The sequence below is a fragment of the Myotis daubentonii genome, chromosome 3 (genome assembly GCF_963259705.1).
Source record: "Myotis daubentonii chromosome 3, mMyoDau2.1, whole genome shotgun sequence".
NCBI lineage: Eukaryota > Metazoa > Chordata > Mammalia > Chiroptera > Vespertilionidae > Myotis > Myotis daubentonii.
The window spans coordinates 102,382,689-102,454,777 of record NC_081842.1 but is presented as its reverse complement, the minus strand read 5'-3'; the positions used below and the strand labels follow the sequence as shown (position 1 = coordinate 102,454,777).

General features: G+C 40.0%; 1 protein-coding gene and 1 pseudogene across 1 annotated transcript; both read right to left on the bottom strand.

The window, feature by feature from the left end:
* Positions 1 to 50,021: 50,021 nt before the first annotated feature.
* Positions 50,022 to 51,894, bottom strand: LOC132230513 (hippocampus abundant transcript 1 protein-like). The gene has a single exon (XM_059688098.1). The coding sequence runs from the start codon at positions 51,722 to 51,724 to the stop codon at positions 50,297 to 50,299; it is 1,428 nt and encodes a 475-aa protein (XP_059544081.1). The 5' UTR covers positions 51,725 to 51,894; the 3' UTR covers positions 50,022 to 50,296.
* Positions 51,895 to 62,259: 10,365 nt separating this feature from the next.
* LOC132231862 (proto-oncogene serine/threonine-protein kinase mos-like) lies at positions 62,260 to 63,515 on the bottom strand (annotated as a pseudogene).
* Between the last annotated feature and the right edge of the window lie 8,574 nt (positions 63,516 to 72,089).

Below are 72,089 nucleotides of genomic sequence, written 5' to 3'. Positions count from 1 at the left end.
GATGAAGATATAAATAGAGCAGAACAGCAGATAGTGGGATCAACAGAAGCCAAAGAACATACACTGGGAAATTGAACACTGACCAAATTGCGTAAGTCCTGCTTGTTCTTTACTGTAGACATTTTCATCAACATGCATGCTTCAGATGCTTTGGTTTCAGTGCATTCTGGTGCAAGAACCCCTCATTGGGATACAGGGTAAAGGGTAGATTTCATGATAGGGTAATGTGAAGCCATGGTTAAACTAAGAGATGGCATTGAAGAAGCTTTCATACATACAATAAAAAAGTTTTTGAAATCAAATTGCAGAAGTATTTATAAATATACTTATTACTTTAACAGAGTAGTCAGTATTTATTGAACGTAGTAATAGTAGATTTCAGAGTGCTTTATACATCTTATATCTTTTAATTCTCAAGTGCATGCAATTTCAAGTCTGTGTGTTGTTTGAGCAATAGCTAAAAGAGAGAAGAAAGACAGTCCACAAATAAACTTTTGCCATTACCAGATTGATTTTTTAATTGAAATTGCAGTTGTTTGACTTAATGCACCAAACTATCTGGTTTCATGGGCATCCTGTGGACATACATCTTGGCCAGGTCATTTTAGACCTTTCGTCTTTTGTTTGATCTTGTGATATAGAGCCTGCAAATGAATGTGAGGCCCACCCTTTCTATTTAAGACACATAGAACTATCTAAAACATATTAATATTTTCTGTTTCTGTTCTCTTTTCATACTACTTCAGAACAAGTATATACTAAGAAGTATTTTTTAGGCTTACTAATTCTGAAGTGGTCTAGATTTTGTTGTTATTGTCACTTCATTTAAAATTTTTTTTATAGAAGCATCAAGGTTTCAAAATAATTGCTTTCTCAGATACACTCTTAAGTTCCCTTGCTCTATCCACTGTTGATTTATCAGCTACAAATATTAAACCTCAAATATCTATTGTATCTTTATTTTGGAAGAAAGAGTTCTGTGAGGTTGATAACCACTATATCAAGTATATTACTAACTTGTAAATATGTCTATGTGTTCTTTATGTCTAGTGTCCTGGGTGTCAGGGCATGTCAGTCATCCATCCATCAAAGCCATTCTATACAGAGATTACCTATGCTCTGCCAGCAGCTAGTGATTCAGCATTGAATACAACAAATGGTCCTGTCCTCATGGAGGTGACTTTCTGGTGCGAGTATAAACATTATGATTTTATGGACATGGATCTCATTCTTCATAGTCTTCTTCCTAATTTACTCTTCCTCATACACAATATCTTTCATCTTCCATGAAAATTTTCCTGAGGACTCCAGAAATATTATTGGTAAGAAATATTATTTGGAATATATGCATCTGAAATTGTGTATGGTCATCTTTTTAATGTGCAAATGCCTTTTGTCCATAGCTAGGTCAGATAGTATTTCTACTCACATAACTTCTGCACCAAATGGGTGTTTTCTTTTCCTCCACCCAACAATAATTCTATGATTCTCTGGACACCACAGAGCATTCTATAATTCAATTCAATTCTGACACTAATAACTCAGAATTATCACAGGTCATAGAAGGCTCAGGGCTTAGTCACACAAGACTCTTCTACTTCAGATAACAGTTTTAAATCTTAGGTTTCCATCTATACTTCTAATCAACAGGCAATAAATTAAGGGGGTTATTACAACCCCTTCCTCAGGTTCAATAATTTTTTTCTAAGGGCTTACCGAGTTCAGGAAAACAGTTACAGGCACAGAACTTCCATGCCTGTTCTAGATGTGCCGTTTTCCAGGAACCTGAAAGTGTTCACCAACATGGAAGATCTTGAAGCCCCATCATTTAGGGGTTTTATGGAAGTTAACCAAATTAAATGAAATGTATGTTTTTGAGTTTCATCATATCTTTCAATAGTGAGTATAATAATGTTAAATTTAGCAACTCTTCCTAATATTTTCCAGTAATCAAATTCAAAGCTAAGATCACAAATAAGAAGGGTGAGAGTTAGAGGTGAAATTTCCAAAGCCATTATAGTAAATTAAAGTCTAAATAGATTTTGATTAGAACTTAATGACAGTGCTTAACTTGTTGTAAACATGGCTGCTGAATGTCCTTTCTATTGTCTGTCTGCATTACCTTCTGGACAGGAGTTACTAGTAACTCATATTATTTATAAGTGAATCACAACTTTCATGTCTCATCTTCTTTAAGGAACTGGTTTAAATATAGCCATTGACTTATGGCTATTATTACTCAGTGCTCCAGAAGACAGGTTTCTCATGGATGCAGAAGGCATGGAAGACTTGCTGCCACTCCACTGTGCTGTAGATGGGTGTATGTTTGGCTGTCCTGGCATGGCTGTATTAACCCACTGGGCAATCCACCCAATTGGCTTAGTTCTATTAGAGTCTCTTAATATTGAGTACAAACAGTGTAGAAAATATAAGAGTGCCAAGAAAAAAATATCTTTATCAATGACCAGTTTTTCCTCTTTCCCTATATATGTATATATTTTTAAATGTATTTTTTATTGATTTCAGAGAGGAAGAGAGAGGGAAAAAGAGGTAGAAACATCAATGATGAGAAATGATCATTGATTGGCTGCCTTCTACACACCTCCCTCTCCACCCCCTCACCCCCGCACTGGGGATTGAGCCCGCAACCCCATCATGTGCCCTTGACTGGAATCAAACCTGGGACCTGCAGTCCACAGACCTACATTCTATCCACTGAGACAAACCAGCTAGGGCTCTTTCTCTATGTTTTTAAGTTGTGCTGCAAATCAAATAGACGAATGTAGAAATTCAAATGCCTATGTGATTTTTTGTTGTTTGGCATTTATCTCAGCAAATGAAAAGATGATGTCAGATCACAAGAGAGGTGTAAGGATAAGTCTGAGGACAAATCATCCCTTAACAGGGAAGATTAATGTGCTGTTCTAAAAAGGAACTATTAGATGTACTATGTATACAAAAGAAGTATGAAAAGTGAACAAATGGAGCTGTCAAAGTGCTGTTGACACTTATAAAGTATTGAAATAAATAGCTGATGATGCACGAAACACCAAAACACACCTTGATACCCCTGTTGGGTTTGTTGTTCATTTATTTCCATTTCGTTGTCCCCTTCCAAACGTGAGATGTGATACAGATTTTGCTTTGTTAATATTCTTCTTCCAGACTGGGTCTTCAGAGTGACAAGTCAGGGAGCTGGACAATTTTCTATTGATTGTAAAGTAATAGAGATTAAAAAATCAAAAGAATTTAAAACAGACAAATAAAATCAATTGTTACGGTTTATAATTATTTTTAACTGGAAGTTAATTAAATCTGTCATACTGACTATGGAAGTAACTGGCTAGCTATCAGAAACATGTTCTTGTCCCTGTGCACACAAGATGAACACATTTCTCAGTTTTCTTTGCCATTAATTTGGGGCCATGTGCCTCGTTCAGACAAAGATAATGTGAGTAAAGCTGTTGAGAAGCAACTCCAGGTTTAGTACCTAAAATCCCCTGTGAGATCCTCCACTTGCTTTCTCTGTGTGTCTGGAAGTGAAAGACTCCAAAATGGCAGAGCCATATAACAAAAAAATTGACTCCCGAGTCATCACTTAAAGAAGAGATTGCCATGGAAGCCACCCAAAGCATAACAACTTTCTCTGAGCAGGAAATAAAACTGCATTTTTTTAGCATTAATAAATGGGTGTTTGTTAGAGCAAATATCATTTCTATTATAATAGAGTAATCAAATAAGTTATTCAAATTAATTTTTGCTTTAGATTATTTATATAACCTACTAGCTTTTAGATTCTTTCAGTTACTATGACTTTCAGTGGGTTTTCCTACAACTGAATTAAAACAAATCATAAGTACAATGCATTTTAAGACAAAAAGAAGATAGATTCATTTACAGAAATCTTATTACCCACCTGAGCATTGGTTCTGTTTTCAGAAATCTTATAATTTCTTATTCAGATCACTCCTTTCTAAATAATTTGTTGTATTTTCTAGATCATTTTGGCTCCTAAAATATAACAAACTTATAAATGAATGATAGTTTTATTTTTTCATATGAATATAGAAAGAAATCATGAAAGACTTTAAAATGGGTCAAAAAGATTATGTCTAAGCACATCCTTCTGGGTTATCATATTCTATGATTCCTGACATTCTCTGTGCCTTTTGTTGCCTTTGAGCTATCTTACAATTGTAGATGATAGCCATGCAAATGATTCTTGTCCCTGATAGACAAGTGAATTTTGCCCAGTGCAAATACAATTGATCTCCCTGTCTACATTCATCCCTCCCACAGAATTATCCAGTTTTCCATCTATTTTTAAATTTCTTTTGGTAACACTGCTTTTACATGTGTGGTTCTTTGCTTAATTCTTTGGACTAGTTATAATGTCCTCCTGGTTCCCTCATTAACTAATAATTAAATAAAATCTTTGATGTGTTCATTTTATATTTGTATGAGAGCCATGACTATGCATGAACTTTAGAAGAAGAATGCTTTGTTAGCAGTTCTCAGGCCTTTTGTTTGTTTGTTTGTTTAAATCTCCAGAACTCATTATACTCTTGAGACTCATTGAGGATCCCAAAGAGGTTTTGTTTATGTAAGTTATAAATATCAATATATACTATATTAGAAATAGGAATTAAAACAGACATTTTAAAAATAATCATTGATTCTTCTAATGAACCAAATAAACTAATGAACAAATAGATCCAGATATATTGAAGTATGCAACAGACTGATGTATTTCAGAGGGGAGGGGGAAGGGCAAGAAGAGATTAACCCAAGAATTTATATGCATATATGCATAACCTATGGGCAGACAATAGTGCAGTGAAGGCCTGGGGAAGGAATGGAAGCAGGATGGAGGGGATCAATGAGGATATAGAAGCATATATCTGTAATACTTTCAACAATAAAGATAAATTTTGAAAATACATTAATTGATTCTTTTATGACAACTATGATGAATGAATTGCATGTGAACATAATGTTGGGTCTGATCAAATAATTGAATTAATACCCCCTCCCCTGGGAACTGAACTTCAGGCCACTTCACAATGGACATTCCACTTGCTTAGACCACATTCCACTTGCTAAGACCATTATCTCTCCCCTCCAGAGTTTCTCCGAACCCAGACCTGAGAATTCTCTACCCAGAAAAAGCCCACCTAGAGTCCTTAAAAAAACTCTGACTCCACATCTTTGAGGGTGGTGCCATTTTGGGTCTCAGTCCATCTGGTCTCCAGATGACCTAATAAATTCATAACTCTACCCCTTTTGGCCTTGTGCATTCCTCCTTTGGCTATCCTAACACATAAATAACATCTAGTATTATTATGATACTAGTGGCCCAGTGCACCAAATTTCTGCAGAGGAGGGGTGTCCTTCAGCCCAGTCTGCACCCTCTCCAATCTGGGACCCCTCAGGGGATATCTTACTGCCAGTTTAAACTCGATCCCTGGGATCGGGCCTAAACCCGCAGTCGGACATCCCTTTCGCAATCCAGGACCACTGGCTCCTAACCGCTCACCTGCATGCCTGCCTGATCGCCCTCAATCACTCTGCCTGCTGGCCTGCTTGCCCCCAACTCCCCCCCCCCACTGGCCTTCATGCCCCCAACTGCCCCTCCTGCCAGCCTGATCGCCACCAACTGCCCAACCCTGCTGGCTTGCTCACCCCCAACTGCCCCCTCGCCAGTCTGATCACCCCCAACTGCCCTCCCCTCCTGGCCTGATTGCCCATAACTGCCTCTGCCTCAGCCCCACCACCATGGCTTTGTCTGGAAGGACATCCAGAAGGTCTCCCGGTCTAATTAGCATATTACCTTTTTATTAGTATAGAGGCCTTGGTGCACGGGTGGGGGCTGGCTGGTCTGCCCTGAAGGGGGTCCCGGATCAGGGCGGGGGTCCCCACTGGGGGTGGTGCTGGCCTGGGCAAGGGGCTGGGGCAGTTTGCAGACCAGCCACAACCCCCATCGGGGTGAGGGTCCCCACTTGGGAGTGTGGCCAGCCTGGGTGAGGGGCTGAGGGCCGTTTTTAGACTGGCTACACACCTTTCGGGGTGAGGGTCCCTGCAGGGGGGTGTGGCCAGCCTGGGTGAGAGGCTGAAGGCCCTCTGGGGGTGGTTTGTAGGCCGGCAAAGCCCCTGGTTTTGTCCGGAAGGATGACTGGAAGATCTCTGGAAGGTCTCCCGGTCTAATTAGCATATTACTCTTTTATTAGTATAGCTGTTATTACCTCACAAACTTCCTAGGAACTGTTCTAATGTAAAACATTAGTTTGTTCCATAATTTTATATATATATATGTATACACACACACACACACACACACACACACACACACACACACACACACACACATATATATATATGGTTAAAATTTAGAAAGTATTTTTCTTACCTCGGTTTATGACAAGGTTTTTTTTACCTTGATCTTAAAAAAGCTATGGAATGTTAAAATTATAGCGAAGCTTACTCAATCTTCATGTCTGCTTCCTAATTTTTCTGATTGTCTTCACTTACAATATGTAAGATTATTCTTTACCTGCTGTATAATCCACATGGATAACAGAGAGTCTGTATTTTAGCAGAATAATTTTCTGTACTTTTTGTTGACTTAGTTATTTCATTATTTAAAATGAAAAAAAGAAAAACCAAAGGTTCCTTATTTATTAAAATGCTCCTTCCAATGTTTATTTTTAAATATTATATTGTCACTTTACTTAAATAGGTAGCTAAGTATTTCTCAGGCACTCGGGATCTTGTCTTAATAATGCTCCAAATCTCCTCTTAAAGTGTTTTGATTTTGGCCTTTCCAAATTCAAGTCTTAAATATAGAAAAAATAAATATTTTAGCATATATTTTATTCCTAAATTATCTTTGTTTTTTGCAAGAGGACCCCTTAGAATAAACACAAAAATGTATTCTTTTGCTTAAAAAAAGAGTGCTAGGACTAATTTGTTTCCTTTGATATGCTACTAAGAGGTGGATGGGAAAAGTTGTCAAATTAGATGAGAAACTAATTCTTCCCTAGGTTAAGTTTGTGAAGGTAAAATGTTATTAATGTAAAATATTTCAGAAATTATATAATTTATATGTAGTTCCTGGAAATTTGTCAATGTCTTGCTTTCCATATTTTAATCTTTGGTGAAACACTGATCAAAATTCTTATGAAATAATCTGCTAGGTTTTGTATATTTATCAGAGTCCTAGAATGCTTTATGTGATGATGTTAAGCAGCAACAATATAGTATTATCTGTCGCAATATTAGTCATTACTTAAAATGTTTACCTTGCCACAACCTTACTGTTTTCATGAGAACATGTTGAAATAGACAGGCCTCCATGGATTTCTCATGCTCCTGCATGTCATATGGAAGGCAAATATTTCAAGGTCCTGATTGCTTTTCACCTGGGCCAATTCTCAGGGCTGTGTACTCATAAGTGATTTCATAAATATTAGCTTTGCTTGCTGCTAGCTGTAGAAACAATGAATTTCCCCAAACTCAGTGCTCCTTAGGTTCTGAAAGATACTCTCTTCATTCATGCATCAATCAGTCCTCTGTCTGTCACCCGCAAGGGACTTGGGATCTAGGGAAAGTAATGCAACTTTTTATGTTCACGCTACTTGCTATGATGCAATAAAGTTCTTTGTCTCTGACCAAGGAATCTCATGTCTTCTGCCAGCATCCACAAAACAGTAACAGAATATCTCAATAGCTTGTAAGTAGAGTAAAATAAAATTTCACACACAACAAAAGTTAGAATCTTCTAGGCCAATGGTTCTCAATTGGAGATGAACATCAGACTTAGCCAAGGAGTTTTATACATATTTAGGCTCTACTAAAGACTTGCTGAATTTTCTTACTTGATATTCTTGGTGTATTCTTGATATATATATATATATATATATATATATATATATATATATATATATGTATGTGTATATATGTATATATATGTATATATGTATATATATGTATATATATATATAATCTCTCAGAACTATTGTGTATTGTGTGCTTTTTCTCAAAATTTATTTTCTTAAAATTGTTCTTCCATTTTTATAAATCAGATATAACATTCAATGACATATTTGAAAATGGACTTACTATACTTAGTGACTCTTTTTGAAATGGTTCTATTATTTTTATTTTTCAAGTCACAGAAATAATCATTTACTGCTATCAATTACATTATTCATGTCAGAAATCTCATAAATTATTTTTATATATTATTTTTTTTCACCCAGGAAGAGCCTGTATTGACACATCATAATCATCTAAAGTCAACAGTTTACTTTAGAAGCCATTCTTGGTGTTATATATTCTATAGGTTTAGTCCAATTTATAATAACACATATCCATTATTATCATGACATACAAAGTATTTTCACTGCCCTAGAAATCCTCTGTGTTCTTTCTATTCATCTGTTCCCTGGTATGATCAGCTGCCTTCTGCATGCCCCCTACTGGGAATCGAGCCCACAATCTGGGCATGTACCCTGACCAAGAATCAAACCAGTAACATTTTGGTACATGGGACAATGCTCAACTAACTGAGCCACACTGACCAGGGCAATCTTTTTATTGTCTCGATTTTTGCCTTTCCAAGAATGTCAGATAGTTGTAATCATGCAGTATGCAGCCTTTTCATGTGGGCTTCTTTCACTTAGCAATATACATTGAAGTTTCTTCCATGTCTTTTCATGGCATGATATCTCACTTCTTTTTAGCACTGAATACTATTCCATTGTCTGGAGATATCAGAATTATTTACCCATTTACCTATTGAAGAACATCTTGGTTGATTCTTAGTTTTGACAGTTATGCTATAGACATTAATGTGCAGGTTTTTGTGTGGACATATGTTTTCAACTTTTTTGAATAAATACCAAAGAGCATGATTGCTGGGTCATATGGTAAGAGTGTGTTTAGTTTTGTAAGAACCTGCCAAACTATGTTTCAAAGAGGCTGTACAATTTTTTAAATATATTTTATTGATTTTTTTTACAGAGAGGAAGGGAGAGGAATAGAGAGTTAGAAACATTAATGAGAAACATTGATCAGCTGCCTCCTGGACACCTCCTACTGGGGATGTGCCTGCAACCAAGGTACATGCCCTTGACCGGAATCGAACCTGGGACCTTTCAGTCAGCAGGCCAATGCTCTATCCACTGAGCCAAACCAGTTAGGGCAGGGCTGTACAATTTTGCATTCCCACTAGCATTCCTGTTGCTCTACATCCTCATCAGCATTTGGTATTGTCAGTGTTCTGAATTTGGCAGTGCTAATAGTTGTAGTGGTATCTCATTGTTTAAATTTGCACTTCCCTGATGACATATGCCATGGAGCATCTTATTTGTCATTTGCTTATTTTCTTTGGTAAAGTGTTTGTTAAGGTCTTTGGCCCATTTTTTAATGGGGTTGTTTGTTCTCTTATTGTTGAGTTTTAAGAATTCTTTGTATATTTTGGATAACAGTCCTTTATCAGATATGACTTTTGTAAATATTTGTTCCCAGTATGGGACTTGTCTTTTTAATTCTCTTAATGTTGGTATTTATTAAAGCAGCAAAAATTTTAAACAAGTCCAGTTAATTTTCATTTTAAAGAAATTCAGATAATCAATTATTTATTCCATGGATTGTGTCTTTGGTGTTACATCTAAAATGTCATCAACATACCTAAGGTTCTTAATTTTTTTTCTATATTATATTCTGGGAGTTTTATGTTTTGCATTTTACATTTATATGTCTGTTATTCATTTTGAGTAAATTTTTATGAAGGGTGTAAGGTTTGTTTCTCGATTATTTTTTTCTTTCTGCATGGGTATATTCAGTTATTCTAGTACCATTTACTGAAGAGACTATCTGTTTCATTGTGTTTCCTTTGCTTATCTGTCAAAGATCAGTTGACTATATTTATGATGGTTTATTTCTGGGCTTTCTAGTATTTCATTGATCTATTTGTGTATTTTTTTCACCAATAACACATTGTTTATTTTTTTCATTTCATTTTTTATTTTTTTCAGTTACAATTGATGTACAATTATTATGTTAGTTTCATGTACCACCCAGTGATTAAACATTTATATAACTTAAAAAGTGGTCACCTCAATAAATCTAATACCCATCTGACCCTATACATATAGGGTGGGCAAAACTAGGATTGCAGTTGTGAGTACATGAACCACAAAGTTATTTCTTGTAGTATTATTTATTAATCACTGTATTATGTATTTGTATTACAACTGTAAACCTACATTTGCCTTTCCTGTACTTATTAAAATATTATTGACCGTATTCCCTATGCTGTACTTTACATCTCATGACTATTCTGTAACTACCAGTTTGTACTTCTTAATCTTTTCAAGTTTTTCAACCACCTGACAACTGTCAAATGTTGTTTGTATTTATGGGTCTGTTTCTAGACTGCTTGTTCGTTTATTTTGTCACTCAGATGCCACGTAGAAGTGAAATCTCTGTCTGGCTTATTTCACTCAACACAACACCCTCTAGGTTTATCCATGTTGTTGCAGATGGCAAGATTTCATTCTTTCTTTTTTAATGGCTGAGTCATATTTCATTGCATATATGCACCAGTTCTTTATCCAATCATCTACTGACGGACGCTTAGGCTGCTTTTTGTCTTGGCTATTGTATATAGTGCTGCAATGAACGTATGGATGCATATGTCTTTTTGATGCAGTGCTTTAGGCTTCTTTGGATAAATATCCAGAAGTGAAATTGCTGGTTCCTTCACGATCTCTTGTTATAGCCTTTGTTTTAAAATCTAGCTTGTCTAGTATAAGTATGTCTCTCCCAGCTTTTTTTAGTTTGTTTCCATTTTCATGAAATATCTTTTTCCATCCCTTTATTTTCAGTGTGTGTGCCTTTCAATCAAAAGTGAGTCTTTTGTAGACAGCATATCCTACTTTTCTATCTATTCAGTCACCATATGTCTTGATTGAAACATTTTAATCTATTTGCATTTAAAGTAATTGTTCATGCAAATGTATTTACTAGAGGCCCAGTGCACAAAATTCGTGCATGGGGGTGGGGCTCTCTCAGCCAGGCCTGCACCCTCTTCACTCTGGGACCCCTCAGACATCCCTCTTGCAATCCAGGACCACTGGCTCCTAACCGCTTGCCTGCCTGCCAGCCTGATCACCCCTTAAGTGCCCCCCTGCCAGCCTGGTTGCCCCTAACTGCCCTCCCCTGCTGGCCTGATCACCCCTAACTGCCCTCCCCTGCCAGCCTGATCGCCCCTAACCACCTCTGCCTTGGCCCCCACTGTGGCTTTGTCCAGAAGGACATTGGGAAGACGTCCTTATAATACTTCTTTCTTATAATACTTCTTTCGTGGTTATAAACTCCTTTATCTTTTACTTGTCTGGGAAGCTATTTCTCTAACCTTCAATTCTAAATGATAGCTTTGTTGGGTAGAGTAATCTTAGTTGTGGGCCCTTGCTTTTTATCACTTTGAGTACGTTTTTCATGCCAGTCTCTTCTGGCTTGTAAAGTTTCGGTTGAAAAATCAATTGACAGTTTTATGGGAGCTCCCTTGTAGGTATCTGTGGGAACCACACCAGAGACGCTTGATAGTCAAGGCTAATTAAAGCACAGAAGCCTTGTCTATACACCAAATATCCAAGGCCACTCTGTGCCTAGGCTAAGATACCATAAGCAGGTGCAAGGCCACAGCAATCACTCGGTATGCTGTGCCCTTCTATAGCCAAATGATTGATGTAACTATTGGCATGAAACCTTCTTTATCTCTAGAATAATACACAAGTTACTGCCCAGCTAGTGTGCTGGAGTGTCAAGAAGTGTGCTGGGCAGAGGAGTGTGCTGGAGAGAGGGGAAAAAGGCTAGAGAGCTTAGATGGAGCTGTGAGCTGGTATTGCTAGAATGTAAGGCTAAGAGCTCATAGAGAGCTCAGATATAGCTACCCTGTTAACCAGCCCATGGGCTGAGAGAGAAGCTCAGAGGTAGTTACTAAGTGAGGCTATAGAGACTAGCCACTGTGCTGGGTAGGGGTGATAGGAGAAGCTGCTGAGGCAGAGAGCTCAGGTATTGCTATGATGTAAAGCAGTGGGTTTAAAAGCAGTGTGCAGCTGCTCAGATAATAGCTGTGGGCACAGAGACTAATGCTGCTTTTGTGGGAAAAATGTATCTGTCATCAGCCAGTGTACGGCTGCCTGCCTGTATGGACTTGGCTGTGAAGGACTGTTTTCCCTGTGTAGGACTGTCGTGCCATTGGCTTCTGCAATAAAGACTCTTTTTATATACCCACAACTTCTCATGGCTTCTCCATCTAAGACCCAATGTCCGAGAAGGTCCAGTCCCTAGAGAGAGGGGCTTGGACCTGATACCTCTAACTAGTGAGCAGAAGACAAAGGAGGAACTTGGACTAAGTTCCCAGCAGTTAGTGCAGCAAGTAGGGTTTGAGAAGGAACTTACTCTGGCATAGTCACTAAGAATTTAGAAGAATACATGGACCCAGAGGACTTCAGAGCACCAGAGCTGAGCAATGCTTTTACTGCATCTGACAGTATCTAACTGCTTTTTACTTGCTGCTTTTATGATTCTTTCTCTGTCTTTAACTTCTGGCATTTTAATTTTTATGTGTCTTGGTTTTGGCTTCTTTGGTTTGATATTGTTTGAAACTTTCAGCACTTTCTGGACTTGTATGTCCATTTTATTTGCCAGGTTAAAAATATATTTCATCATTTTTTTTTTCAAATAGGTTTTCGATTCCTTGCTCTGTCTCTTTTTCTGGTACCCTCATGATGTGAGTGAATGTTGCTATACTTAAAGTTTTCCTAGAGCAGCAGTTCTCAGCCTGTGAGTCACAACCCCTTTGGCGGTCACAGGGGTCGCCTAAGACCATCCTGCCTATCAGATATTTACATTACGATTCATAACAGTAGCAACATTACAGTTATGAAGTAGCAACGAAAATAATTTTATGGTTGGGTCACACCATGAGGAACTGTATTTAAAGGGCCAGAAAGTTGAGAACCACTGTAGAGGCTCCTTACCACTATCCTTTTTTTTGTTTGTTTTGTTTTCTTTTTCTTTTGGATGTTCTGATTGGGTGTTTTCTGATTTCTTATATTTTAAATCACTTATTTGATCCTCTGCTTCATCTACTTTACTCTTGATTCTCTGTAATGTATTCTTTATTTCAGTTGTTGCATTCTTCATTTCTGACTGTTTCTTTTTTATGTTCCTATTTCTATATTTATGTTTCCTCTCTGGTTGAAGTTCTCAGTAAGTTCATTTACTCTGCCCCTAAGTTCATTGGGTATTCTAATAATCATTTGGTATGTTATTTGTCTCTATTTTATTTTTTGTTTTTCTTCTGGAATTTTGTTCTCTTCTTTCACTTGGGACATGTTTCTTTGTGTCCTTATTTTGGCTGCCTTTCTATTTTTGTTTCTATGTTTTAGGTAGAGCTTGCTATGTTTCCCAGTCTTGGCAGAACATTCTTATATAGTAGGTGTCCTGTAGAGCCCAGTGGCACAGCTTCCTCAGTCACCCGAGTGGGGCACTCTAGCTGTGCCCCCAGTGTGTGCTACATGCACCTCCTATTGTAGCTGAGCTTTGATTGCTTTGGCATGTCAATGGGAGGAATTTACCCCTAATACCAACTGGCTACAAAGATTGGTGGAGACTACAATGAAGAAACTGCTGTGTAGGGGCTGACCCTATGCAGCAGGACCCACTTCAGTGGGACTTTGGTGTCATATGAGTCTGTCTCTTGAGTGTGTCACTTATGAAGGTGGTGGGGTGGTGCTCTGGAATGGTCTGAAGATAAAAACTGGGTGTACTGGATCCAGGGTCTCTCACGAGGTGCAGGCTAAGGTCAGCCATTGTCTCTGCTCTGCCTGGGGCCACCGGGCATGAACTATAAAGTGGCCTGCAGGTGGCTGCTACTTATGCTGAGCTTGAGGTTCCCAGGAGAGGCCAGATACTAACCAAAGCTGGCTGTCACTAGACCAGGCCTGGGGCCACTTAGCCTAAGGCATGGGGTACATTGAGGCCACATGCTGTTTGTTCGGGATTTGTAAACCTTGGAGAGAATTTAGGAAAGTCTTTAGCATGAGCCAAGATAGGATGTTTGTGTGGAAAAGCCACTGGAAATGGCATAGGTGGACCCAAAAGTTGGAGTCTTAGGGAATCATTGGAGGGGTGGGGGAAGGGAGAGAGTATTTGTCAGGTTGCTGGAGACTCAGATGTGGTTCCTGCCTGCCAGCTCTGCAGGGAGAAGGCTCAGCCAAGAAACAATGGCCTTTGCCAACATTTCTGTCTGGGAGAAATCTAACCCTCCAACTCTTGCCTCAAAGCCAGACAATTCAGTGCTTCCTGTACATCCCTGGCACCTTTTGAGATGCTGCCTCAGCATTGGATCTCAGAATGCTTCAGTCTAAGTCTGTGTATGCCCTTTAACAGGAATGTCTGGGACTCCAGCAGCCCTCTATCTCTCAGCCATAATCTGCACTGGTTTTATATATCCAGAAATTATGGGGACTTCTCTGTACTGCAACCCTAGGATGAAGGGCTGGGACCCCTCGCTTCTTCGGGGGGACCTCTGCAGCTAAAATATACTTCCTGATTTTTAACCATCACACATGGTGTGGGATCTGCCTTTTCTGAGTCTCTGCCATTTCTACCAATATCGATGTGACTTTTTTTTTAATTTTTAATTATAGGACTTCTGTTCAGCCAGATTTCTGGTGATTCTGAATGATGGTTATTCTTTAGTTCACTTGTAATTTTGATGTGGTTGTGGGAAGATATGAGTACACCATTTATTATCTTGACTAGAAGCAAGAAAACTCATCATTTCTTCACATTTGAAGATGATCAGTAATAAATTAACCACTGCCGTTAATTCTCTGTCATCTGCATTTAATATCTGTTTTACTTTGATGCTTACATGGGGGCTTTGCCATAAGCTATAGAAAAGAGTTTATATGTTCAACAAAGAAGGAAAGTTTAAAAACATCAAGGAAAAGTACTGTACTTCAAACTGTTGACATATTAAGGCTGATCTTGCATTGCTTTCAGCAAGAGTCAGCAAACTATGGCATGCGGACCAAAAATATCTACTGCCTGGTTTTGTAAATAAAATTTTATTGAACACAGTCATGCCCAGTTATTTATGTGTTGTCTCTAGATGATTATTTGCTACAATGGTGATGTTGAATAGTTGTATCAGATCTGGCTCAAAATTCTTAAATATTTACCATCTAAGATTTTACAGAAAAAGTTTACTCTCAGACTATACCGATAGATGGGTCTGGATTTTCACAACTGCTTTTGTAAAAAAGTAGATGCTTTATAAAACTGGTAACCTAATATCTAGCAGAATAATAATTAAAGATGTCTAAGTGAACTAACAAAAACATTTTTATTATAGTTAATATTTTTGAAACATTGTTGTTTTATTTTTCTGTTTTCTGTATATATGAGTAAGGCCTGTTTTTGAAAGAATTTATAACCCACAAAAATTTTGTAAATACTGCATTTATAAATTAAATTATATATTTTAAAATAATAACTAATTCTTGAGAACCAAGATGGTGGCATAGGTAAATGCTTGCACTTGCTGCCTCCAACAACCACATCAAAATTACAAATAAGATACAGAACAACTGTCATTCAGAACTGCCTGAAATGTGGCTGGATGGAAGTCCTACAACTAGCGTAGTAAAGAAGAAAGCGCACTGAGCCTGATAGGAGGGGTGGCGGTGCAGAACAGGCTGGGCCAGCACCTGTGTGTGGTGATTTTTAATCAGGAGGGAGAGCATCTCTGCGGAGATGATCCACACCAGACCCCCAGCCCAGGCTTCCAGAGCTGGGAAGAGAAGTCATCATAACTTCAGGCTGTAACAACCAGCAGGAATTGGGACTCAGTGACTTGGAGGATGCCAGAGACCCAGCTGTTCCTTTAAAAGGACTGCTGCACAAACTGAACTTATAAAGTCCTGCTTCCTCTAAGCTCCAGGACCAGGGCGAGTCTCTCAGGGACCCAGACACACATATGAGGAGGAACTGGATTGTCGGGCATCGAGGCAGAAACTCAGGGGCAGCTTCCTTCCAGATCAGTGATTCCCAAAGTGGGCGCTACCGCCCCCTGGTGGGCGCTGCAGCGATCCAGGGGGGTGGTGATGGCCACAGGTGCATTTGTTTTAACTTTTTTTGTATTACCTTTCTCTTCTGAGTTCAGTAAACAGTTTCATAATTTCAAACTTCAATGTTTCTAATTTACACCTTTCTTTACTATATTTTACGAAAAAGGTAGAAACATTAATACATATATCTTTCTGTTTAATTGCTATTAAAATTTTTAAAAAATTAAATTCCAGGGGGCGCTGAGTAACATTTTTTCTGGAAAGGGGGCGGTAGGCCAAATAAGTTTGGGAACCACTGTTCCAGATGGTGGTGTTTGAAGGGTCATTGTTCCTGTGCTTGGACCTCCTTGGTCTCAGGGCTGACTGGCAGCCATATCTGTTTTCTCTGCCATGGTGATTCCCTGAGACCCTGCCCCATCCAATTTAAAGCTCCACCCAGCCTGAGTGCAGTGACTTTTGCATATGAATAGCCTGTCCTTGCACAGGATTCAGACTTTGGTAAAATCTCTCAGCAAGATGCAGCTGGGCCAGCTGCCCCAAACCTATCAGGAAAATGCCCAAGACTCTGTACTAGGGTGAGCCTGCCTTGCTTCACAGCTGGGCCTCACTTGGACACCTCCAAGCCCAATGCAAATAGCACAGGCAGTGGCTGACTTGGTACCGCCCTGCAGGTCCTAGAGCCAGTGCACCCAGTGGACAGCTTCAGACCACAGCAAATTACAACTCTACACATCCAGCCTCCACAAAATCACCTTCACCTGCACTAGCCTCAGTGAGTGTTTGTAATTGAAAGATCCTATGTCCTGGTTTTAGTGAGTTAAAGAAAGGAAAAAATTAAATTCCAGGGGGCGCTGAGTAACATTTTTTCTGGAAAGGGGGCGGTAGGCCAAATAAGTTTGGGAACCACTGTTCCAGAAAATATAAAGACTAAGCAACTGTGACCCTGCATGTTTCTCTCCCCCTGGCACTGCATGGCCAGTGCAGAACCTCAGGCTGTCTTTCTGGGTGCAGCCTCCCATGGCTGTGGACTTAGATTTAGAGTCCCCAGATACCAGCAGCCCTGTGGTCCCCCTTCCACAGTCGAATGTTATGCGTGTCCCAGAGGGACATGGACTTGGTGCAGTGCAGTTTCCTCTGACCCTCTTGTCCCTGTGGTTGTGTGTGTCTCTCTCTCTCCAGCCCAGATGCCTGATCCTACCATTTTCCAGGCATCCTCTGTCCTTTTAGGCTGTGGATTGTCTCACCAGCTGTGTATAATTTACCAACTCCAGGTGGATGTTATTTGATTTTGTTGTTTCTTCTTCTGTTCCATGAAAAGGCACAGGACACATCTGCCTATTTGGCTTCCTTTTTTCAATATCATTTTTTGCACTCTTTTCTCTCCCAACTTCTCTTTTATCTGGTGGTTACCTTTATTGGGGTTATAGGTGTCAGAAATACATTTGTGTTTTGTTTCCTCTGTGACATATCTTGTCAAATTGTATTTTGTGCCTTCCGGTCAAAGTGATAGAGAGTGAGCCATATAACCAGACACCCTTAGAAGAGCAAAAATTGGGAGTCAAAGAAACAGCTCCCATACAAAAGAAAAAAAGGAATCACCAGAAAAGGAAGTAAACAAAATAGAGGCAAGCAATTTGTCAGAGAAAGAATTAAGAGCAATGGTCATAAGGACGCTGAGAAGGATGGAAGACAAATTCAACAACATGTGTAAGAATCAAGAGGAAATGAAGAAGAACAAAAAGAAATGAAGAATGACATCGCTGTAATAAAGAACAAAATAGAAAGCATCAACAGTAGACTAGAACCATGGTGGGCAAACTGCGGCTCACGAGCCACATGCAGCTCTTTGGCTCCTTGAGTGTGGCTCTTCCACAAAATAGCATGTGTGGGTACACGTACAGTGTGATTGAAACTTCATGGCCCATTCGCAGAAGTCGGTTTTCGGCCTAGGCCAGTCTATTTTGAAGAAGTACTGTTGATATTTGGCTCTGTTGACTAATGAGTTTGCCGACCACTGGGCTAGAAGAAGCTGAGGACCACATCAGTGTGCTAGAAGACAAGGAAGGAAAAAACACCCAAACAAAGGAGCAACTGAAAAAAAAACTTAAAAAGCAGGGGGAGAGCCTAAGGGAGCTCTGGAACAACACAAAATGAAAGAACATCCTCATAATAGGGGTGCCAGATGGAGAGGAAGCAGAGCAAGGAATAGAAAACCTGTTTAAAGAAATAATGACAAAAACTTCCCTGATATTGGGAAGAAAAATACTCACACAAGTTGAAGAAGCACACAATCCAAAACAAGATGAACCCAAAAAGACTGACACCAATACACATCATAATTGAATTGGCAAACACCAAAAACAAAATAAGAATAGTAAAGGCTGCCAGAAAGAGACAGAAAGTTACCTATAAGGGATCTCCCATTAGACTATCAACTGACATCTCAACAGAAACACATCAGGCCAAAATGGAATGGAATGAAATATACAAAGTGATACAAAGCAAGGGATTGAATCCAAGAATCCTATACCCAGCAAGGCTATCATTCAAAATTGAAGGTGAAATAAGGAGGTTCATAGACAAAAGAGGGCTAAGGGAGTTTATTCCCACCAAGCCAGCAATGCAAGAAATGCTAAGGGGACTACTGTAAAAAGAAGAAATAGGAAGAGCAGAAGGAACATAGGCATAAAGAATAAAAATGGCAACAAACAGGCACCCATCTCTATATATGAAAGCCTAAGTGACTGAATGGCCAAATGACCAAATGACTGAACAACTGGTCAACCAGTCTCTATGATGCTCACTAACCACCAGGGGGCAGATGCTGAACACAGGAGCTGACCCCTGGTGGTCAGTGCACTCCCATAGCCAATCTCCCATGGCACCTCCCACTGGCCAGCCAGCCAACCTCCCACAGCCTCCCCCTCCCCCCAGGCTGGCTGGCCCCATGGCCCCAATCAAATGGCCAGGCAACCTCCCATGGCTCCTCACACCCAGTCAGCCAACTGAGGTTCCTCCCCCCAGCCAGCTGGCACCAATGACCTTGATTGGACCGGTCAACCTCCCATACTCCCTCTCCCCCCCACCCCCTGCTGACCAAACTCCCACAGCCCCTCCCAACCTGGCAGGCCCCATGGCCTTGATCTGATCAGCCAGCCAAACTCCCATGGCCCCGCCCCCACCTCCCCAGCACCCCCCCCCCACCAGCCTGATACAGGCCAGGCAGCCAACCTCCCACGGTCCCTATCTCCAGCCAACTACCCACGGCCTTGAATGGCCTCAATCTGTGGCCAGGATGAGGGAACCTACCCATACAAGATTTTGTGTACCAGGCCTCAAGTCAATAATAACCTTAAATGTAAATGGATTAAATACTCCAATCAAAAGACATAGGGTAGCTGAATGGATAAGAAAATATGACTCATATATCTGTTGTCTATAAGAGACCCACCACAGAACAAAGGACTCACACAGACTGATAGTGAAGGGATAAAACAAAAATTTTCAGGTGAATAGAAATGAAAAACAAAAGGGGGGGTAGCAATACTTAAATAAGACAAAATAGACCTCACAAGAGATAAGGAAGGCCACTTCATAATACTAAAGGGAGCAATTCAACAAGAGCATATAACTCTGGTAAACATATATGTGCCCAATACAGGAGCACCCAAATACATAAAAAACAAACAAATAAACAAACAAAAATAACTTCTGGAAGATATCAAGGGAGAGATCCACAGCAATACAATCATAGTAGGGGACTTTAATACCCCATTGACACCACTGTGTAAATCCTCTAAACAAAAGTTCAACAACAAAACAGCAATCCTAAATGACTCACTAGATCAGATGAACTTAACTGACATCTTAAGAACATTCCACCCAAAAGCTACAGAATATACATTCTTCTCAAGTGCACACAGGAAATTTTCAAAGATAGACCACATATTGGGACACAGGCAAAGTCTCTTCAAATTCAAGAAGATAGAACTCATATCAAGCATCTGAGAAGATCTCAATAGCATAAAACTAGAAATCAACTACAATAAAAACAATGAAAAGAATCAAACACTTGGAGGCTATTAAACAATGATTGGGTTACCAAAGAGATCAAAGGAGAAATAAAAAGCACCCTGGTAACAAACAACAATGAAAACACAATAATCCCAAATCTATGGGATACAGTAAAAATAGTCCTGAGAGGGAAATATATAGCTCTACAGGCCTACCTCAAAAAACAACAAAAGATGGTCTACAATAAATTATCTAACCCTGCAACTTAAAGATTTAGAAAGAGAGCAACAAGAAAAGTACAGAGTAAGCAGAGGGATGGAAATAATAAAAATTAGAGCAGAAATAAATGACATAGAGTACCAAAAAAACCAAACCAAGCCAAAACCGGTTTGGCTCAATGGATAGAGCATCGGCCTGTGGACCGAAAGGTCCCGGGTTCGATTCCGGTCAAGGGCATGTACCTGGGTTGCGGGCACATCCCCAGTAGGAGATGTGCAGGAGGCAGCTGATCGATGTTTCTCTCTCATCGATGTTTCTAACTATCTATCTCTCTCCCTTCCTCTCTGTAAAAAATCAATAAAATATATTTAAAAACAAAACAAACAAACAAAAAAAAACCCAAACCAAACAAACAAACAAAAGCCAAAACCAAAAAATACACAATATAAGAGATCAATAAAACCAAGAGCTGGTTCTTTGAAAGGATAAACAAGATTGATAAACCTCTAACCAGGCTCACCAAGAAACAAAGAGAGAGGACCCAACTAAACAAAATCAGAAATGAAAGGGATAAAGTAACAACAGACCTTACAGAAATACAAAGGATTATAAAAAAAATACTACAAACAACTATACTCCAACAAACTGGAAAACCTAGACAAAATGAACATATACTTAGAAAAATACAAGCTTCCAAAACTCAATAAGGAAGAATAAAGAAACCTAAATAGGCCGATAACTAACAATAAAATTGAAGCAGTAATAAAAAAATTTTTCAGCAAAGAAAAGCCCTGGTCTGGATGGCTTTACAGGGTAGTTCTACCACACACTTAAAGAACTGATACCTATCTTCCTCAGACTATTCCAAAAATTCAAGAGAAGGCACACTTCCAAGCTCTTTCTTTGAAGCCAACATTACCCTAATCCCAAAACCAGATAAAGACACCACAAAAAATAGAGAACTACAGGTCAATATTCCTGATGAACATAGATGCTAAACTACCCAACAAAATTCTAGCAAATCAGATCCAGCATTACATTAGAAAGATCATATACCATGACCAAGTGGAATTTATTCTGGGGAAGCAAGGATGGTACAATATCCACAAGTCAATAAAAGTGATACATCACATAAACAAATTGAGAGATAAAAATCACGAAATCATATCAATTGATGTAGAAAAAACATTTGACAAAATCCAACACACTTTTCTGATAAAAACTCTCAGCAAAGTGGGAATAGAGGGATCATACCTCAACATAATAAAAGCCTTATATGACAAACCTGCAGTCAACATCATACTCAATGGGCAAAAACTAAAACTATTTCTCTTAAGAACAGGAAGAAGACATGGATGCCCACTTTCACCACTCTTGTGCGACATACTACTGGAAGTGCTAGCCATAGAAATTAGACAAGAAGAAGAAATAAAAGGCATCCAGATTGGAAAAGAAGAAGTAACACTGCAATTATTCACAATCACATGATATTGTACATAGAAAACCCAAAAGACTCCATAGAAAACCTACTAGACTTAATAAATGAATTCTGCAATGTAGACAGATACAAAATTAACACCCAGAAATCTATGGCTTTTTTATACACCAATAATGAACTCAGAGAAAGAGAAATTAAAAAACAATCCCATTTACCACTGCAACAAAAAAATTCAGATAACTAGGAATAAACTTAACTAAGGAGGTAAAAGATCTGTACATGGAAAAATACAGGACATTGAAAAAAGAGATAGAGAAAGACATAAACGAATGGAAGAACAGACCATGTTCATGGATTGGTAGAATCAACATCATTAAAATGACCATACTACCCAAAACAATCTATAGATTCAATGCACTCCCCATTAAAATACCAACGGCATATTTCACAAACCTAGAAACAACTCTCCAAAAATTCATCTGGAATAAAAAAAGACCACAAATAGCTACAGCAATACTGAGAAAGAAGAACAAAGTTGGAGGGATCAGAATACCAGATATCAAGCTACATTACAAAACTGCCTGTTACTGGCACAAGAACAGACATATAGACCAATGGAACAGAACAGAGACACAGAAATCAACCCAAGCCATTATGCTCAATTAATATTTGACAAAGGTGGCAAGAGCATACAGTGGAGACAAGACAGTGTCTTGAATAAATGGTGTTGGGAATATTGGTCAGATACATGCAAAATGATAAAATTAGATCACCAACTTACACCATACACAAAAATAAACTCAAAATGGTTAAAGGACTTACTTAAATGTAAGATGGGAAATCATAAAAATCATGGAAGACTCCATAGGCAGCAAAATAGCAGACATGTCATAGCAATATCTTTACCAATACAGCTCCTAGGACAATGGAAACTAAGGAGAAAATAAACAAATGGGACTACATCAAAATAAAAACCTTCTGCACAGCAAAAGAAACCATCAATAAAACAGCAAGAAAGCCCACTGCCTGGGTGAACATATTTGCCAATGTTATCTCCAATAAGTGTTTATTCTCCAAAATTTACAGTGAACTCAAACAACTTAACAAAAGGAAGATAAACAATCCAATAAAAAAAATGGGCAAAGGTCCCCAATAAACACTTTTTGAAAGAGGACATACAGAAAGCCAAGAGATATATGAAAACATGCTCAAAGCCACTAATCATCTGAGAGATGCAAATCAAAACAACAATGAGGTACCATCTCACACCTGCCAGAATGGCTATCATCAACAAATCAACAAACAATAAGTGCTGGAGAGGACGCGGAGAAATAAGAACCCTCCTTCACTGCTGGTGGGAATGCAGACTGGTGCAGCCACTGTGGAAGACAGTACAAAGTTTCCTCAAAAAATTAAAAATGGAACTTCCATTTGACCCAGTAATACCACTTCTAGGAATATATCCCAAGAAAACAGAAACACCAGTCAGAAAGGATATATGCATCCCTATGTTCATAGCAGCACAATTTACCATAGCTAATATTTGGAAACAGCCTACATGCCCATCAGCAGATGAGGTGATTGGAAAACTGTGGTACATCTACACAATGGAATACTATGTTGCTATAAAAAAGAAGGAACTTTTGCCATTTGCAACAGAATGGATGGACCTAGAGATCATTATGCTAAGCAAAAAAGCCAGTTGGAAAAGGATAAATATCACATGATCTCACTCATATGTTGGATATAATGAACAACATAAAGTGATGAACAAAAGTAGATCCAGAGACTAAGAAACACTGATCAGACTGTCCAACGTCAGAGAGAAGGCTGGAGGCGGGTGGTGTTAGAGATTAACCAAAGGACTTGTATGCATGCATATATTAGCATAACCAATGGACATGGACACCTGGGTGGTGTGGACTTGTGCTGGGGTCTTATCCACATCTAGAAGGGTTCAAGATTCTGTTAAAGGGGTTGTGACATAAATTAATAAAAAGACTAGACATGAAATATAAATTTGGGAGGTATTTTGGGGAAACCAGGGGAGGCTTAGCTTTAGTAACTAAACTCCTGGAATCTCCACACCCAGGGCTTTTTATTCCCACATTTTGCGCTATAGCAAAGCAAATATACATGTCAAAGGCAAGGTTTGATAAACAATAAAGTATTATCAGGTTGGGGGAACTGCCCTCAGCTGTCTGGCAGTAGGCAATAACATGCAGATCTTCAGCCCTGCTGAAGTCCCAAGGTTCATCAACCTTTTGATGAACTTCTTGAAGAATTATGACCTGCTGGAATTAGCCTCCAACAGGCTTGTCCTCGAGGGTGGGAGTGGTGGTGGTGGTGAGGGGTCAATCAGGGAAAAAGGAGACATGTAATACTTTAAACAATAAAAAAAATAACTGATTCTCACTGACTTTCTAGAATTCCAAAACTCTTAATGTCTTCACTTTTTTACAAAAAATTATCTTTAGTTTTGAAAGAATTATAGATGTCCTATTTTCCCCCACATCCATCCCCTCCACCCAGTACACTCTTTACCAGTCCTTCACCACCCTTTTGTCTGTGTCCATTGCATATAAGTTTTTATGTTAATCTCTTCCCTCCCCACTTGCCCACCTCCCACCTTCTCTCTGAGATTTATCTGTCTGTTCCATGCTTCTATGTCTCTGGATCTACTTTGTTCATTGGTTTATTTTGTTTATTAGGTCCCACATATAAGTGAAATCATGTGATACTTATCTTTCTCTGACTGGCTTATTTCACTTATCCTAATACTTTCCAGGTCCCTCCATACTGGCTTAAAAAGTAAAAGATCCTTCTTTTTTTTTTATAGCTGCATAGTATCCCATTGTATAATTATATCACATCTTTTTTATGCACTCATCTACTCATGGGCACTTGGGCTGTTTCCACATCTTAGCTATTATAAATAGTGCTGCTTTGAACATAGGGGTGCATATATTCTTTTAAATTAGTATTTAGGGGTTTCTTCAGATATATTCCCAGAAGTGTGATCACTGAATCAGATGGCAGTTGTATTTTTTAATTTTTTGAGGAAACTCCATACTGTTTTCCATAGTGGCTACATTCCAACAAGCAATATATTAGGGTTTCCTTTTTTCTTAATCCTCCCCAGCACTTGTTATTTGTTGATTCCTTTATGGTAGCCATTCTGACAGGTGTAAGGTGAAACCTCATTGTAGTTTTAATTTGCATCTCTCTGATGATTAGTGATTTTGTCTTCACTTCTGATGCTAATATAGTTATGTGTATAGGTTCGATAAGAATCTTTCCTTTGTTTTATGAGATTATTACAGGCCCGGTGTACAAACTGTGCATGGGTGGGGTCTGGCCAGTCCACCCAGATGGAGGCCCATTGGGCCAGGCCATGGGGGTAGGGGCTGAGGGCAGTTGGCTGGACGGCCCCATCCCCCATTGGGGTGTTGGTGGCCGATTGGGGGCCAGGCTGGTTGGGGGGAGGGGCTGCGGGCAGTTGGGGGCCAGATCTACCCCCAATTGGGGGTGGGGGCTGATCAGGGCCTGAATCAGGCTGGTTGGCTGCCACAGTGCCTGTCATAGTACTGGTCATTCCGGTCGTTCTGGTCATTTTGCCGTTCAATTTGCTATGCTTTGATATATATAGGTAGTTGGACTAGTCAGTTATGCAACCAATTCCCTGCCTTAAATATCATTTTTGAAAATAATATACATTTAATAAGTATGACAAGTCACTTTTAAGAAACTAAAGTTGATTTTATATAAGGAGCCAAGGGCTACAAAACCCTCTAAGATATTTTGCTATATGGGGTTCCAGTCTTATAGGTGGTAAGATGTTCACTTTCTTGTGATGTAGAAGCCTTAAAAATTTGGAAACCCTTAGATTAGAGAAATTCACTCAAATTTATAAGGCACTGAAGATTAAGTATGTAGTACATATTTTCTTGGGCATGATTTTCTAGTCTTAGGAAAACAAATGAGATGTTAATAAAGGTCTAATCAGAGATTTCTGATGGTAACTGAGAAAGAAATTAACTTTAAGTCCTCAATGGTTTTTTGAAACGATACAGTTCTAGATTTACAAAACAACTCAGAGGGGTTTATTAACATTCTTGCTGCTCCTGTGCAAATAGTCAGGCCAAAAATAGTGGGACCAGCCTTTTTTGTGATCAAGAATAATCCTTCTTTGAGATAATTATGACCTTAAAATGGGGGAGGATGATTAAAGACCAAATTAATGTCCTATTGCTGCTGTAAAATAATCACACACTTAGTGGCTTAAAACAACATAAATTTATTACCCTAAAGTTCTGAGGCCAGAAATCAGAAATAGGTTACACCAGGCTAAGATAGGGATGTAAGCAGGCCTGCATTTCTTCTAGAGGCCCTAGGGGAGAATCTGTTTCCTTGCTTTATTGGCTTGTAGACACTGCCTTCATTCCTTGGCTCATGGCCTCCTTCCACCATTTTCAAAGCAAGCAGTTGCACTTTCAACCCCTGCTGCCATCATCACATCTTCTCTAATTTTAATTCTCTTGACTCTTTCATTATAAGGAATAATTCAGGCTAATCTCCCAACCTCAAGATCCTCAATGTAATCACATAAACACAATCTCTTACATATAAGCAACATATTGGCTCTGGGGATTAGGACATGGATATTTTGGGGGCTATTATTCTGCCTACCACAGTAACTACCACAGGGAAAATGTATGAAAAACTTTGAAATTATCCAAAAAGATTACTGGCTATCTTTTTTGAAAACTAAGTGTTGTCTTAGCATATTCTTTTGGGTTATCTAATTCTATGGCATTTCTTGAGCTTTCAATTCCTTTAAACTTTTAAACAACTCTATAAATTGCAGGTAACTTGATACCAAGCAGAGGAATCTTGAATATAGGCATGTAAATACATTTTGTTTGCTGAAAATACAATTCCCCATACCATTATCACCACTGCATTACCCATGGAATAAGCCAGTTTTATAAATTTATTTCAGCATTACTACTGATAAGTAATAAGTACTAATAAGTAATATCTTTGTACTAATTGTAACATTTTATTGTTGTCCTCCTTAATTAATATTATAATCTTTGATATATGTTCATTTTATAGTCTATGAAAGTCACTATTATACCCTTTTTAACATTTATCCTTTAACACAGAGATTTGTAATCATACATAAAAATGGATAGCATAGTAAAGTTCCGTCACTCAGCCTCAATAAGCACCAAGCTCAGGCCAATCTGACGCTTTTATACTTCTTTTCATTTCCTCCTTTCCTGTTATTCTGAACAGAATTCCAGGAAACATATTTTATCCATGAATATATATTATGTCCCTTTAATGATAAAAACTCATTTAAGATTATCATAATATTAAAATTTTACCTAATATTAAATTCAGCTATCAAATGTTTAAATCAACTATCCAGGGTTTTAAGTTTCCAATGACATTTCCAAATGACATTTTTGGATTCTTTTTTGTTATATGTTTAAAAATCAGGACACAATTAATATCCATGCATTAAAGTGTACAATTTGATGAGTTGTTTTTAAAGCTTTTAAAAAAATCTATATGTCTCTATCTATACATTTTAATTCTTATGGTTTATTTGTTTAAAATGACCAGGTTGCTTGTGGAGTTTACCAGCATATATATTTGGCTAGCGGCTCCCCCATGATATGTTTAATGGGTTTTTGGTCTTCTGCATATCAAGGAAATTGATATTTGGTTGTGAATGTCTATTTATTTATTTATTTATTTATTTCATTCATTCATTCATTCATTTATTTATTGACACTATTACAGAGGTCCTCTATACTCCCCCCACCTCCCCCTCCCCACCTAGCCATCACCACAGTGTTGTAAGTGTCTATGGGCTATGCGTATATTTTCTTTAGTAATCTCTTCACCTACTTTCATTCCATCCCCATCAATGCCTCTGGTTCTATTTTGTTCATCAGTTTATTTTGTTCATTAGATTCCACATATAAGTGAGATCGTATGGTATTTGTCTTTCTCTTTCTGGCTTACTTCACTTAGCATAATAATCTCCAAACCCATACATGCTGTAGAAAATACTAGTATTTTGGAAATTAACCCCTTATCAAATGTATCATTGGCAAATATGTTCTCCCATATAGTGGTTCCCTTTTAGTTTTTTGGAGATTTTCTTTGCTTGTAGAGAAGCTTTTTATTTTGATATAGTCCCATTTGTTTATTTTTTCCTTGCCCTAGGATATATATCAGCAAAAGTTTTGCTATGAGAGATTTCTGAAATTTTACTTCCTATTTCCTCCCCTATGATTGTTATGATTTCACAGTTTACATTTAAGTATTTTAATTCATTTGAGTTCATTCTTCTGTATGGTGTAAGTTGGTGGTCTAGTTTATTTATTTTTTGCATGTACCAGTCCAATATTCCAAACACTATTACTTGAAGAGACTGTCTTTCTACATTGTATACTCTTGCCTCTTTCATCAGATATTAATTGACCATAGAAACCTGGGATGATTTCTGTGCTTTCTGTTCTGTTCCATTGATCTATACACCTGTTTTCATGCCCGTACCAGGCTGTTTTGATTACAGTGGCCTTGCAGTATGGTTTGATATCAGGTAGTATGATACATCCAACTTTGTTCTTTTTTCTCTAGATTGCTGTGCCTATTAGTTTTTGTTTGTTTGTTTTGTTTCCATATAAAGTTTTGAAATTTCTGTTTTAGAGATGTGAAGTATGCCATTGATATTTTAATAGGAATTGAGTTGTATCTATAAATTGTTTTGGGTAGGTAGTATGGACATTGTAATGATGTTAATTCTTCCAATCCATAAACACGGTAGATGCTTCTACTTATTTGAATCTTGATCAATGTCTTTCTTCAATGTCCTATAGTTTTCTGAGTTCAGGTCCTTTACCTCCTTTGTTAAATTTATTCCTATGGACCTTCTTTAGTTTTTGTTGCAATCATAAATGGGATAGTTTTCTTAGTTTCTCTTTCTGATAGTTCATTATTGGTATAAACATGGCACTAAATTCTGAATATTTGTTTTATATCCTACTAATTTGCCAAATTCATTTATTAGATCTAGTAATATTTTGGTGGAGTCTATACTGTTTTCTATGTATAATATCATGTAATCTGAGAATAATGACAGTTTTACTTCCTTCTTTCCAATGCCTTTTATTTCTTCTTCTTATCTGATTGCTGTGTCTAGGACTTCTAGTACTATCTATATATCTAAAAGTCTAAGCAACTGAATGACCAAATAACCAGAATGACCAGAACAACCAGTCACTATGATAAGCACTGACCACCAGGGGACAGACTCTCAATGAAGGAGCTGCCTTCTGGTGGTCAGTGCGCTCCCACAGTCAGAGTGCCATTCAGCTGAGAGACCTGTTCCAGCAGCCCACCAGCCTGGTGGCAGCCACTCATTCCCTCAGTAGTCCTATAGGTCCAATCTTCAGAGAACAGGCTAGCCACTGATGGACCAGTGCCATGGCATGATCCCAATAGCACAGCCGGCCTCCTGAAAGTTGGCCTTGGGTACCATGGCTGCTTCCCCTCCCTAGACACTCTGCAAGGAGGAAAGGATATAAAGTGGCCGCCAGGTGGCTCCCAACAACCAGTGAGAATGTCAGTGGGATGGATCCAGATCTGGGGCCAGCAAGGGTGTGTCACCGCCTGCCAGGAGGGCTGATCACATCCTGCCCCTATCCCCCACTCCCCATCCCCTTTGGGACCCCACTTATGCATGAATTCATGCACTGGGCCTCTAGTGTTGAATAAGAGTGGAGAAAGTGGACATCCCTGCCTTGTTTCTGATCTTAGGAGAAAGGCCTTTAGATTTTGCATATTGAATATGATGTTGGCTGTGGTTTTGTCTTATATGGCCTTTATTACTTTGAGGTATGTTCTATCTATTCCCACTTTGCTAAGAATTTTTATTAAAAACGAGAGGTTTGGTGCATGAAATTCGTGCACGGGGTGTCCCTCAGCCCAGCCTGCACCCTCTCCAATCTGGGCCCCCTCAAGGGATGTCTGACTGCCCGTTTAGGCCTGATTGGGCCTAAACAGGCAGTCGGACATCCCTCTCACAATCCAGGACTGCTGGCTCCCACCTGCTCGCCTGCCTGATTGCCCCTAACCACTCCCCTGCCAGCCTGATTGACACCTAACTGCTCCCCTGCCAGCCCGATTGCCCCTAATTGCCCTCCCCTGCCAGTCTGGTTGCCCCTAACTGTCCTTCCCTGCCAGTCTGGTTGCCCCGAACTGCCCTCCCCTGCTGTCTTGATTCCCTTCAACTGTCCTTCCCTGCCAACCTAGTTCCCCTAACTGCCCTCCTCTGCCGGCATGGTCACCCCTAACTGCCCTCCCCTGAAGGCCTGGTTCCCCCCAACTTCCCTCCCCTGCAGGCCTGATAGCCCCCCAACTGACCTCCCCTGCAAGCCTAGGTCCCTTCCCAACTTCCCTCCCCTGACGGCCATCTTGTGGTGGCCATCTTTGACTACATGGGGGTGGCCATCTGTTGAGTGTTTCCTTCCACGACTCGCGTGGAGTAGGGTTCAGTATCTGAAAGAGGAGCCGCACAACAAATGAGAGAAAAAGACACGAGATAATTTTGCAATATTGGGGGACCAGGCAGCAAGTCCCGAAGGACTTCCTCTCTTGTGCTCAGGCCTCACCAAGCTTTTATTGATCTGGGATGCACCCATAGCATAGCCCTAGGCAGGTGACCCCCTGCAACAGGCAGACTAGCCCATCAGCAAGGATTTACATAATAATAAATGGGGGAGTAGTTTCAGCTACCACTGTCTGGACAAACAGAGGTGGCGCCTAGCTCTGACCTTTGGGAGGGCTTCAAAGGCACCCAGCCTTGGGGGGGGGGTGGTTCTCTGTCTATGCTTATCAGATAGTGAAGGCAATAAACAGTTTCCCACATCTCCCCCTTATTTTTTCTTTAAAAAATAATCAAGTCCCAATTTCAATGTCCAAAAGTTCTGAGTCCATGTTTCAATGTCCAAAAGTTCATGTGTACATGCCAGCAATGAAATGTTGGTTCTGGATGGTGGAAAATGCAGGTCCGGTCCTTTCTGGTCTGGTCCTGGGCAACCTGCAGCGACGCACAGCTGCTGACTGCTAGCATGGCAAGGCGTCTTCCACCATCTCCATCTCTGAACTGTCTCTCCTGTCTTTGTGGCTGGAGCAATCTGTTCAGTTTCTCTCCTGGATCCCTTGTTGCAGGAATCCACATGGTCTTGGAGTTGTTCTCTGAAAGTATACAAACATATTCTCGACCAAAGGTTAATAATTGAAATTTTACTTGGGGAATCCTTTTTATATTTGCCCAAATGATTTTCCTTTGGCTTATTTTGACACCACATATGTTTTTCATGGGTGTCTTGCTGTTAGCATTACAAAATGAAAAAGAAAATTTTCTAGATGCAATTTTAGTTACAGGATATTTTTCCTTACATGGTATTCTTCCACTATATTATTCCACTATCCCCCCCTTTTTTTTTTATTTAATTAGGAGGCTTCTTGGAAACTTTATAATGCAGTCTAGATAGCTTTAAATATTAATTTTTTCACACAAAAAAATGAACTTGAACATGCTTTAGGTTCATAGCATGTTTACCACGAAATGAAAATTTTTGTTAATACTTTTTGAATAATTACTTATTTCAAATTAGCCAAATTTAATTAATTTGAAAACTATTTTTGCTGTCAAATTTAATATTTTAACAATAATCTTAATTTACACTGTAAATATTAATTGAAAGGATCACTTTACATCCTTGTGAAGGCTCTGAGCATTCCTGTTGTTAGGCTAGATTTAGACATAGGGTCTGTTGGCCAAGCCTCCGTTTTTCTGGGTACTGATTTCAGCTGGACCAAATCTCTTCTATTTGGTTCCTGATCTGGGCTGGGCATGGGAAGCAAGAAGCAGCCATGGGGACAGGAGACCTTCCTCAGAAGGGCCGAGTGTTCAAGCCCGTGCACTGTTGGGGGGGGTGAGGATCTGTGCCCCACCTTTGTTGCACCCCAAGTTTTCTCCTACTGGCCCCCAGCTGTGCCTGTCTTAGGTCGTCCCACCCTGTGGGATCTTACCCGTCATTGACTACCAGCTATCTCTGGGCCAAGTAGGGTGATGTGAGGTTCAGTTCTGTCTCCTTGATAGCCTATGTCCCTCTGGCCTCCATGCCCAGCAACTGCCTTTGGATCCCCTCGCCTGCTGGCGAGGCTCTGGCATTGATCATAGGGAACCCAGGTTTCTTCTCCAGAGAGGGCCCAGCTTATGCCATTGGGCAAGAGACAGATCCATGGTACCAGCTTTTCATGATCCCAGCTTGAACAGAGAGCTCAGATAACAGCTGTAGGCAATTGGATTCCTCTTGGCAAAAAAAGTCAAGATAGGTCAATACAGAATGCTTAAGTGCCTTCCACAGGAGGCCCTCCACACAGTGGAAAGGAATAAATCCCTTCATGTAAAGCATTCAAATTCATTTGTAAATTTGTTTGGGATAAATGCACAATATACTGTTATAAAGCATTAAAAATTATTAATAAAACTTTGTAGAATAATACCATGTAAGAATATTCTTTGCTCTAGGTCATGGCAACTTAATTTTAAACTCAAGGTTTGGAATGAGGAACCTAGTTTTCAGAAAAAAAGAAGAAATTTACAGAAGCAGAGACAGTATGCTATCTAAATTACAGTTCTGGGTCTCCAGAGCACTGAGTTGATACGCTAACTGGATCCTTGACTTTGGAATAGCTATGCTGTCCTTCCCAGGTAAAGGAAAAATGTGCCTTCTAAGACATATGAAACTTATAGTTTTTACCTGAATTAATTGTTACCATACTTCACTTTACCGTGCCCCAGGTGGTCTCTGGGCTGTTGGTTGTCTGGTTTGTCTTCCTCCTGTTCCTCATCTTCAGTGGACTGCTTGGAGTCGCTGCTCTCTGTGGCTGAGGTAGTTGATTGTTTACAGCTACATGTTAAGGCTCCAGGCGCAAGATCTTCAGTCTGGCTAGATTCCTGATGCAGTTTAATATTTCTAGCAGGAATCCATACGGGTTTGGAAAAATTCTCTGGGAATATACAAGTGTAACCTTTGCCAAAGGTTAATAATGGGTCAGGTCCCTTCCATAAACCAGATTCGGGATCCTTCCATTTAACTAGACCATTTTCTTTTGTTTTATTCTGACACCAATGTAGCTCCATAGGTGTCTTTGCATCAGCATCACAAGTGAAAAAATTTAGAGTAATTAAGGCTTGATGCAGCCTACCCACAGGTGATTTCTCCATCATCCCCCTTTTTTGTTTTCCAAGTTGGGATTTTTAAAAGCTGATGAGACTCTGAAGCCTCTTTTAATAAAGCAACCAATTGATCAGCATGTGCATTTCCCTTAGTTAATGGACTAGGTAATATTCTGTGAGCCCTGATGTGAGTGATATAAAAAGGGTATTTTCTCTGCTGCACAATCTGCTGAACTTGTTTAAATAGTAAGAATAAACTTTGGTCACTAAACCATTTCAACTGGGCAGTTTCAATTCAACTTACTAGGCCCGAAGCATAAGAGGAATCAGAAATTATGGTTAACAGGCTGTTGGAAATCTTGCAACGCAGCCTTAATAGCTTCTAATTTAATTCTTTGCACAGAAGTATGACTGGTCAGTATGACTCGGTCAGAATTTATAGTATGATAGGCAGCTTTCCCATTAGATGACCCATCAGTAAAAACAGTTAAAGTTCCAGGAATTGGTTCCTGCCTAGTGTTTTTTGGTATAATGATGGAGGTCTTTATATAAAAATTGTAAAAGTTTATATTTTAATAGGTGACAGCTAAGTTCCCCTGAATATCCACTTAGCCCAATTTGCCAATTTAAGTCAGTTTGAAATAACATTTCTTTTAACTTTACTTGTCCTAAGTTATGGACAGTAAATGACATTAATTAAATTTATGGTATTAGTCTTTAAGTAAATGTACATAAACTTTGTTTAAGGAGGCAAAACACAAATTATTTAATTTAGCTTATGAGGTCCAATATATTGATTTTTAATTTTAGTTAGACATCTGAAGGAAACCTCTTTTCATTTCCTTCCAGACAGCTTTCTTTCTCATACAAGCAACAAATGTAAGGAACATGGTTGCCTTTTGAGATTTTAACGAATGCTGTTGCAAAGCTATATATTTCAAGTGATTTTTCATTTATGGTGACTAAATTATTGTCAGATTTAGTATTTTAACAACAATCTGTAAATGTTAGCAATTATATTTTTAAAGAATATACCCTTTGGCTTATTTGCATATACAGAGGAATCATGGGAAGCCTTCAGTAACCTTTTTAGAAGAATTTTACTTTACTAGGATTCAATTGCTTACAAGGATTAGTAAATTCAGTAAAGTTTTATGTCTGATACACGAGGTGCAAACGCTGCCCCACCTCCAGCCTAATTTAAAATACAGCAGCGGGGAGCTTTTGTTAGTTTAAGTAAAGACATTGCTACTAATAAATCAATTTTTTCTTTTATTTGGCAGAAATTCCTTATGCAACCAAGTATATTATATTTTGAAATATTGTACTCTGGAAAAACTGTCAAATACATATTTAATTAAAAAAATTTTAACACTTAAAAACAGTTCTCAACATAATAGGATCTAGTCTTGACCATGGAATCAATTACTATTAATTCGTGTATGATATATGTATAACTGTGGTTCTACTGAGAATTTTAGATATCTTTTAAAAATGTCTCTATCTAAAAGCCCTTTAAGAAATACGAGCTCTATTGTCGGCCCTTAAAAAGCCAACTGCTCAAAACATTGGTCTATCATACCACTGAAATTATATTAAAACCACGATTGCTAATTTATTAAGCATTAAAAATATCTTCTTAAAAATAGTATTAAATAAATCCAAGAGGCAAGCACACTTTTTGCCCTATCCGCATTTCCACAGTAAAATTGGCGTAAAGCTCCACCCCTGAAATTCCATCCTGCCTCAGTGAGAAGACACTCCTTTTGTGATTGGCTAAATCAGAGGGCGGGGCCTTCGCTGTTTCAAGACAGCAGCCCCCAGGGGAGCGGCAGGCCATGCGGCCAACATGACGGCTGCCAAGTCACACAGCTCAACATTGTGGCTGTCTACACTGTTCTCTGACAGAAAAGATGATTTCCTTATTCTCACAATAAACAAGGGAAGAGCAAACCAAGATCCTTAAAAGATAGATGGCCAACATTATATTGTAGACAAGCAGAAATCTCATTAGCTGTTCATACCCTTTATAATTATCTTAATATTAATTACATTTAAACTGGTTTTTGTATTAAAAATTTTCAGTTGACATCTTAAAATTAATCCTTTTTTTTTTAAATTAGACCAAGGAGTAATATATTTTGAATTCCTAATTATTTAAGAGAAAACACATTTTATTTTTTCAAAAACAAGTTATACATTAGATATTTAATTAATTTCTCCCGATTCAATTTGCACTTTAAACTTTCAGAGCTTACAAGTCAAATATTAGCAGTTCTTTGATTAACTACACTTTTATATTTTTAAGAATATATTTCAAATAAAATATAAGGCATTTTCAATTAATAGATTAATTTCTATCATCTAGACTTCATACTAGGCATACTCAGATCAACATTTCAGTATTATAAATTTCAATACTTTTAGATGATTTGAACTTAAAAGCTTTAAGTTTCCAGCCAATAAGCCTGGCATAGCTGCTAAATTACTTGACTATCAACTTCCTGGTGGTACTTGCCTCAGGGCGGTAAATTTCAAAAGAGCTACTTTAAATCGCCTTGGGAAACCTGCCTGTATTTCTTTGTCAGGTTCATCTCCACTGTTTTTAAGGCCAAAACAGTCTCGGGATTTTATTCTGTACACAGCAAAAGGTCAAGTTCAGCTCAAAACTATGCGCACTCGTTTTTAAGCTGGCCTTTTCCCTTTACATGAGCACAGAAATCCCGGATGCATTTATAAATTTGTAAAAACTTTTCAATTACTAGAAGGACTTTAATTTTAGAATACTTGAGGAGGGGGCGTCCACACTGGATCGCCACATGCTCCTCCTTCCCTTTCCCCACATCCTGCTTTTGGGGGAAGTTTCAGCAAATGACTCAGATGGCGTATTTTTCCCAAAAAGACATTTTAAGTTTTTCCCTATTTCGCTTTCTAAAGTCATGGCTAGCACCCAAGGTTATCTTAGCCAAAGTTTGGTTGTCATAAGATGTTCTCCGGTAATTTTTAAATAAAACATTAAGTAATCTCATTGTGGGAGAGCTTATTGCTCTGCGCTCTCCTGCTACCTTTGAATCTCTCCTAACCAGAGAGAGATTCGGCAGCGGGGTTTCATTTATTACAGATAGATTCCAAACACAAATTAAGATAAGAAAACACATTAAGATGACCATGGCACTATTTTTTTTTCTTTTTTCAGCCTGATCTAAAAGAGTACCTTTTTCAAGAAAAACAAAGGTTATGTTCCATAATAACACACAAAGAACTGTAAAAGATTACCTTCTAAAATTTTAACACTTTAAACATGCAAATCAAAAGTCTATAATAAAATTTCTTAAGTTTTTTAAAAGCCAAATATACCTTTTTAAAGCCAAATCTACTTTTTTAAAGCCAAATCCTTCCCCATTTGTTAGCCTGGTTAAGAAAACGTTCCCAGTGTACTTACAGACCCGGGCTTCTGTAGTTGATCCTGGGCATTGCGTGCGGTGGAATTCCCCTCACCTTTTTTTGGTGAGTTTTCCACACCTTTTCGGTGAAAACTTCCTTTTCTCGCTCGAGCGAGACCTGCACTTCCAGATTACCCGTTGGGCGCCAGATGTTGAGTGTTTCCTCCCACGACTCGCGTGGAGTAGGGTTCAGTATCTGAAAGAGGAGCCGCACAACAAATGAGAGAAAAAGACACGAGATAATTTTGCAATATTGGGGGACCAGGCAGCAAGTCCCGAAGGACTTCCTCTCTTGTACTCAGGCCTCACCAAGCTTTTATTGATCTGGGATGCACCCATAGCATAGCCCTAGGCAGGTGACCCCCTGCAACAGGCAGACTAGCCCATCAGCAAGGATTTACATAATAATAAATGGGGGAGTAGTTTCAGCTACCACTGTCTGGACAAACAGAGGTGGCGCCTAGCTCTGACCTTTGGGAGGGCTTCAAAGGCACCCAGCCTTGGTGGGGGGGGGGGGGGGGTTCTCTGTCTATGCTTATCAGATAGTGAAGGCAATAAACAGTTTCCCACAGCCATCTTTTGTGTTGAATTGGTGGTCAATTTGCATATTACTCTTTTATTAGATAGGATGGGTGTTATATTCTGTCCCATGCTTTTTTTTGCATCTATTGATATTATCATGTGATTTTTGTCTTTTAATTTTTTATGTGATGTATCACTTTTATTGATTTGCCAACCTTGCATCCCCAACTTGATAATGGTGTATGATCTTTTTAATGTAATGCTGGATCTGATTTGCTAATATTTGGATGAGTATTTTAGCATCTATGTTCATCAGGGATATTGGCCTATAATTTTCATTTTTGGAATGTCTTTATTAGTTTTGGAATTAGGAGAATGCAAGCCTCATATAAAGAGCTTGGACATTTACCCACCTGTTCAATTTTTTGGAATAGTTTGAGGAGAGGAGGTGTTATTTCTTTGAATGTTTGGTAATATTCACCTGTGTAGCCATCCAGTCTAGGACTTTTGATTGCTGGGTTTTGTTTTTTTTCTGCTTCAATTTCATCAGTTGTTATTGGTCCATTCAGGATTTCTGATTCTCTCTGATTCAGTTTTAGAGGTTGTATCTTTCTTGGAATTTGTCTATTTCTACCCAGGTTGTCCAATTTTCTGGCATATAGTTGTTCATTGTACGTTCTTTCTATCCTTTGTATTTCTTTGGAATCAGTTGTTATTTCTCCACTTTGATTTCTGATTTTATTTAGTTGGGTCCTCTCTCTCTCTCTTTTTTTTTTTTGATTAGCCATCAATCTTGTTTATCTTTTCAAACAATCAGCTCTTGGTTTCATAGATTTTTTGTATGTTTTTCTATGTAATTTATTTAAGCTCAGATTTTATTATTTCCTTCCTTCCAGAATTTGTTTAGTTTTCATTTTTGTAGTTCTTGTAGTTGTAGGGTTAGATTGTTTATTAGATATGTTTATTGCTTCTTGAGGCCTGTAATGCTATAAGCTTTCCTCTCAGAAATGCTTTCTTCTGTCACATAGATTTTGGGTTTTTGTGTGTTCATTTTCATTTGTTTCCAGGTAATTTTTTATTTCTTCCTTGATTTAATTGCTAATCTGCTCAGTGTTTAATAACACTATTTAGCCTCCACGTGTTTGAAGAATTCTGAGTTTTTTTATTGTAGTTTATTTCTATTTTCCTGCCATTGTCATCTGAGAAGATGCTTGATATAATTTCAATCTTCTTGAATTTGTTAAGACTTATTTTGAAAAAAAAAAAAGACTTATTTTGTATTGTACCATGTAGTCTATCTTTGAGAATGTTCTATGTGCACTTGAGAAAAATGTATATTTTACAGCTTTGGGATGAAATGTTTTGTAAATATCAATTAAATATCTGATCTAGTTGGCCATGTGTCACAGTTTCCTTGTTGAGTTTTTGTCTGGAAGATGTATCCATTAATGACAGTGGGTGTTAATGTTCCCTACTCTGACTGTATTGCTGTCAATCTCTACCTTAAAGCCCACCAAGTATTATTATTATTTTTATTTAGGTGCTCCTATATTGGGTTCATATATGTTTATAAGGGTTATTTCCTCTTTTTGGATTGATCCCTATAGTGACATTCATTGTCTCTTTTATGGTCTTTGTTTTGAATTCTATTTTGTTAGATATAGGTATTACTACCACAGCTTTTATTTTTTTAAATTTCCATTTGCATGGAAATTTTTCCCATCTCTTCACTCTCATCCTGTGTGAATCTTTCATTCTGAGGTGGGTCTCTTGAAGACATCATATATATATATCATATTTTCTTATCCATTCAGCTACTCTATGTCTTTTGATTGGAGCGTTTAACTCATTTATTATTATTTTTTAAATATGTTTTTTATTGATTTTAGAGAGAGGGAGAGGGAAAGAGAGAGAAACATTGGTGAGAGAGAAACATCAATGAGAGAGAAATGTCAATTGACTGCCTCCTGCATGACCCCTACTGAGGATTGAGCCTGCAACCTGGGCATGTGCCTTGACCGAAATCGAACCTGATACCTCTGGTGCCTAGGTTGATGTTCAATCCACTGAGCGACACTGACTGGGCTAATCCGTTTATGATGGTATTTTAATTGGGATTGCATTGAATTTATAGATTTCTTTGTGTAGTAACGACATTTTAATGATGTCGATTCTACCAATTCATGAACATGGTATATTCTTCCATTTGTTCATGTCTTCCTCTTTCTCTTCTTTAGCATCCTGAAATTTTTTGAGTACAGGTCCTTTGTTTCCTTGGTTAAGTTTATTTCTAGGTATCTTAATTTTTTTTTTGCAATGGTAAATGGGATTGCTTTTTTAATTTCTATTTCTGTGAGTTCATTATTGGTGTATAGAAAAGCCATAGACTTCTGGGTGTTAATTTTTTATCTTGCTATATTGCTGAATTCATTTATTAAGTCTAGTAGCTTTCTGATGGAGTTTTTGGGGTTTTCTATATACAATATCATGTCATCTGTGAATAAGGACAGTTTTACTTCTTCTTTTCTAATTTTGATGCCTTTTATTTCTTCTTCTTCTTTGATCACAATGGCTAGTACTTCCAGTACTATCTTGAACAGGAGTGGTGAGAGTGGGCATCCCTGTCTTGTTCCTATTCTAGGGGAAATGGTTTTAGTTTTTGCCCATTGAGTATGATGTTGACTGTGGGTTTGTCTTGTATTGTTGGCTTGGTATTGATAAATTCCCTTTGCCTTTTTTTTTTATTTGCAAAGCTTCTGATTTCCCCTTCAAATTTGATTGACAGTCTTGCTGGATAGAGTATTCTTGGACTCAGTTCTTTGCTTTGTATCACTCTGTATAACTCATTCCATTCCCTTCCAGATTGATGTGTTCCTGTTGCGTAATCATTTGATAATCGAATGGGGAATCCTTTGTAGGTAATTCTCTCTCTTGCAGCCTTTAAAATTCTCTCTTTGTCCACAACATTTGCCATTGTAATTATGATGTGTCTTAGTGTGGGTCTTTTGGGATTCATCTTGCTTGGGACTCTCTGTACTTGTGTAACTTTTTTCTTCCCCATATCAGGGAAGTTTTCTGTCATTATTTCTTCAAATAGATTCTCTAATACTTGCCGCTCTTCTTTTGCGAATGGGCATCCCTGTCTTGTTCCTGTGCAGCCCTAATATATGTATGTTACTTCATTTCCTGTTGTCCCTTAGGCTCTCCTCCTACTTTTTAATTTTTTTCTCTGGTTGCTGTTCAGATTGGGCTTGTTTCTCTACCTTATCTTCTAACTCACTAATTTCATTCTTTGCTTCTTTTAGTCTACTGTTGAAAACTTCCATGGCACTTTTTATTGTAGCTATATCACTTTTTATTTCTTCCTGATTTTTGCAAGGCTGTTGATTTCTCATCCATCTAGTTTATGCACTGTATGACCATTACTCTGAATTCTTTTTATTTCATGTTGCATGCCTCCGTTTCACTTATTTCCTTTTTTGGTGATTTCTCTTTTTCTTTCCTCTGGGGATTATTTCATTGTCTCCCCATTCTAACTATCCCCAGAAGGTTCAAATGCTGAGTTGCAGGGTCCTGGGCTGTGTGCAGAGGGAGCTTAGTACCACCAGAGTGTCACAGAAGAGCTCCAACACCAAGACGTGTGGCTGCCGTGGGTCGGTGAGAGCCACATTCGCCCCAGATCAGAGTCACCTGTGCTCAGTGCGGCCTCATGTACACACCTAGAATCAGGGACCCCGCCTGTGCCGTGCTGAAAAAGAGATCCTGCTAGCATGTGCCAAAAATCAGAGTCCCCTATTGCATGCCAGGAATCAGAGTCCCCCTGTGTCCACACTAAGAATCGAGTACCAAAGTCTCTGCTGCTTGGTGCGGCCTTGCACCAAGAATCAGGGTTCCTGTGTGCGTTTGTGCTGAGAATTGGAGTCATTGGCTCTTAGATTCAGGGATCCCAGGCACGCATGATGAGAAACAGAGTCAAGTCACTGGTGCTCAGTTCTGCCTCTCACGTGGAGAATCAGGATCCCTGGTCTGCTTGGGGGACCGGGTTGCACAGCTGCCCTGAGTTGGTGGGAGGTCCACTCCTGTGCTGCAGGAAACAGACTTCCTTGTGCTCTTGCCCAGAATCAAAGTCAGGTGGCACAGTGGCCCTGTGTGGGCATAGGGTCTGGTTGCGTGAGTGCATGCTGTAGGAAACAGATTCGCCGTGTCCCTGTGCCCAGGCTCAAAGTCAGGTAGCGCATCCACCCTGTGTGGGCAGGAGGCCTGCCTGTGATGAGCAGGTCTAGCTGTTCCTATGCCACTGCAGCGGGCCTGTGGGGAGGGGGATGGGCTCTGTGACTCACAGAAATCTGCAGCCAGGATGTCTGGATTCTTGGTGTCTGTGGCTCTATAGCTGTGGTTGCAGGTCTTTGTCCTGAGTGGCTGTAGGGTCCCAGTTTGTGTCTGAGATCCAATTGGGTGGTGGTGAGGCTAGTATCTTAGTCTCAAGCAGTTCTGTTTTTCAAGATGGTGTGGTCTCTGTGCCCGCACTGGCTTCCCCACAAGTGTCCGCAGTGGCAGCGGGGTTTCACCATCTAAGACTGCCCAGTTTGGCAGCCCCCTGGAGGACCTGCAGGATCTAACTGTCCCTAGCTCATACACACAAACACCAACACATCCACACACTCCTCTATCACTCCCTCACTCTCTCACACACTCTCCCTTCCTATCTTCTTGCCAATCACCTTCTTTTTCTCTCCTTTCTTGTCTTTTTAAAAATCTTTATTGTTTAAAGTATTACATATGTCCCCCTTTTTCCCCCATTAACCCTTTCTACCTTACCCCAACCTTTACCCCAGGCCTTCACTACCCTAGTGCCTATGTCCATGGGTTATGCATATATGCATGCAAGTTCTTTGGTTGATTTCTTCCCACCCACCCACCTCCACCTTCATCTCTTGCCTTTTAATAATAGCCACCCTAACAAGTATGAGGTGACATATCATTGTGGTGTAGATTTGCATTTTCTTGAAGATTAGAAGAGATGTTGAGCATCTTTTCATATATTTATTAGCCATCTGTATACCTTCTTTGGAAAAATATCTATTCGGGCCCTTTACAGTAAGATCTTTTCAACCTTAGGATTTATACCACCAGGAACATATAAACTAATATATTTTAAAACCCTCTTAGAAACATTCTATCTGTGCAGTAATAGCATCAACAGGATATTCATATATAGGAACTTTCATGGGTTACAAATAGAAAGTTGAAAGAGCTGTTAGATGGAAGGAATCAGGTACTCTGAAAATTTTGGGGACCCTCTCTATAAGAAACCAAATGTCTCCTACATATGGATTTTCTTTTATACTTTTCTGAGAAATAAACTTTTTTGTTTAAGGTATCTCATTTTTTTGTTAACATGTTATATACAGTAAACACTAACCTTATCTATATATAAATAAAGAGGTAATATGCAAATTGTCCGAGACACCGTAACATCATGACAACTCAGGAGCAGGCTGTGTGCGTAGGTGAGCGGGAGGGGACTGCATGTGATGTGAGACTGGGGGGTGTGCCTGTGCTGCCGCGGTGGCTTGAGCAGGCTCAGAGCAGAGACAGGGGGCATTCCCGTGCCACTGTGCGCTAGCAGTCCCACCTCTGTGCATGAGCTGCAGAGGAAACAACTTTTCTGACCGCTCACTGTCTAAGCTCCCAGTACACCACTTGCAGTGTTCTTGGTAACTTGGGTAATAAGAATCCAAGAAGGTGATCTAGGGTTTTTCTACCTCACTCCTGGAGGAAAAAAATGAAGGTCCACTGCTGGAGGGGCTAAGAAATGTCATATCCTGCCCTACCTGGTTTGGCTCAGTAGATAGAGCCTTGGCCTGCGGACTGCAGGGTCCGGGCTCGATTCTGATCAAGGACATGCACCTAGGTTGCAGGATCCTCCCTAGCTGCAGCCCAGGTCAGGGCTCATGCAGGAGGCAACCAATCAAAGTGTGCCTCTAGCATTGATTTTTCTCTCTGTCTTTCCCTCTCTTTTCACACTCTCTAAAAATCAATGGAAAAATATCCTCAGGTGAGGATAAAAAAGAAAGAAAGAAATGTCATATCCTATGAAAGAGACATCTTGAAAATTCCTAAAGAAAGTTGTTATTTTTTCATGGTGAAGGGACTGGAGTCTATGTTGATGAAAACATCTTGCTGGCTGTGGCAGTCAGCAGTGGCAGCAGCAGCAGGGTGATGGGGGTGGCACCTTCCTCTGATAATCCTGGTTGCCTCCCTCAGAGGGAGGCCAGACTGCAGCCTAGGCTTTCAGTAGGACATCCCCTGAAGACTCCCGGACTGTGATAGGGGACAGGCTGGACTAAGGGACCCCTCCCCCCCGAGTGCACGAATTTCATGCACCGGGCCTCTAGTTTACCATAAAAATCATTAAAGTAAATGGGGATAAGTAATTAAAGATAAAAATAGAAATTATTGAATAAGACATAGATAAACAGAACTATTAAAAGAATAATAATAAAACACAAATTCCTGGTAAATTTAAGCAAGGAAAAATAGAGCCATCCAAACTGAAAATGATAAGTGCCTAAATCTGTCAGTTCATTAGCAGTTGCAAAGTGGTGAAAATTTGAATCCATTATTTATTCCATAGATTGAAATTTAGAAAAAATATTATAAAATACTATTCATAATTTTATACTAATTGAATTAGAAATAGTGATTAATTATCATTTAGAGATACAAAAATTTACATGACTGAAACTTACTTTACAGATATCAATTAGAAAAATAAAACAGACATGCACAATCAAAGACTTACTTCAATATAAAAGACTCATCTAGTTTTTATAGATGCATTCTTTTGAATTTTATAGTAAAAGAACATTGCCATGTTATCTGTAGTGGCTCTACCAAAAAATTCCAAAACCACCCTATGTACTTTTGAAATCTTAGATTTTTACACAAAAATCTGAAAATTTCTAGCATAGAATGGGCAAAATTATACATATCAATACACATTTTCTAAATAAATAATAGCAAATCAAATTTAGCAGTATTAAAGTGTCAGTTCTTCCTAAACAAGAAAAATCTCTACCTTGTTAAATAGAAAAGCCTATGATTGCAAAAACTAATTGGTCAAATAAAAACCCATATGTGTCATATCAATAAATTTCAAAAATCTATCTGGTAAAATGTAATACTCATTAATTAATCAAAAGCAAACAATTAAAAATATAACACAAAAATGTTCTTAAAATATTAGAAATATAAGTATGCTTCGTAACTCAAAGAATATGTATTTCAAACAAAGAGTTAACAAAATATATAAAGATGCATATATAGACAAATTTCCCTATCTATAGTAATAATAGAGGAATATGCAAATTGTTCAGGACACCATCACAGTAACAGTAACAACCAAACAGCAGGTTGTATGGGGCAACAAGGCCATCAGGGGCTTAGTGAGGGACGACCAAACAACTGAACAGCAGGCTGCATGGGGGGACTAGGTCGGCAGGGGGGGCAGTAAGGGGCGACCAGGCCAGTGGGGTGGGGGGGAGTTGGGGGCAACCAGGCCTGCAGGCAGAGGCAGTTAGGGGTGGTCAGGCTGGCAGGGGGGGAAGTTAGGGGCAATCAGGCAGGCAGGCAGGTGAGTGTTTAGAAGCTAGTGGTCCCAGATTGTGAGAGGAATTGCCGACTGCCAGTTTAGGCCCTATCCCTGGGATCAGGCCTAAACCGGCAGTCAGACATCTCCTGAGGGGTTCCAGATTGGAGAGGGTGTAGGGTGGGCCGAGGGGATGTCCCCCATTCATGAATTTCATGCATCAGGCCTCTAGTTGCATATAATTGACCACTTTCTCTAAATAAATATAAACCAAAGAAAGAAAAAAATAATGCTCACCATTAACATTATTATTGTTTTGAAATTCATGGCCAGTACAGTAAGATGTAAAACTAAAAATAAACAAGTCATTATTTACATAAAGTATAAATATAACTCTCCAAGATTATCTAAAAATTTTTGTGAATAAGTTTGTGATCTATAATAATAAAAGCATAATATGCTAATGAGACCAGACATTCTTCCAGATGTCCTTCTGGATGACCTTCTGGATGAAGTCGGGGCTGCAAGAAGCCGGGATCCCGATGCCTGCCAGCAGCTGGAGGAAATCGTAGGTCCCGGGTGCCGAGGAAAAGTGGTGCTGGCAGCCAGGGGAAGGAAGGCCTACTCTTGCAAGAATTTCGTGCATCAGGCCTCTCGTAAATATATAAAAATCAATGACTTTTGTACTTATCATTGACACATTACAAAATGTATAGCTGTAACATATGTACCAGAAAATAGATCGAAAACAGATTCTGCTTATCTATACTAATAAAAGGGTAATATGCTAATTAGACTGGACATCTTCTGGACGTCTTTCCGGACAAAGCCACAGTGGCTGCATGGGTCGAGGGCCGGCAGTGTGGGAGAGGTGGTAGCACAGGCTGGTCCAGTGGTATGGCCCCTTTTGCAGAGGTGGCAGTGGGAGAGGCAGCTGTGCCACGGGCCCAGGTCTATCCCACTCGTGCCATGGTTCCTCCTTCCACAGAGGCAGCATTGGGAGAGTCAGCTGTGAAGTGGGCCCTGGTCTGGTCCCACTCATGCTGTGGCCTCTCCTTCCACAGAGGTGGTGGTGGGAGAGGCCGTGGCACCATGGGTCCTGGTCCAATTCCACCTGTGCTACAGCCACTCCTTCTGCAGAGGTGGTGGCGGGAGATGCCACAGCACTTCAGTCCCGGAGCTTCTGCAGAGTCTTGACAGGGTGTGAATGCGTTGCTTCAACCTCCCACAGCCCCTCCCACAGCTAGGCTGGCTCCAGTTGGAGGAGGGGGCAGCATTAAGAAGTGAGGGCCGAGGGCCGAGGGCCGAGGACCAACAGCCACAGCAACTGGCAGTTCCAGCAGCAGCGGGGTAATGGGGGCAGTGCCTTCTCCTGATTGGTCCAGTAGCCTTCTGCAGAGGGAGGCCAGACTGCAGCTTAGGACCACTCCCCCTGGGCCTAAGCCATCAGTAGGACATCCCCTGAGGGCTCCCAGACAGTGAGAGGGTGTAGGCCTGGCTGAGAGACCCCTCCAGTGCATGAATTTTTGTGCACCAGGCCTCTAGTCCTATATACTAGAAGCCTAATATGCTAAGTGTCTGGTCGTCTGGTTGGCAGTTTAACCAATCAATGTGTAATATGCTAATGATATGCTAAGGCCGCTCAACCACTCACTATGATGTGCACTGACCACCAGGGGACAGATGCTCTGACCAGTAGGTTAGCTTGCTGCTGGGGTCTGGCTGATCGGGACTGAGTGAGACAGGCCAGACATGCCCTGGAGCCCTCCCACAATCCTTCCTCAGCTGGCCAACCTCCCATGTCATTCCCTGGCCCTGATCGTGCACCAGTGGGGTCCCTTGGCCTGGCCTGCACCCTCTCACAATCCGGGACCTCCCAGGGGATGTCAGAGAGCCTGTTTCAGCCTGATCCCACAGGCAGGCCAAGGGATCCCACTGGTGCACAAATTCGTGTACTGAGCCTCTAGTAATAGCATAAAAGCATTACATGTAGACTAATAATTTCAATAAAAAACATAAAGAAAACCATAGTATTTATCAGGGAATATAAATAAAAGACAAATAGTTTTATACTATAGAGATATTAATAATATATGTTTAATAAAATAGACATAAAAACCCTGTTGGATTTTTAAGAAACATGCTAAAACCCTTCTAAAAATAATTAACATAAAAATGTTAAGAAAACTTAGAAAAGTAAAGGAGTTACTAGGGACTGACCTTGTTAGATACTGAAATTGATTGCAATGGGGTATATATTATCATAGGAATATACTTACACTAGAGACCCGGTGCACAAAAATTTGTGCACTCGTGGGGGAGGGGATCCCTCAGCCCAGCCTGTGCCCTCTCGCTGTCTGGGACCCCTCAGGGGATGACCACCTGCTGGCTTAGGCCCGCTCCCCAGGAGATTGGGCCTAAGCTGGCTATCAGACATCCCTCTGGCAGCCTGGCAGCCCTAGGGGGATGTCCACTTGCCAGCAGGGAGCAGGTCTAAGCTGCAGTCGGACATCCTTAGCGCTATTGAGGAGGCAGGAGAGGCTCCCACCACCACCGCTGTACTGGCAGCCATCAGCCTGGCTTGTGGCTGAACAGAGCTCCTCCCATGTGAGAGTGCCCTGACCACCAGGGGGCAGCTCCTGTATTGAGCATCTGCCCACTGGTGTCAGTGTGTGTCATAGTGACCAGTCATTCCCAGTCTTTCTGCTGTTAGGGTCAGTTTGCATATTACCCTGTTACTATATAGAATAGAGGCCTGGTGCATGGGTGGGTGCTGGCTGGTTTGCCCTGAAGGGTGTCCTGAATCAGGGTGGGGGTCCTGCTTGGGTGCCTGGCCAGCCTGGATGAGGGGATGATGACTGTTTGCAGTGGGTCACACCCCCTTCAGAGTGGGGATCCCCACTGGGGTGCCTGGCCAGTCTGGGTGAGGGGCTGAGGGCCGTTTTCAGGCTGGCAGGTGACTGAAGCTCCCAACCTCTCCTTTTTTTATTTTTATTTTTTTTTATTCTGGGATTTATTTACCTTCTATGGCTGTCACTGGAGCTGAGAGCTGGCTTTAGCTCTGAGGCTCGGCTCCAGCTCTGAGACCTCGGCTGCTGAAAGCAGGTCTCTGGGATTTATTTACCTTCTATAATTGAAACACTGTTGCAACTCCAGCTTGGCCGGCTGCCTGAAAGCATGGGGATTGTTTAGCTTCTATAATTGCAACGTTGTTTCTTAGACTGCAGCTTAGAGGCCGGCAGCGGCAGGCGGGGAATGTTGGCTTCCTCCATCACTGGAGCAAACAAGCCTCCTGTTTGCTTCAGCTGCCTGGCTGCCGGCTGCCATCTTGGTTTGCAGTTAATTTGCATATCTTGCTGATTAGCCAATGGGAAGGGTGGCAAAGTTATGGTTAATTACCATGTTTCTCTATTATTAGATAGGATAAGAATAAACAGATCAATAGATAAGGATACATGGGCAAAAAGAGATGCTTACATATACAATTTCACATTTGATGCAAGTCACAGTATAAAATAGGTTAGAAGGAGAGAGATTTTTTTGAAAAAGAGATAGGAGGAAATTAACTAAATTTGGGTGGCAGGGGAGGAAAATCATAGATCCTTTCTTCATACTATATTCAAAGTAAATTAAGGTGGTTTAAATTATTAAATGTAAAACAAGCCAGAAAAGTTGGAGAAGAAATGGGAAAAACATCCACAGATTTAATTTTTAAAGATGTAATATTTCTGGACATTAACTTTATAATTATATATTTGCAATAGCTTAACAAAGGATTATAGACATAAATATTAATTAGAGAAACCCATTAAGAATAAATGGACAAATGACAAAGATCATGAATAAACATTTTTCAAAGAAAGAAATATAAATTGTTAATTAGTATATTTACATGCTTATCTAGTTAAAAATGTAAATTCAGAAACTAAACTGCCAGATTAAAAATCTGGTTATTTTTTTGTTTGTTTGTTTTTTTAATAATGCCCTTTGTTGGCCATTGTTTTGTGAGACATTCATTTCTCACTGTTTGTGGGTACATAAATTAGTATGATTTTTCTGGACATATTTTAGCAGTATTAATCAACAACTTCAGAAATGTTTACATTTACCTTTGACTCAGATTTTTTTTTTGAAATAAAGTGTTATATTTATTGTGGTATTTACATAAGTCTATTCTTTAATTATTTATGAAACTGTGCTACCGTTTTTATTTGCCTCTTATCTTTCTTTTATGTGTTACTGATGAAGTTTTTATGTGTTATATCACTAGCCCTATTTTCCCACAAAGCCCTGTGGTGTTTTCTTGTGTGATTTTGCACAGAACAGTGATTTTTTAGGAATGCATATGTCACATTATAGGACTGACTTTACAAGGCTTTTCTCTAAGCACAAATGGAGAAAGCAGGTATAACTCAGGTAGTGTGCACATGTGGGAACTTCTTCCCAGCATTACTTAGAAAATTTATGCTTTTCTGACTCTTAAATCACCAAAAATATCAGTTAAGAAATTGGTAAAATGCAAGAAAGTATTATAACTCTTCTGTGAGATTAAAACTTAACAACTAACTTAGAGACATTACTGGATCCAAGAAATTTACTAACACATAAGATAAAAAGTCAAGATTGACATTTCCAAGAACTAGAAGAGGAATGCATAGGAAAGAATTGATCCAGAGCTAACTTGTAGGTGTTGACCATGTGGTAAGCATGTGTATGTGTCCCTGTCTAGCTGCTAAAATGAATTATGCTTCCATAAAATATTAACAATTTTGTATGGAAAATATAATTTATACAAATCCAATGAGCGGTATTCAGAGAAATAACAAGTTTTGGAAGAAAAATGGCCTTAATTGGCAAATCACTGTTTACTTTGCTAGGAAATACAGGTACTAAGTTATGTGTACACTACATGTAGTGACAATATGTGTTATGTTGCTGTTTTTTTCCAGTGTTTGAATATTCATTATAGACTATACCTTTTTTGGTAAATGCTACTAAAATTTTTATTTTTAAAATTTTATTTTTTTGTAGTGAAGTAATTTAATAATTTTGAATTACAGCTGTATTTTCTCTAGTAAACTTTTAAAAATTCATTCACTTTAAATAATTTAAACAATTTTTAGTTGATAAACCCTGATTATAATAATAATTAAAATTTATCATATAACCCATTTTCATTAAGTAGGATTATTGACATCATTACTTAATTTAAGTATTATCATTTTTTACTTTAATCACATATTTTTATCTTCCTAATGACTTATACCATTGAGACCTTTAAAGTAGTCTATTATATTTCAAGGTCAGAGAAAAAAGAATTAATAAAACAACACCTCTCACATCATTAAAAAAAATAATAATTTTTTTTTTTTTAAGAAGTCACAGATAGAGCTTTAATGAAAGGACATATATAATAAACAGCTTGGTGGCAAGGAAGTGGTGCGGTTAAACAAAAGGTTTCTTTTCAAAAGAAATTGTAACATCTTTGGAAAACTGTCCAGTTCTTTCTTTAGTTCCCCGGAGTCCATGCAGATCCGTTCCTTAAGACACCCTTAGAGTGTGGAGGTGACGTGGAATGTATGTACATCAGCACTCAGGCGCAGTCAGCCTGGTGCAGCTGGAGAAGGCTCCCTGGCCGCGGCAGCACGCTCACACGTTCATGTCCTGGAGTAAGGGTTCTTTGGCTTCTCCTGGCGCCTGTGCGCTATGAGGGTGGCTGTGGCCACCACAGTGCTTCCTCCAATTGCTGGACCGCAGGCTTAGGTTGGTGTGTTCCGGGATAAACAAGGCCACCAGCAGAGCCAGCAGCACCGAACAGGCTCCAAAGAGGAATGGCGGGCCGGGGATGATGGAGTTCTGTTCAAAGTGGTGCTGTGGGCTGGTGTTTGTCCCCAAGTCCGTTCCTGTCATTGGCAGCTCTTTCAGTTCCACGTGGAATATGTAGAAAATGAACCCATAGAGAGCCGGTCCCAGACCGTTGCACAGCCCCCGAATTCCTGTTATCATCCCTTGAACAACACCTTGTTGGTCGGCATCAGCAGTTCGGGACTCGAGTGCGCTGACGGCAGGAAAGGTGATACTGGACATGGCGGCCACGGCCCCTGCGGCCCACATCAGCCAAGGTTCTGAACCGAAGCCATACCACGCCAGCTGTAAGATCTGAAATCCCAGGCCCAACAAAATGGTGTTCTTATTTCTAATGGATCTCATGAGTAAACTCAAGACTATGGTCTGTGCAATGATGGAGAGGATGCCGAGGACCGCGATAAAGGCCGCCACACTTTCTGGTGAAAACTTCATTATCTGCCTGAGGTACAGGAAGAAGCTGGAGTACTGGCCCGCCTCCGGGAGGTAGGAGAGGAACACGGTGATGCAGATGAGCAGCACGATGGCGTCCTGGCCCACCTTCTTCAGGGACGCGAAGGGGTCGGCCTGCTCCCAGGAGATGGGTGCCCCCCAGGACGCGGACCGCATCTTCTCAGGCAGAGACTCGGGCACAGCCACCAGGATGAAGCAGATGTCCAGCAGCGCGATCGCCGTCGCCAGGACCACCACCAGGCTGTCCCCATACACCCGGCCCAGGTATGCGCCGATGGCAGGGCTGATCACCAAGCTCGCGGCGAACGTGGCGGAGACCTGTCCATAGGCCATGCTTCTTTCATGCTCTTGGGTTATGTCCGCCACGTATGCGAACACCACGGAGAACGTCACTGCAAACACCCCAGACACAGAGATGACGGCAAAGTACCACCACGGGCTGATCTTCATTGAAGGGATTGGGGCGCAGGTGAAAAACACTGTCAGCAGCAAGAAGGACTTCCGGCCCCAGACGTCAGAAAGAGCACCAATGAGCGGGGCACTGAGGAAGGACAGCAGACCCTTGACTCCTTGAATCAGGCCATTCATCAGAAACGTATGTTTAGGGAAGGTTTCATGTAACACCACCAACGTGGGTGCCGTCAGTAATCCCCAAGCAAAAAACTCCAAAAAGATGACGATGACCGGGTGGTACACACTGGGAGAGCCTATTCCTTGAGGCGTGCCTCCGTCCTTAATGATGGTCTTCTTGGCCAGCATGATACTGCGGTTCGCAGCCCGTTTCTTCTTCTACCCCTGCGTCATTTTACCATCCTCGAGTCCCGCCGCCGCTGCTGCCACTCCGGGGGCGGCGGCCCCGTGGCGAGTCCGTGCCACCGCTACTGCCGGGCCAAGCCGCTCGCGGTGCTCGCCGCCATCTTCCAGGCCCGGCCTGCCTCGGGCGGCGTCACATAGTGCGATCGGCGACGAGCCGCCCGGCCCCGCCCCGCCAAAAAAAATAATAATTTAACAGACAAGTTTCAAGCTAGAAGCTAAAAGCTTCATAAAGTTATTTCCATTTTTGTTAGACTGAACAGAAAAATATATAATAAAATAAAAAAATACCTTTTCATTTTAACTTATGACATAAAAAGGAGACTTATGTAGTATCTACACTAATAAAAGACAAAGATGCAAATTGACTGTACCTTTGCTATGCCTTAAGACACGCCCACCAGCCTATCAGAGCGACCATTTGCAAATTAACCCAACCAAGATGGCGGCCGGCAGCCACGGAGCTGAAGCAAGCAGGAGGCTTGGTTGCCCCAGTGATGGAGGAAGCCAAGCTTCCTGCCTGCCACGGCCGGCTCTGAGCTCCACTCAAGGCAACAAATTTTCAATTATAGAAGATAAATAAACCCCAGATACCTGCTTTCATCCAGCCATGGCCACGGAGCTGGAGCATGCAGGAGGCTTGGGTTGCCCATGGCGGTGGAGGAAGCCAAGCTTCCTGCCTGCCACGGCTGGCTCTGAGCTCCACTCAAGGCTACAAAGTTTCAATTATAGAAGGTAAATAAATCCCAAAATTAAAAAAGAAAAAGAAAAAAAGGAAAGGCTGGGAGCTTCCAATGCCAGGTGGCTTTGCCAACCTGAAAACGGCCCTCAGCCCCTCACCCAGACTGGCCAGGCACCCCAGTGGGGACCCCCACCCTGAAGGGGTGTGACCAGCCTGCAAACACCCATCAGCCCCTCACCAAGGCTAACCAGGCACCTCAGCAGAAACCCCACCCTGATATGGGACACACTTCAGGGCAAATAAGCCAGCCCCCACCAGTGCACCAGGCCTCTATCCAATATAATAAAAGGGTAATATGCAAATTGACCCTAACAGCAGAATGACTGGGAAAGACTGGTCCCTATGACACACACTGACCACCAGGCGGCAGGTGCTCAATGCAGGAGCTGTCTCCTGGTGGTCATGTGCTTCCACAGGGGGAGCTCTGCTCAGCTACAGCCAGGCTGATGGCTGCCAGCACAGTGGTGGTGGTGGGAGCCTTTCCTGCCTCCTCAGCAACGCTAAGGATGTCCAACTGCAGCTTAGGCCTGCTCCCCTCTGGCAAGTGGACATCCTCCAAGGGCTGCCGGGCTGCCAGTGGGATGTCTGACTGCCAGCTTGGGCCCAATCCCCCAGGAAGCGGGCCTAAGCCAGCAGGTGTACATCCTCCAAGGGGTCCCAGACTGCAAGAGGGCATAGGCCGGGCTGAGAGACCCCATGAGTGCGCACAATTTTGTGCACCGTGCCTCTAGTGTTAAATAATAAAGAACTTAAATTTCAAAAAATTACATATGAGAACATACAATTTGGTGGGGGGATAGGACTCAGACATTTTAATTCTAGGAACCTAAATATTTATGAAGAAGAGCAAAAATGGAACATAGAGCAAATATTCAGATTGGGGAATCCTATATAATAAAAGCTTAATATATAAATTGTCCCCTCAGAAGGTCATCTGATCGGTTGTTCAACCATTTGCTATGACGTGCACTATGACCAAGGGGCAGCGTGACCATGGCGGGTGTTGACGACACAGTGCTGGCAGTGGGCAGCAGTGGTGGTGTTACTGGTTCTGATGGGCCCCGACGAGAGCCGGACCACAGCCGGATGGTGGAGCAGGTGAGCGGGCGGTGCCAGGCCAAGGCAGGTGCGAGCAAGGGCCCGATTGCCCTGCCAATCACCCTGCAGATGGCGAACAGTGGTGGTGGTGGGATGCGGGGCCACTGCCTGGCTACCAGGCACTGAGGGAGCTGGGTAGGGGGCCCGGCTCCAATCAATCACCCAACAGGTGGGATGGTGGAGCACGTGAGAGGGCAGCGCCAGGCCAAGGTCGGGTGCCAGGTGGGGCTGCAGGGCTGTGAGGCTGTGGGTGCGACCTGGGGCCCGATCTCTGCAGGCCACCCCAAGGGACCCCATCCATGCACGAATTCATGCACCAGGCCTCTAGTAGGTACCTAATATAGCATTATGTTACCATAGAATATTATCTCCAACCAGCTTGCAAGAATTATGTGCATCTCTTCCCAACTCTACATTCAGTGACATCATCTTGAAATACAATGGGAGTATTTATTCCATATAAATTAAAAAATGATACAAATAAGGGCTCTTTACCACTCCCCAGGAGATCCCATTGTTTACTACCAGCACAATATGGATTACACCTGGGCTAGGCCTTTGAAATTATATTTTAATTTTCTTATTTTATTAATCAGTATGCAATAACCTGTCCAATTTTGTACAGTGAATTAGTGGCAGAATTAGTGCCATAATCTTGTTTTCCAGATCCATAGGCATTTAACTTTTAACATTTTGCCAGTAAAATTATCTGTTGCCTATTTTTAATCCCCAACTAAAATGATAGTCTTGACCTACATACTAAGTCCTAGATTAATCTTCCGGTGAAATGATGCCTGTCTGATACATTCTGTCAAAATTTACTGTCAAGTACTAGTAAACATGAACTAATCACAATTGTTGATTTATACTTGGAAACCTTGCTTTAGATTGGTCATGGCACAAAGTATCCATATTACTTGTTGTGTCTCCTATTGGTATACAGGGAAATGCCTTATGAGAAGTCCAGCATTTCACACTTGTAAGCATTCTAACAGTAATTTACAATTCAATTTTCAGAATACCTTTCTAATTTAAATACATAAAATCCTATCGTGGGGATCCTGTCAGAGTATGCTGGATGATCAAGGCAAATGGGAGTGTGGAGGCCCTGTTCAGAGTATGCTGAATGTTCAAGGCTACTCTGAGTGTGGGGATCTTTATAAAAGTGTTCAAGGTTAAGATACTACATGCAGGTGCAAGAAGCAAGGACACAGTAATCTGTGTACACTGTGCATGCATGCCCTTCTATAACCCAAAATAGTGAGGTCACTATTAGGAAAGGAGCCGCGTTTGTCTAAGTTAGTATTAAAGTATGTTACTGACCAGCAGTCTGCTGCTGCGGGCTTGGAGGCAGCTGCTTAGTGAGGCTGTAGCTCTAAGAATGGCTCCTGTGTAGCTCCTATGTTGGAGGCTACAGCTACTTTGTAGGAAAGATGTATTGTTACCTAGCTGGTGTACGGCTACTGTATGGGACTTTATTTTGAAGAACTGCTTTGTCTAATAGCTCCTGTCATAGCAATGGCCACTTGGGCTACAATAAAGACACTGTTATATACCCACAACTTCTCATGGCTTCTCTATCGAATACCCAGCATCCCAGGCGGTCCAGCTCCTGGCAGAGGGACTTGGGCCCGATACCAACTTTCTTGGAATCTCTGCAATTGAAGTTCCCAATATACTGATATACTAAAAATGACACTCAAGAATTCCGGTCCTTCCTTTTACCCCTCCATCCATCTATTTGTCCATCCATCTATCCCACCAAAAGTTGTTGAGGGCCTATGTTGTACTTGCCCCAGGGCATGTGTGGTACCTGCCAGAGCTCCAGGGTGTACACCCTGTCCCCACTAATGTTTTCTAATGATTTCTTATCGTCTTTATGCCCCATCCTTAAGGGAGCTGCAGTTCTTCTTGAGCACTGCTGGTTCTTGCTTGGGAAAGAATCATTTTTCCTTCCTATCACCATTGTGATCCCCTGCAATTTCTCTAGATGCTACCAGAGACTTTTTTATTCTTTCTTTTTTTCAATTCTTCTGTTACTCTTGGTCACATTTAAGTCAACACGGAATTTTAGGTGCTGAGCTCCACTGCAAAGTTTCATAATTTGAAGATTTACCTTTATCAGGTTTCACCATTTTAAAAACTTAAGTACATATAATAATTAATTTTGTTAAATTTTTATTGTTAAAAATAATTTTCTCAAGCCATCCTCACCCAGTTCTGATCCAATAGACCTGACATTGGGCAAGGATCATGCATTTTGTAAACTCAAGCTCTCCAGGTGATTGTGATGTAGGTGATCAGAGGCTCACTTCTCTGGAAACTCTGCTTTATGGGGACTCCCCCGTGATGGTTCTAAACACGGATCAGGGAGAGCTCACATATGCTGGGAAGTCTGAGTCACCATCAGGGGAACCAGGTGTTCATACTGCTTTTAACTCACTTTAGACCAAGTTTCAGTCTAGAAAGGATTAAATGCATGCAAAGTGGATGTTTAGCAGTTTGGTCTGTAATGTGGGATTTCAGATAGGCATTGTTTTTCAATTCCTAATATATTTAAATTAGAAATCAAGAAAGAATGTCTTGAGAAAAAGTCTCTATAATGTTCAAAATAACTTCTAAGATGTTCTTAGTTGTCTTTCATGTTGATTTTAATGTTTATTTATATATATTGTCTTTATTTAAATTATGTTCTATAATTCTAATTAATCTTTAGATTTTATATTAAAATCATGTAAAGATATATCCTCATTTTCAATTAATATCTCTAAAAACAATAATAGTTTTTATGCATATTTTAGTTATAATTTAAATAATATAAGTAGATTTTTAAAAACTCTTAGCAATTTAGTATACTTCTGAAACCAGAAAAGTCAGTGTTTGTGCTGCCCATCACTATCAGAACCAATAAGCAGAGACAAGGGTTAAATCTTTATGGCCATTTTATTCAGAAGGCTGGTGATCTGAGAAGATGGTGAGTTATATACCCTAAAGACTGTCTTATATCTCACTTCAAGGCAACCATTTTTTATAAGGAGAAGAAAAGTGTAGGTAAAGGGTTTGGAATTCAGGGAAAAAGTAGGTAAGGGGTTTGGAATTCAAAGGAAAAGGTTAATCAGATAAAAGTTGCAGTCCAGTGATTTTCCAACCATCCCTTCATCTGCTGACCAGTGGTTCTTTATCCACGTCCTGGCTGGTGGAGGTTCCATCCCTGGAGCACAATGGCTCAGATACCATTTTGGTCACTTGCAGTCCTCCTGAGGCACAAGGTCAAATTGCGTGTGGGTCTTCTAAAGTTATGTCAGGTCCAGTCATACACTCCAGTCCCTGGAACAAAAGCTTTCCATGTGCATTAATTGCCAAGTCTATAAACTGTATATCTAAAGCTAAAAATTTTTAACTTCTTGAATTCCCTATCACTTTCACTATATTTAAGTTTGTGATATCAAAATTGTTTTTCATTCTGACCATAGTAAGTGCTGGATACCTTAAAGCTCTAAGATGGCATTAATGATAACAGTGATACCAATAAGTATTTCATTTTACATGATAACACCTGACCTATTTGGTAAATATATGTACAAAAAGAAATCCTATCTAATAAAAGAGTAATATTCAAATTAACCATCACTCCATCATAAAGGTGGCGGTGGCCACAGAGCTGGAGCAAGCAGGAGGCTTGAGTTGCCCTGGAAATGGAGGAAGCCAAGTTTCCCGCCTGCCCTGCTGGCCCTGAGCTCCACTCAAGGCTACAAAGTTTCAATTATAGAAGATAAATAAACCCCAGATTTCTGCTTCCAGCCACCAGAGCCTCCGCTCAAGGAAGGGCTGGGAACCTGAGTTGCCAGGGGAAACCCAGGTTTTGAGCGGGACCAAGGCAACAAAGTTTCAATTATAGAAGTTAAATAAATCCCAGATACCTGCTTCCAGCCCACAGCATGGCCAGCATGAAAACAGCCATCAGCCCCTCACCCAGGCTGGCCAGTGGGACCCCCACCCTGATCTGGGACACACTTTAGGGCAAACCAGCTGGCTCCCACCTGTGCACCAGGCCTCTATTCTATATAATAAAAGGGTAATATGCAAATTGACCCTAACAGCAGAACGACTGGGAATGACTGGTCACTATGACACACACTGACCACCAGGGGGCAGACATTCAATGTAGGAGCTGCCCCCTAGTGGTCAGTGCACTCCCACAGGGGGAGCTCTGCTCAGCCACAAGCCAGGCTGACGGCTGCCAGTACAGAGGTGGTGGCGGGAGCCTTTCCCGCCCCCTCAGCAGTGCTAAGGATGTCCGACTGCAGGTTAGGCCTGCTCCACGCTGTCAAGTGGACATCCCCCGAGGGCTGCCGGGCTGCTAGAGGGATGTCTGACTGCCAGTTTAGGTCCGATCCCCCAGGGAGCGGGCCTAAGCCAGCAGGTGGACATCCTCTGAGGGGTCCCAGACTGCGAGAGAGCACAGTCCGGGTTGAGGGAAGCCCCCCCACACACACACACACAAGTACACAAATTTTTGTGCACTGGGCCTCTAGTTATAAAAATAAGCTATGGATACTAATCAGCTATCCAAAAAGTACCAAACACTTGGCAAAGTTAAATATTCTTTCTAATTATCTATTTGGAAAAAGAAAATATCTTTTTGTTAATGAAGAATCTATAAATTCAAATATGGGAACATATGGAATCCACAAAATGAATAAACTCATAGGTTTAGCTTCCCTCTTATTTATATAGCCACTTTCACTATTTAACTTCTATGTTTATCCTTCAGATTTCAGTTTAGATAGTATTTCCTCTATTCCATTCCCTTCCTACCTGTTTCAGAACACTTTTCATACTCAATTGTAACTGCCTCTTTGTTTATTAGCCCTCCATTAGACTGGAAGTATGCCTCGTTTACTACTGTACCTCTGTGCCTGGTTAATTGTTGCTCTATAAATAATTATTGGACAACAATTAGGACCTTTCAGCATTTCTGACAGATAGTAGGCTTCCTAAGGATAGGTATCCCATTTCCAGTACCGAACACCTCATTAGAGGTACTCCATAAATATTCAGGAAGAATGGAAAACTATAAGGGAAGTCAAGTATAACATCCCCCAGGGGGTGCTAAAGCCCAGGTCTTATTTACTTATGAATTCAGCCAGAGTAAAATTGCTATGGACTGTTTCAGTTTACTTCACCAAATATTTATTGAGTGCCGTGGGTTTCCTTAGAATTGCAAAGATAAACCAAGACTCAGTTCTTGCTCTTGGGACATTTGAGAGCTGTTAGGCAACAACTGCAGTTGACAAATTACATCAAGATTATCCACTAAAGGTGAAACACTTCACCTTTTAGACAATAGTAATTTAAAAGATGCTGCAGTGCCCAAGGCTATGCCAACTGCAACCATAGACCACCCTGGATCATTTTTAACCATGCCTTGAGATTCCCACCTCTTCAGGAATTCCACTGAAGATTGGGACAATCCCTCCCACTCTGCCCCTCAGAATATCTAGGGTTGATGAAAAATCAAAAGCTCACTAGAAGCAATTTTCTATTTCTCCCTAAAATCAATTTTAGGATTGGCCATAACTAATTAGCATAGAAACCCCTTCCCTCTTGGCCCTTTAAGACAAGTTATATTTTATCTGATAGCCAGTAGAATTCATTTGAATTAATGGTCACATGCATTTGGCCATATGCCCAGATATTTGGTCACTACCAGTTGCCAATGACCTCTTCCTGGCCATGACTTCTAATTGCAAAAATTGCAATGGCTATAATACCGTAATATGAACAGGGATCAGAGGACAGCTGGGTGAAGTTTTCAATAGTGCAATTGAATTTTTGTTTTTCCTGACAATAATCAAACAGTTTCAACTGTGTCTAATTAGGGAGTATTGTTTTTGAGTGACCAAAGCTTGCTTATTACCAAAAACCACATGTCACCTTTACTCTAAACTGAGTCAGAAACTCTAATTCTTCTGGGCAAGAAACTAGTTTGTACTTACTTTAATTGCTAGAAACTTTACAACAGAGTTATTGTGATTTTTTTTATGTTAAATTGAGAATTAGATGGGCAGAGTAGTAATTCTTAATAGAAATTGCTTTGTCTCACTGAAAATTTATGTTCTAACATTAACTTTTGGCAAAGGTATATTCTGTGAGCAAGATTTAAGTTCTGTTTTTTTAAGGACCCCTACTAGAGGGTAGAAATGGCTGTGCGAGATACCCAATTTTTATCCACCTCTTAGGCACTATATGCAAACTAACATATAACCTAGAGAGTACAAGTGATAAAGGATTAGGAAAAAGGAAGAGGCTAATGCACAACATTACCTTGTATGAGAAACAGGATATTTGGCCTTTCTTATCATGTGAAGAACCAATGCAAGTGTTTTTATATAATGGCTGGTTCAACAAAGAATAACGACAGCCATACTTTTGTGTTATGCTAGCTCACCACACATTTAAAATTGACATACCGCCCCAACCGGTTTGGCTCAGTAGATAGAGTGTTGGCCTGCAGACTAAAAGGTCCCAGGTTCCATTCCCATCAAGGGCATGTACCTTGGTTGCAGGCACATCCCCAGTAGGGGGCGTGCAGGAGGCAGCTGATCCATGTTTCTAACTCTCTATCCCTTTCCCTTCCTCTCTGTGAAAAATCAATAAAATACATATTTTTAAAAAATAAAATAAAATTGACATACATTTGAGCACTACAAATTTATATCTTTGTTTTAGACATTTATTTAGTAGGTTAAATCATCAGTATGGTGGATTTTAATTAATTTAGTATTTTAAACTTTCATCAGTTTTCATTTAAGAGGTTTTCACAGCATGTACAGGATTTGTATAAATATGTGCAGTAAATTTATTCTTTTAACAGTTTTATTCTTTCATCAGAAATTCATTTAAATGGATTCCACTATATATCACTATATCACTTCCACTTCCAGTGCAGCTTTAGGTCAGGCTGTAATTGATGCAAAAGCAATGAAGTATTAAAAGAGATAGGAAATATCTGAAATTGGAAAGAGTTCAAGAAGTGGGCCATTGTAAGGGCATTACACTCCTTAGATAAAGTGGGGAGGGGAGACTATATAGCATTTTGATCTGAAGCCTTGTATGCGTTATAATTTCAATTTTCAACAAAGTTGAAAAGATCTATTTTATCTATAATCATGTATTTAAAATTAACCGCTTCAGTGCCTTAAAACAGTCCCCATGTGGCCACGGGAATGTGCACACTTGTCTTTACCATCCATTTTGAATTAATGGCACAGCTTCTTTCCGTGAATATTCTATCTCCTCCCTCCTCCCTGCTGACATTCATTAAATGACATCCAAGAGATAAACATTAATATAATAAATACAGTAGCTATGGAAATAACCTGCGGAAGAGGGGCATTCTATCATGTTTTCATATAGAAGTAGATGAAAATCACAGGTAGTGCATTACAGTTGGTGACAGAAAACTGCAGCATGAGAGATGCCCCTTGCGAAGAGCAGAGGTGCTGGTGCTTGCCTTGTGTGCATTGGAAAAGTAATGGGTGACCTTGAGAAGTCCTCTTTGCTCTCTAGATCACTGCAAAGAAAGTGACTGTTTTTATGGTCTATATACTATAGAAAAATATTGATGTCTTTGGTGAGTGAAAGAAGCTAGAGAAATGATAGGTAAAAATCAGTATTTGTCTTTGGGAAGACAATGCCTCAGAAAGAAATGTTCTCACCACACACACACACATACACAATGGTAATTTTGTGAGATAATGGATGTATTACTATCCCTATTGTGGTAATCGTTTCACTCTATATCCATGTATCCAATCATCATGTTGTCCAACTTAAATTACATGTTATATATCAATTATAGCTTAATAAATCTAGAAGAAAAAGAAAGGAGGAAGGAAATGAAGGTAGAAAGAGAATAAAAGGAACAAAGAGGGAGGGATTTACCTTGTGATGTTGTCATTGTATTTAATATTAGAGGCCCAGTGCATGGATATGTGCACTGGTGGGGTCCCTCGGCCTGGCCTGCACCCTCTTGCAATCTGGGACACCTTGCAGGATGTCGGACTGCCACTTTTGGCCCAATCCCTGCATGCCAGACTGAGGGACCCCACCAGTGCATGAATCCATGCACCAGACTTCTAGTATGCAAATAAGATGTTTGGTTAATCTCTTCCCACCCTCCCCCCTTCCCTCTGGGATTCATCAGTCTTTTCCATGTTTCCATGCCTGTGAGTTGAGCATCTGCCCCCTGGTGGTCATTGGGCATCATAGCTACTGGTCAAACAGTCAAATGGTCAAACGGTCAGATGATCGCTAAGGCTTTTAGATATATAGATACTCTTTTATGATATTGACAACTTCATGTAGTTTTCCCCTGGCTTATTGGCACTGTGAAGTACATTTTTGTCAAGTTGAATTGAATAGAATTGAAATGAGTTGAAAGAAGAAATTCAAAAATCCTCACAAAGATGACTCAAGCCCATCATTCTTATCCCCCTGTAAGGTCATAATATAATCTGGTGTTAGAAATATGAAATCAGTTTACTGCTCATTCTGTTCCTAGAGCATGCCTCTTTACTGCATCTGGCTTGGGAGAGAATGTGGTTGAGAGATAAAAGGTTGCCCTCAGACTAAATATTTAAATTAGCCTCTCAGAACCACCAAAGCCCCCGATTTTGCAGACGTCCCACTCACTGATCAGAATGTTGGCGGCTTCAGGTCCAAGTGCACGATGCTTTGTGAGTGGAGGAAGAGCAGCCCGTTCACAATATCCAGGGCGTAGTGCAGGCACTTGGACAAATGCAACTCCCCTCCTGCACCACCGTGGGACTCCACTTCCTCCTCCTCCTCCTCTTCCTCAGGGGAGCTGGTAGCACCGTATATGACTTGGTGTAAGGTGACATGGCCACCAGACTCCATGATGATGGTGCCTAAACTATGAAAGTCCACAGGCGTGCGCGTACTGGTAGCCACAACCCCCACGATGTTCTCATGGCGAAGCCTCACTACGTTGAGCTCAGCCCAGAAGCTGCGCTGGGATGCCAGGCGGTTCTTGGTGCACCTGTTCACTTGCTTGATGGCCACGAGCACACCGTGGTAGGTCGCCTTGTACACGCAGCCGAGGCCCCCAGCGCCCAACCTCTGAAGGAAGCACTCCTGCTCCCAGTCGATGATGCACCAGGCCAACCGCGAGGCAGCCGTGGGGGCCTGGGAAGAGTGGTGCCCAGGAAGAGCTTCCTGGCCCTACCTGGGAGCTCCGAGGGGCTGCTGCAGGGCCTGGAGTCCACCCGAGGGAGAAAACTCGCCCGGGAGGTAACTGCGCCGCGGGAGCGGCTCGGGTAAGTGAAAACCCCCATCAGTCTGGGAGCACGACCGACTGACTGCCTCTGTTAAAGTATCTTACTCAAGGCTAATTTTATTGGGATCTAAGTTATCAACCTAGCTGTGAAGTGACAACTAGGAAGGTGAAATTCACAATGTGGACAATTCTATAACCTTTCAAATAATAATTGCCTGATTTTTTTTTCAGGTATATATTGATGGAGACTGACAGATGTTGAAAGAAGAACCACAAACCACACCAGAGAACTGAGAATAAAAATCGTCCTTCCACTTGACCCTCTTCTATTGCTATTTTTGTGATACATGAAAACTTTCTTTCCAATGTAAAATACGAAGCTGGGCCCACAGTTACTTAACTGATGCTGCATGTGTGTTTTCTTTAGCTTTGGCTGCTCTTCCCACCAGCAGCCTCACACCAGCTATTTCATATCAGTTGCTGGTTTAGAAGGTCTTCTAGTTATTACTCTTTTTTATATATTAGTAAGATCTTGACTTAATACTTGAGTAATCTGGTTCATGAAAATGTAAGAAAGTCTACATACCTGTAGTCATCAATCAATTTCACAAAGACTGAGCCCCACCATGTAATAGAGTATTGGAACACCATGAGTGTTTTAATAAAGGTACAAAGAGTTCCCTCCAATCTTTTTAAAAATTCTTACTGGCATAGTATACCATATCTCATTCTTTTACTTTCTTTTTTTATTAAATTGATTTGGGTGACATTGGGTACTAAGATTATATAAATTTCAAGTGTACCTTTCTATGATACATTCCCCCACCACACAAAGTCATATCATTTTCTGTCGCCATACATTTGGCTCCTTTTGCCTTTTACTGTTCCCCACCCCTTTCCTTCAGTAATCACCATATTATTGTCAGTATCTATAAATTTCAGTTTTATATCCCACATATGAATGAAATCTTATGGTTCTTAGCTTTCTTCAACAGACTTATTTTGCTTTCAACCTATCTATGTTGTTTTGAAGTGAATTTCTTATAAATAGCATATAATTGGGCCTTTTTAATATCCATTTTGCCAACTTTGTCTCCTAATTGGTATATTTAGACCATTTATATTGAAGGTTAATTATTTACATAGTAGGTTTCAAGTCTGTCATATTTTTTTCTCTGTTTATCCCTTCTCTTTCTCATATCCCTGTTTCTCTTTTCTTGTCTTCCTGTGAGTTAATTTTTAGGGTACCATTTTGATTTATTTTTAGTTTTTTAGTATATTTTATATAGTGGTTGTTCTCGATATTATAATATGCATATATAACTTATCATAATGTAATAGACTTGACATTTTACTAATTCCAAGGAAGTGTAGAAATATATCTTTTTCCATGCTTTTATTTTCAACCTATTTGTGTCTTTGAACCTAAAGACAGTAGATAGTTGGATCTTTTTTATCCACTGTCAATCTGTCTTTTGATTACAGTGCTTAATCCATCTACATTTAATGTAATTATCAATAAGGTAGAATTTTTAAAAATATATTTTATTGATATTTTACAGAGAGGAAGGGAGAGGGATAGAGAGTCAGAAACATTGATGAGAGAGAAACATCGATCAGCTGCCTCCTGAACACCCCCTACTGGGGATGTGCCCACAACCAAAGTACATGCCCTTGACTGGAATTGAACCTGGGACCCTTCAGTCTGCAGGCCGATGCTCTATCCAGTGAGCCAAACCGGTTAGGGCAATAAGGTAGAATTTATTTCTTAAGTTTTGATATTGGTTTTCTGTCTTAAATAATTTTTGTTCCTCTATTCTCCATTATGCTTTATGTGTTAAATAGATATTTTATTTTCTATTGTATATGTTAACTTCCTTGTCATTTATTTCATTATTTTTTTTAAAGTTTCTTAGTTGTTGTCCCAGAAATAAAATGAAAGCTTAATTTATAACAATCTATTTCAGATTAATGCCATATTAATTTCAAAAAAACTTTGCTTCTATATAGTTCTATTCCCTCCCCTCCCTTTTTGCTATTACTATAATACAACTTACATCTTTATATATTATTAGAAGCCTGGTGCACGGATTCCTGCACATTGAACAGAAATTAATTAGAAGGTTGCTGGCAGGACGGGACTGGGTGAGATGGGCTGGACATGTTCTGGAGCCAACCTCCCATGGTCCCTCCTTGGCTGGCCTCACTTGGGGCAGCACCAGGGCTCGAAGGGCATCTGCGGAGTGAGTTGTGTCCTTCCAGCAGGTGGGTTCCCTCAGCCTGGCCTGCAGGGATCGGGCCAAAACCAGAGGTCTGACATCTCCCAAGGTGTCCCAAAGTATGAGAGGGCACTCTGCAAAGTTGCTGTGCTGCTTTGAGCGTCTGCCCCCTGGTGGTCAGTGCATGTCATAGCTACCGGCTGGTTGGCTGGTCGGCTGGTTGGTCAGTCGCTTAGGCTTTTCTATATATAGATAAGCCCATCAACACAGTTTTATATTATTGCTTTATGCAGTTGGCTTTTAAATTAGGTAGAAGAAAATAATTATTCAGTTAAAATAATTAAACACACTTTTATATTTACTTACACAGTTGTCTTAATCAGTTCTTTATTTTGTTATGTGAATTAAATACTGTCCAGTGTCCATTAATTTCAGCCTTAAGGATTCCCTTTAGTGTTTTTTTGTAGCAGTAGTGATGAATTATCTCAATTTTTATTTATTTGGGAATGTCTTAATGTTTTCCTTATTGTTGAAAGGTAGTTTTGTTGGATATGTAATTCTTGGTTGAGAGTCCTTTTCTTTTGCAATTTGAACATGTCATCCCACTGATTTCTGGCCTCAGTGGTTTCTGATAAGAAGTCAGCTACCTGTTAATTTTAATGAGAATCTCTTGTGTATGATGAATTATTTTTCTCTTGTTACTTTCAAGTATCTTTCTCTTTCAACAATTTGATTGTGGTATATCTAACATTGCCAATGATACTTGCATTGCTTTTATTGATCTTATTATGGAAGTAAAGTCTGTTATCAAAAGGATCTCAGAGCATTTCATACATTCCCTAGGGATAATCTTGAAGTCCCTCAGGCCTAAGTACATATGTACATCTGAATGTTACCTCAATGACATCTAAATAATATCTGTCTGATCTGACTACACCTGATACCCCAGGATTATGACCAATCCCTTTGATTTTTCACCTACCATCTGAGTTATTTTTCTCATAGGCTAAGGATTGCTTTTATCTTCTTTTTTAGAGTCTCAATAAAATATTCTCCATAGTGTTCTGTACCATTCTTCTAAGAAGTATCCATTATCCTCATGTGAATAAATCTAGTGGTGTCATACACAACGTTATGGATGTAGGCTTGAGAAATTTCTCTCATTTGACTGACCATGGTTTTTCAAGTTCTTCCTTACTTGGGTGAAGATAATACCTTCAAGAACTAAAGGAGCTATTGAGATTACTATGCTCAATAGATAGGATATAATTACTTTGGAAACACAAGAAAATATGTCACAAAAGATACATGAATTGAGGCCATATATTTTTGTTCTTTATTTACTGGATTCCTTTCCTTTCTTCTTTTACCAATGGCAAAATTTAGTGAGGTCATGTTTTGGTGAACTATCTTTCAAAATCACTGAGCTAAGTGATAATACAACCTTAAAATCAACTCTTTCCTTTGGAAAGAGTTTGTGTAAGATAGCATAGGAATTTGAGTATAACTAATTCTCACAAATGAAAAAATGAACAGATTTTGATAAATTTTATACTAAGCCCCAACCTTAGGCAATGGTTTACAGGGCATATACTTCCTTTTCACTTTGGTTAGGGAGACTTGATATGTTCAGATGACTAGTATTCCCAGTCTTCAAAGAAATTGCTAGTTCAAGGGAGAGAAAAAAACAACCAGGAATATGTTATGGTATCTCTCTCTTACATTTGACTCCTTTGTGTTTTGTATAATTTTTTTAACTGTTAAAGTGGCTATTTTAAAAAATACTGATTGGCTAAATTATTTAATAACGTCGTAAAAAGGTGAGAAGTACTAAGCAGAGGTTACCACACTAACACAAAAACATAAATCACAAATGATTGTATATTTCTTCATTAGATTCAGTATTCTCCTATCAATAGAGTTATTGAGGGAGCAGTCTGATATTGCTGGGCATCAATCGTTGTTCTCAGACTTAGAAGACTTGTATGCATGTTTTTACAGTCCCACCACAGTAAATCATCTAATATTACTAAATGAATCTCCTTACCTTTCTGCGGCTAATGAACTACTTTGTTGCCAAAACTATTATTTTTAAACAGAGCCTGGTTCATAAGCTTAGTACATAAACCAAGGAGATTTTAGGTATCTTCATAACCAGAAAGAATGCTACCCATGATTGCAGCAGTTCATTACAAAAACAACAGATCTGCCATTTATAAAGCTGGTGTTTATTATGAGATTAAGGAAATATTTTAAAATATAGGCAAAATGGAACACTTCTTACAATAAATTCACATTTTTTATTAGGTTAATATTGTAGGTCATCACATCAATAAAGAGTGATAAACTGAAGAGGACATTGAAAAAGCAAAGAAAATAAGAGGGATGAAAACAAATACTATGCGTAAAAATGAAAGGGATAGGACATATTTAGTTTAGAGATGAGAAACCTATGGGAAGTTTTGATCACTACTTTTTATTAAAGATTTCTATGAGGAACACACCTAACAGTGATTTCTGCCCACGGAGTGCAGAATGAGAAAACAAATTTAACTCCTTATTTTTCATTATTATCATTATTATTTTACTTGCTGATGAACTACTTAGCTAGATCTTAATGGGATTTATTTCCTATTACTTAAATCACTACCTGGCAGTAATTTTGACCTTAAGGGCTGTGCATTAATTTTTTCAGAGCCCAGGGGCACTATTTAGTACTCTTGAGTAATAGCACTATGAGTTAAATAGTACAGGGCAACCTGAAGCTGGCTCACTGATCATTTAGTTATAGATCAAAAAATGACTTTAAGAGATCATATGTCCCAGGCTCCTGAGAGGAATAATGCCTCACACAAAATACAGGTTTTATTCACTTCCTGTGACTCTCCAGGGATGAACCTCTCCACCCTTTCTTATTAGTGGGAAAGAAACACACACACACATACACTAATAGACACATAAATTCATTACATACATTTACTGAACATGTGAAAGCAGTATGTTAGATGCTGATGGTCAGAGAATGAGTGTAGGGAGCTGAGAAAAAAAAGAATGTATGATTCTTTTTAAAGATGGATGCATGAGTAAATAGTGGATGCAGAAGAAATGACTTATGAAACTCATTAGTCTAATTGTTAGTTCTTTTCACATGACTCAAATTTATGTAAATGCTTTGAGAAACTTTAATCATAATTAGTTATAGCAAATGGATCAAAGGGGCAGATTAAAGTTCAAATAGCAAAAATAACTATTGTTATCAGATCAATAGAGAGCTTCAAGAAAACTGCTAGATCTTCCTTCTGAAAAGAGTTGAACCTCTATATTTCATTTTATAAAACATCAATATCTTTATTTTTTTCAAATGAGATAAATGTGATATTAATTTATAATACATAAAATAAATGAGTCCTGGTGAATTTTGATATATTGAGTCATAAATCATTTTTTTTAAATTAAAATACTATTTTGACTCATTTGCACTATAACTTGAAAATCACTATTCTGTACCAACATTATTTCTTCTATTTATGAATTAATGTGGGTGGTATCTATAATTCCAACTTTCTGTTTTGAGAATTATACCTGCAGACTGATATACCATCTCAATATGTCAAAGAACTAGTTCCCAGCTTACTGCACTCACTTTCTTTGAGACAGCCAATGATTTTTATTATGAGGTGTAAGTCATAGAAAAAGGTTGTCTATAAAAGACTTTAGTAAAGATAAGAGCAGGTTTATAAGAGTTTATGTCAATGGTGCTATAAATTATAAAAGAACATTAGAGTTAAAGTCACCATCAGAGGTTAAGGAGACTTTATTTATTTATGTTGTATTTATACTGAGTATACAGTGGCAGTGAAAATTAGCAGTGGTATATGTCATGTTTGGATCACATTTTCTTATGATGGCAGTCAAGTGGGCTGTCTAACAGAGGCATGACATCCTTCTGTGACTTCTCACAAGGCAAGGAGAAAGAGATAGGGAATATCCTAACTTCCTACTCACACACTTTAGCATAACAATAGTGTGGACATTACTAAAAGGATCCTAGTCATGAAAAGGAAGGATTTAAGATGGTGGCATAAAAAGAGTACTGTTCTTTATTAAGGTAAAAAAAAAAAAAGTTGCATGTGTCCTAATTGATGGAGAAAAGTTTCATTTCAAGGTTTAAATGTATTATTGGTAATTTTGGTAGTCAGCTTCCTGATTTATTATCTTTGCATATTTCCTATAATATCTCAGAGGGTATTTGGAAAGAAAATGAGCAAATAAGATGTATACCCAGTAAGAGTTCCTGTCTACCCCCTTCCCTGGCTCTAGCGAACTCTTACCAGTTAATGCTAGTTTAGCATGTAAACAGGGTCAGTGTGGACCTGAACATTTAATTGACGAATCAGACAAGTTGCAGTATTTATTAAAAATAAATAATTATGACATGATCATGGATACATAATTATACATTATACTAGAGGCCCGGTGCATGAAATTCGTGCACTGGGGATGGGAGGGTGTCCCTTAGCCTGGCCTATACCCTCTCTCAGTCTGGGACCCCTTCTTCCTTACCGCCCACCTGCTTGTTGCTTCCTACCGCTCAGCTTGCTGCTTCTTAGTGCTGCTGTGAAGGCTCCCAACACCGCCGCTGCACTCAACAGCTGTGAGCCCCGCTTCTGGCTGAGTGGCACTCCCTCTGTGGGAACACACTGACCACCAGGGGCCAGCTCCTGTGTTGAGCATCTGCCCCTTGGTGGTCAGTTCATAGCCACCAGTCATTCCACCACTCGGTCAATTTGCATATGAGGGTTTTATTATATAGGATAGGATATTGAATGTGAACTGTAAATGAAGAATAAAATTTAAAAAATAACCAAATAAAATTTTAGATCTGAAAATTTTTAATCTAATAAAAGACAAACATGCAAATTGACTGTACCTTCGCTATGCCTTAAGCCATGCCTACCAGCCAATCAGAGTGACTGTATGCAAATTAACCCAACCAAGATGGCAGCCAGCAGCCACAGAGATGAAGCGAGCAGGAGGCTTGGTTGCCCCAGTGATGGAGGAAGCCAGCCTGCCGCCAGCTCTCAGCTCCACTCAAAAGCAACAAAGTTGCAATTATAGAAGGTAAATAAACCCCAGATACCTGCTTTCAGCCGGCCGGCCGTGGCCACGGAGCTGGAGCAAGCAGGAGCTGGCTCTCAGCTCCCTTGAAGACAACAAAGTTTCAATTATAGAAGGTAAATAAATCCCAGAATTAAAAAAAAAGAAAAGAAAGAAAAAAGGAGAGGCTGAGAGCTTCCATCACCAACGGGCTTGGCCAGCCTGAAAATGGCCCTCAGCCCCTCACCCAGACTGGCCAGGCATCCCAGTGGGGACCTCCACCCTGAAGGGGGTGTGATCACCCTGCAAACAGCCATCAGCCCCTCACCCAGGCTGGCCAGGCACCCCAGCGGGGACCCCCACCCTGATCTGGGACACCCTTCAGGGCAAACCAGCTGGCCCCACCCATTCACCAGGCTGCTATCCTATATAATAAAAGGGTAATATGCAATTTGACCCTAACAGCAGAATGACTGGGAATGACTGGTCACTATGACACACACTGACCACCAGGGGGCAGATGCTCAATGCAGGAGCTGCCCCCGGTGGTAAGTGCACTCCCACAGGGGGAGCTCTGCTCAGCCACAAGCCAGGCTGATGGCTGCCAGTACAGCAGTGGTATTGAGAGCCTCCCCTGCCTTCTCAGCAGCACTAAGGATGTCCGACTGCAGCTTAGGCCTGCTCCCCGCTGTCAAGTGGACATCCCCCGAGGGCTCCCGGGCTGCCAGAGGTATGTCTGATTGCCAGCTTAGGCCCAATCCCCCAGGGAGCGGGCCTAAGCCAGCAGGTGGTCATCCCCCGAGGGTCCCAGACTACGAGAGAGCACAGGCCAGGCTGAGGGACCCCCTCTCCCCCCGAGTGCACAAATTTTTGTGCACCAGGCCTCTAATATGATGTATTTACTCATGCAACAAGTATGTGGAGATATGAAATCCTTTACATCTAAGATAAGTTTGGGTAGCAAGAAGGACATGGGTCTTAGGAAATTATATATATTTTCATTTTCCATTATATGTCTCTTTTTTCCAATTATTCTTTCATCATGATCAAATTTTAAAATTAATGTTCTATTGGTCAAGATTAAGGCTGGGTGCAGTGCGTGTGGATCATTTTCTATTTTTTTCCAACCTTATGTCTCCTTTGACTTGGATGCTCTACTAGAGATTTATTTGATTCTTAAATAACACTTGAGAAACTCTAATGTTGCTGAAGAGACCATGATGATTTACAAGAAAAACCTATATTTGCCTGTTTGCACATTATTTCTCCTGTTGGATTAGTGAGCAGAAGGAATTGTAAAACCACAGGGGGATGGCCTAAATGGGATAATGCAGACATTAGAGAATGATTAACAATAATTTCACAAAGGTGGAAGGTAAGCTTCTCATTTTTATGGAATGGAACAAATATGATTGGAATGATTAACAAAATAAGGCATGAAAAAAATAGAAAAATGTAGCCACTCAATTCTGCTTGGGTAACAAGCCATCTGAGATATAAATGCAAATTCTCCCCCAAATTCACATACTTAACATTATTAAATGTTAAATTTCAGCTAGACTCTGGCAGACAATTGGCATAGAACATAAAAACCATAGTGCTTAAATGCCAGCCAACCCACTCAGTGAAAGACAGTTTATGTACTGTGTACTTTTCTTGAATTATTTCATCCTACGTAAGTCAGTATAACAGTGCTTAATAATAGTATTTCAATAAAGCTTAAACCATTTTCCATCATTAATATATCAGAGAAGTCACTTACAATTCTGAAAGCTTCAAATTATATTGTAAAATAAAGAACATTCATTCATTCATTCTGCACATATTTAACTTCTATTCAGAGCCAGTATCTTT

Excerpts from the sequence above, each read along its gene's own strand:
- LOC132230513 (XM_059688098.1), bottom strand. The coding sequence starts at position 51,724 with ATGCTGGCCAAGAAGACCATCATTAAGGACGGAGGCACGCCTCAAGGA.